Genomic DNA, 72,089 nt, shown 5'->3' on the forward strand with positions numbered 1-72,089 from the left:
AAACTTAAAATTTATTTTAAAATGAGTAATTAAAATAATTAAACTGAAAAAAATCATCACTTATTTTTGTCTATTGTTTTTGTCTATTTTGTCCCTTTATGTAAAAAAAACAACTAATAAAAACAAACCTTGATTTGGTCGATTCTCCGGGCTTGAACTTTTAGAAACTTCTCTCAGCAGAAACTTTACTTACTGGAATTATTAGCATGATTCTGGTTGTTATGTAAAGATTTAGATATATATCTTCAAAATTTTTTTCTAAAATGTACTGTATAAGTTGCTTTGGATCATTTATATTTTCTTGTAAAATGGATTTTAAAATTTGCAGTTCTTCATAAAGTTCGAAAGGGTCTGTGTTGCTGTTTTCACCTTCCCAAAGTATTGTACCAAAATTATTACAATGCTTGAGCGGGTTCTCTCTTGGCAAAAATTTCAAATAATTGATATTGTAAATAAAAACAAAACGGTCAAAATATTCATTAAGCGCTTCGAATCGACATTCAGTGTCGGCTATGGCTGCATCTATGATTACGTTGAAAAAATTTACTTTGTGCTGTGTTTCAGCAGATTGTATAGATTTATCCATGTGTTCATAACCAAACATTCGTTTTTTTCTTGCTATTCTTTTTTCTTTAAATTGTGACTCAATTTTGTGAGCGCCTATTTCCACAAACAATCGAGCATCTGTAACGCTTTTCTCAAATCCAGTATCACAGAATTCTTAAATCCAAGTACAAAATGAACGTAAAGTAACAACAGCGACTTTTAACTGGAATCGATTACGATAGTTTACTTATATTATTTACATGTAATAAAATCTCATACCACACGTGTATAGCAATAATAAATTCGACAGTTAACAATTTTTTTCAAAACTGCTTTGCAGTCACTTAGAGTTTCCGAATCGTCCGTTTTATTTTTCAAGTCATTCACTCATTCGATAACATTATCAAATTGCAACGGTATTTACTGCTCCTATTCTACTCTCTCACCGTGTCTCTGAAAGAGGTTTTAGTGTTAGTTTCAATTTAGTTTTTGTAAGTTCCCAACGCTTGCTTGACTTCTAAAAAAGTACATAGATTTTATCAATAAAGCCGAAAATTTTTTTAGCTGTTGTAGAAGAGTTAGCTGGATCTATTAAAAGTAAATTCCAGCTATGACATCCGCACGGTGTGAAGAATGCTCCTGGATTAATGTTGAGTACTTTTGTTCTGACACATTTATTTATGCCTTCCATATTGGCACCATTATCATATCCCTGTCCGAGACAATTTTGTTTAACCATTTCTCTCTAGTTCTTGTAATATGGAGTTGGCTAAATACTCTCCTGTAGTTTCTGTAACGGCAATAAAACTAAAAAAGTGTTCCTCTATCGCTCCAGTTGAGGAATTGCAAAATCCTAATATTATTGACATTTGTTCAATACAATTTGCACCTCTGGTGCGATTGAGCAAAAAGGCATAGTATTTCGCTCGTTTAACTCTGTGTATAACTCTGTTTCAGACATCAATGTAATTAATTCATTTTAACTCTGTGTGTAACTCTGTTTCAGACATCAATGTAATTAATTCATTTTGAATGTCATGGCTTAGATTATTTTAAGCAATATGCTTTTCATTAATTCGTTGTAAGTGCTCCTTTAGCGTCAGATCATATTTGGATAACAACTTAAATAAATCTATAAAGTTATCACTGTTTCTGTTATTGCCCAAGTTAAGTGATTCGCAATGACCTCTAAATGCCAGATTGTGCGAAGCTAAAAAGTTAATTATATCAATCAACCTTTTTAAACAAATTATACCAACATTTTTGAGATTTTCTAATCAATCCCTCGTTTTCCTCATCTGTTGTTATTCCGTTTTTGATTCTTTTATAAAATTCCATCTATTTAACCATTCACTCCATCTGTCCGTGATTTTTATCATGGACACATGGATTGCATGGTTAAATGGATGGAATTTTATAAAAGAATTAGATAAAAGACTGGAAAGATCATGTCTATGCAATATCCAAGATCTTTCCAGTCACAACATCCTTCTTTTACCATCTGAGTGTGTGTATGCAAAAAAAGTCTACAAAGAAAGCAATAAATTTTATTTTTTGACAAGGAGTAAACTAACCATGTGCGGTGCATATGTGTTTCGCCGTTAATCAGTTTTCGCGTAAAAAGAAATTTAGAGAATGTCTGTTATTTGCATCTTTGGGGTAACTTTCATCAGAATTCTCTATACTTTGATGGGGACTGTTTTGAATTAAGTCATAACGCTGATAGTCGGTAATTGGAAATGTCCATTTTATCGCATCTAAGTTTATAAATGAATCGCTCAAATGAATGGTCACAAATTTTATCAATTGCCAAACTTTTATTTCGTTTAAACTATTGGGTAAAAGCTAATTCATTCGACTCTGAAGCTGATTCTATTTCAGAAACCAAAAAAACTTGGCCACGAGATTCATCAGAGGACTCTGAAGCGTAACAGTTGAAAAGGGTTTCTTAAGAAATTTCATCATACTGGAACTCATGGCTTGGTTTGATTTCTCTGCTTCAGTCTTTCTTTTTCTTTTCGATGCCCCAGATTCCCTCGTTCTTCCTATATCTCTGCCTCTCGTTGGTTTTCCAGACATGATTTTGGACTTATATTTGGACTAAGGAAAAAGATTATAGTTAGGTACTTGCATGAATTTTAAGTTTTGATTTAATTATTTTTGATTTAATTATTTTAAAATAAAAGATAAAAGAAGCAGAACATTTTTAATTAACTTTTTAAATTTACGTGTAATTAATTAAATAAAGAGTTAAATTTTATTTACAACACTTTGTAATATTTACTTACTTCGTTATTGTTTTTATAACAGATTGTGGTTTTGTTATATACATATATTATTATAAATAAAATACAGTTTAGTCGGTATATTTTTACTTTTACTAAGAAAATGAATGTATTAGAATGATAGTGGCGGATTAAATAAAATTTATAAATATATATCTAACATATATTTTCTGATATTGTATAATTCAATCTTATATTAAACTCATATGCCCGTATAATTGCATTAACTAATCATTTACTTCATTACATAATCAATCGCAGCTCGCTATGATTGATCATTGTTTTTTTTCTTAATTATATTATAAATTTGCAGCTTTAAAGATATAGCAAAGTCGTCAAAAATAAGTGGGAGGACTGATCCTGGTTGGAAGTATTGTGTTGAACTTCCTCCAATCAGGTTGCAGTAAGGCAAAACTTATATATATGTTCACTGCAACTTTTGTCAGAAGAAGATCACTGGTGGAATTAAAAGGCTAAAGAAGCATCTTGCAAAGACTCATAAGAACGTTACAGATTGTGCACGAGCTCCCATTGAGGTTCAAGAAGAAATGAAGTTGTTTATGTTGAAAAAGACCGAGGGTAAAAGAAGATCATTCGAAATGAAGGAAGTTTGTCCAGTGCGAATACAAGAGCCATTTGCTACTGAAGGCGATCCACAATTACAAAAAGCAACAATAGGCTCAAATGTAGTCAAGTTAAACAAACAATTTTATGGAGCCATTTATTTCTTTATACAACAAGCAAATATTGGTAGCGGGAGTGCTGAATGTTTCACATTTCATCAAATGCACCAAGTTATCTTGAGAGTTGGAAGAAAAACAAAAATAGACGGATTTGCAGGTCTATTGAAAATTTTTTCTAAGAGAATTCTATACCGTTTAATGCAGCAATAAACCCTTTGTATTGGGCCTTGATGAACGATGTATGTGGATTTGGAAATGAGGATTTAGAAAATATGCAGCAGCATGCAAATGCGTGTAAAGCTGACGATCCCACCGACTATCCACAATATCCCAAACAATCTGATACTTAGCAACATCATTATTTTAATTTCAAGCAATTTTTAAAAATTAATCTAAATAATGATATGGCGAAGTATCAGATTGTTTGGGATATTGTTGATAGTCGAAGGGATCGTCAACTTCACACGCATTTGCATGCTGCATATTTTCTAAATTCTCATTTGAACCTTCATTCTCTACTCATCATGAGATTAAATTGTGACTTTATTCTAGCATGAAGCGATTGGTCGCTAATTCAGAAGAAAGGGAGAAAGTGGATTTGCAGATCAATTATTTTCAAAATGCACAAGGATTATTTGGATGGGAAAATGTAGTAAGAACTAGGAAGAAGAGAAGTCCAGGTGTGTGTTTTCAATATTTTTAGTATTTTAGTAATAACATCTTTTATTTTATTTTTTGATAAACCAGAGGATGGACCCGATATGGGATCACATCTCAACCATTTTTTTTTTATCAACTTTATAAAATGTCATTACTATTTTCAGCGGATTGGTGGAGAGCTCTCAGAGATCAAACGCCTGAACTAGCAAAATTTGCCATTAGAATCTTGAGCTAGACTTGCAGTGCTCCTGGATAAGAACAGAATCGGAGCTCCTTCAATCAAGTAATATTATAAAGTATTTTTGTTTATATATGTTTTCGATATTTATGTTACTCAGTTTTAATATCTTAATCAATTGATGCATACAAAGAGAAGAAATCGCTTTAAGCAAGCGAAACTCGTTGATTTGGTTTACCTAATGTTCAATTTGAAACTAAAACACAGGGAGTAAAAGAAGAAAAGAAATTGAAGATCCCCTTTTTTTGGATGATGTAGACTCTGGTGATGAATGGATCTCAGAGCTCCAAGATCCTGAGGTGGAGGTCTATGAAGATCTTGATATAATTATAGCTCTTGATGACCCTTTTGAAGTCAAAGAAGGTGAATTATCTCAACATACAAAGAAGAGAAAGGAGAAAAACAAAGGTATAGGATATTAATTTGAACAAGTTTTTTTATATAAGTTATTTTATAAATTTGAATAAGAGTTTTTCTCAAACAAATTGAGGCCTACGCCTCGAGCACATTGAGGCTTACGCCTTCTCATATAGGGAAACCGTCTCAATACGCCTCACGCTTTTATAAATATTTCATATTTTCGTCCAGCAAAGCAAAATAAGAAATGTAAAAATATCATCAATTATAATTAAGATACATTGAATTTTAATAATAAACAATATTGAATTTTAATAATAAACAATATTGAATTTTTTCAGCATATTTTTGCGAGGCCCTTTCAAGCGCAAGGTCGTCGGCAGTCGCCGACGCCTTACGTCGACGTTACATACACGTTACATACCTTATTATTTACATAACTGTTTATTCTTTATTTATCAATTTCTATTACAATTTAAGTTACATTTTTTTGTTTTGTTTTATTGGGGGGGGGGGGGTGTTTTTTTCGTTATTTTTATATTCAAATTTTTAATTCGAATTTAAAAAACTTTCTTATAGTTACTCAATTTGATTATTATAGATTTTAGCTTTGTTTTCATAGAGTGTTCGTTGTTTAAATTTGTTAGTAGTTTGTTTCTGGAAATTATTTTGTTAAATAAATTGGGACCACGATATGTAATTGACAATTTTGAAAGTCCTGTTGTTTCAAACGGTATCTTAAAGTTGCCTGTCGCTCTTGTTTTGTATTTATTTATACAATTTTTAAAAAAGTGTGCTGTAAAATGTTCTGGAACCAGACTTAGTTTATATTTAAATATAAAAAGTATATTTTGAAAAAAATTTATTTGAAATATATTTAGTGCGTTCATTGTTCCAGTAAGGGTTGAGCATGAATAAAAATTTGTTTTTGTTGTATACTAATTGGTGAAACGAGTTTAGCTGCTATGCGTTTTCAATTGGATTACAGTCTCCTTTCATATAAGGAGACCAAATCGGAACTGCAAATTCAAGAAGTGGACAAATGAATGTTAAATAAAGAGATCTCATAAGTTGACAATCAAAAATTGCAAACGAACTTGTAATATATACATATATGTGTATATATATATATATATATATATATATATATATATATATATATATATATATATATATATATATATATATATATATACATGCATATATGTATGTATATAACCAGGATGTGTTTCAAACTTTTTGGTTCTATGAAAAAGTTGCATTTTTGGGACACCCTAATATATATATATATATATATATATATATATATATATATATATATATATATATATATATATATATATATATATATATATATATATATTAGGGTATAATATATATATATATATATATATATATATATATATATATATATATATATATATATATATATATATTAGGGTATAATATATATATATATATATATATATATATATATATATATATATATATATATATATATACATATATATATATATATATATATATATATATATATATATATATATATATATATATATATATATATATATATATATATATATATATATATATATATATATATATATATATATATATAAAGTCACGCCAAGATTTTAATTTAGAACAAGAAAAAGCTATTGCTTCATTTTTTTTTTTTTTTTTTTTTTTTTTTTTCTTTATTAAAATATTTAAAAAAATATTTAAAAACATATAAATAAGAAAAATTAAATGAAAATAAATCTTTAAAAATAAATAAAAATAAAGAATAAAGATAAAGAACGCGGATACTCAAAGAAGACCATACAGGTCTTGTCACCGAGAACCGCTGTTGAAGAACTTTGAACTTAGTAAATATAAATAAAATAAATAAATACAAATTTTAAACTTTTCCGTTCGTGATGCAAATTATTTACAAATATTACGAATTAAAATAAAAATTAAAGTAAACAAGTAAATAATAAATGACTACTGTACAAATAATGTCAGTGCAACTTTTAACAAAATTAAATAATGGTGTTTAAATATAGTTTCTCACATAAACTTTAAATCAATATTTTATAAAAGTAAAATATAAATGAGTGATGACAAAACTGGGTACAATTAAAAGTATATAAAAATATTTTCAATTGAGAAAATTACTTTTTTAAGTTTTCTTTTGAACATATAATAATTCCATTCATGAGAAAAATCAAAATTTTTTAAAATTATTTGGTTCCATAAAAAAGCTCCACGAAAAGAAATGCAAAATTTACCAAAGTTTGTTTGAAATTTTGGTTGTTTAATAAAATTATCATTTCTTAAAGAATATTTATTTTTTTCTTTTAAAGAATATAAATCAAAAAAGGAAGCTGGAGATGAGTTGGTTTTACATTTAAACATAAAACAAAGAACATTATAAACATTTACTTGATATATATTAAAAACATTCATGTTAAATAAGAGTGGCCTTAAGTGAGTAAAACGATTTTTGAAATTTATAAGACGTGCAATATGCTTCTGCTGACAATAAAGTGGATTTAATTTACTTTTATGGGTACTACCCCATGCAATATTGGCATAATTAACATGACAGTGTATAAAAGAGTAATATAGTTGAGTTAATGAATGTTTGTTTAAAAGACTTCTTGCTTTATATAAAACTCCAATGCTTTTTGCAATTTTGTTGCATAAATGTCCGATGTGATTCTTCCATGATAGATTTTCATCTACAATGATAGCTAAGAAATTTGTGAAAATTACTCCTTTTATTTGAATATTATCAATATGAAGAAGAGGCAAATTACTTGGAAGTAAATGTTTTTTAAATTGTGGATGAAAGAAAATCCATTTAGTTTTATTAATGTTGAGTGAAAGTTTATTTGACTTGAACCAGTCTGATATTTTTGTTAGTTCAATGTTCATATCATAAAAAAGTTTATTGATGTTATTATTAGATAGGAATAGGTTTGTATCATCAGCAAACATTATAGTTGTTAATTTTGAGACTTCATGGAGATCGTTAACATAAATCAGAAATAATAAGGGCCCTAATATAGATCCCTGTGGAACACCACAGGTTATATTTAGATAATCTTGTGAAGAAGATCTGTCGACATAGACATTTTTGCGATGTTTTAAATAGCTTTTTAGTAGTTTTAAAGCATTACCGGTGATACCATAATGTTCAAGTTTTTTAAACAGTATTTCATGGTCAATTGTGTCGAAAGCTTTAGATAGGTCTATAAAGACGCCTAAAGTAAACTCTGACTTTTCGAATGAATCAGTTATACTACGAGTAAGATGAATTATTGCATGTTCAGTAGAGTTACTTCTTTTAAAACCGTATTGATTTTTGTAAAGTATATTATTAACATCAAGATGATTAGATATTTGGTTGAACAGAATTCTTTCTAAAATTTTTGAAAAAACAGAGAGGATAGATATTGGTCGATAATTACTGACATTTGATGGTTCACCTCCTTTAAATATAGGCTTTATTTTGGCTATTTTCAATTGATCGGGGAAAATTCTTTGATTTATAGAACATTTAAAAACTTTAAAAAGAATACATTTTATGGTATCGCATGAATCTATGACTATATTAAAATTTATATTATCAGGACCAACTTTATTATTAGTTTTAAGCATTTTAAAAGCACTTTCAAATTCTGAAGAAGATACTTCAAATTTATCTAAATATATATCAACATATATTAAATATATATCAACATATATATATCAACAGCTTTTAATACTTATTTTGGATTATCTCCTTATGTAGCACGAAAGCTTGAATTTGAATGTGCTATAAAGTATAACATTAATTTTCTAAAATCTTGGTTAAAACTTTCAATGGCTGGTCCTGATTCGATGAGAGGGTTTTTAAATCGACATTCAGAATTGTACTTGTACTACAGAATTGTACTACAGAAAAGTCTTGCACGAGCAACTAGTTTTAATCGTGCTAATGTTAGTGTTGTGACCAAAACTAAAAATTGTAACTAACTTAACTAAAAAAACCGTAACTAAAATTACCCGACTAACTCTTTAGTCAAACTAAAATTAGTCGACTAACTTTTTAGCGTAAATAAATTAGTCGACTAACTTTTTAGTCTAACTAAGTTTAGTCGACTAACTTTTTCGTCTAACTAAATTTAGTCGACTAACTTTTTAGTCTAAATTTAGTCGACTAACTTTTTAGCGTAACTAAAATTAGTCGACTAACTTTTTAGCGTAAATAAATTAGTCGACTAACTTTTTAGTCTAACTAAGTTTAGTCGACTAACATTTTAGTCTAACTAAATTTGCTCGACTAACTTTTTAGTCTAACTAAATTCAGTCGACTAACTTTTTAGCGTAACTAAAATTAGTCGGCTAATTTTTTAGCGTAAATAAATTAGTCGACTAACTTTTTAGTCTAACTAAGTTTAGTCGACTAACTTTTTCGTCTAACTAAATTTAGTCGACTAACATTTTAGTCTAACTAAATTTAGTCGACTAACTTTTTAGCGTAACTAAAATTAGTCGACTAATTTTTTAGTCTGACTAAACTTAGTCGACTAAGTTTTTAATTTGCGAAAAATATATTGTTACTTTTACCCAAAAAATACTTTTTTTTCAAATCTTGTTATGTGTTAGTTGTGAAGTGGTTTGAGCGCCATTTTTTTAATATCAAATTGCTGTATGTTACAATTTAGATCTCCATGGCATCTTTTTCAAAGTTGATTTTCAGAGTTTTTCAAGTTTTTGGAGAAAATTTTTTTTTCTTAAGTTTGCGAGATATACACTTGGAGTTTTGTAATAATAAAAAAACTGTATCCAATTACTCCCCCCTAATTACTAAGTACTTGTTTTAACTTTCAATGAAAAGCGGTTTAAATCTGGATTTTTTCAATTTCTAATTAAAATGAACCATAAACTATTAGAAAAAAAAATGGTGCCATATTTTTGAAATGTGTTGTATGCAGAAGCTTTTTCGGATTTCTTTTATATAATACCAGCAATCATTTTTTGAGGTAATAATACCTAATTTATTTTGTTCTACACTCATAAAACGCAGTTTTTACAGTGACGACAATATGATTGTAATTTTTAGTAACAATTACACAATTTAGAAATAATAAAAAACATTAATTGCGTAACAATTTGTTACGCAACTAATGTTTTTTATTATTTCTATATTGTGTAATTGAATGTATATCTTGTTCAACTCTCAAATTTTTTTTTTTAATTATTATTAAAATGCTAATAACTAATTATGTATCCGGTATAAAATATCAGCTGTTTTTGGCGGAGTTGTTCTACTAACAAACCAATTTTTATTTAATTCAATGAAAGAAAATGTGGGGCAATACTAGGTACAAACAAAACATTTTTATTACCTAATTGTCACAAATTATATTACGTATTTTAAATTTCTTAAAAAGAATAAATTTTAATGAATGTCTTTAAGTTGATTTATTTGTCTTAATTCATATTATGTTCATATAATTTCTCAACACAACAAAATTTAAGGAATGTCTTAACTGACACCTCAAAGTAATGGTTTCCCGCTATATATTAGATAAACCGTTATTCTCAAAAATATATTTAAATTTACTTTAAGAAATTGCATTTTTAAACTATGTCGAAAAATAATACGTTTTCTCCAATTAAATATGCTGCTCCAATATCTGATTTGATGAATCTGATGAAGAAAAGATTGGATAAAAGAAAAACTATAGATGAACAAAACCCTGCAGATCATAACGATAGCGAAACAAGTTCAAGTTTTTCATCCGGTCAAACAGAAATTGAAGTTGATACTCAGTCCATTGAAGAAGCAGCTAAAACTACATACGAATATTACTCAATCGAGGAGGAAACATCAAAATGGATATGCAATCAATGTAATAGTAACAGACCTAAAAAGTACTCTTGTAAAACATCAAAGAGTATATTAGATTACCATTTATAACATGATCACGAAATAATAACGCCGAAAAAAAAAGAACTATGAGTGGCTTGTCAAAAGGAGTTAGCAATAAGATTGATAGAGCTCTTTTAAGTTTCATTATTGCCTGTTGTCTTCCATTTATGTTGGTAGAAAGTAATGCATTTTAAGAATTTGTTTTGTGTTTAAATCCAAAGAGAAAAAGTTGAACTTTTGAAATCAAAATTATTATCAATTAAAGTTTTATCTATTACTACTGACGGATGGACGTCCTGTAAAAACTATAGTTACATATCTGCAACTGCACATTTCATTTCTGACAAAACAAATTTCATCAGCTTTTGTTTGGGCTTTGCATACCTTAATGGCCGCCATGATGCAGATAATTTAAAAGAGGCTTTGCTAAAAATCGTAGAAAAGTTTAAAATGGATGATAAAATAATGAGTATAGTATCAGACAACGCCAGTAACGTACGCAACTGTCTAAATTCTTTAAAAGTTTGTTTAAACATTCAACCAATAAGATGCATGGGACATGTTTTGCAATTAGTTGTTCAAAATGTCATAGATTTAGTTGAAGAAGGTGAAAAAGATAGTTCGTCAAAATTCTTTTTCATTGCAAGAACATTAACTAAGTGCAGGATAATTGTTACATCTTTCAATCATTCTTCTCAACTTAATGATTTATTAAAGGAAAGTCAAATAAGACAAGGTGTCAAAAAAAATCACATACTTCATTTGATTCAAGATGTGAAAACTCGTTGGCACTCTACGTTTCTCATGGCAGAGCGAATGCTTAAGCTTCACTCCTACGTAAAAGATATCTTTAATTCGAAACAACAATACAAAGATATGAGAAAATATTTACTCGATGAAAATGAAATGGTTAACTTAGAAGAAACGGTAAATGCTTTATTAAGCTTTAACCAAGTAAGTGTTTTACTATCTGGCGATAGGTATGCAACGTGTTCTTTAATTATTCCAAGTATAAAGTACCTTAAGAAGCAGCTGAGTATAAATAAAAGTGAAACTTCTCCTTTAATTTTAATATTGAAATCACATTTGTTAGAATCTTTACAAACTTACAAAGATTCATATGAATTAGAGAATAATTCCTTTTGGATCCAGATTATAAAAGTTTTCAATTCTTTAAAAAGTACGAAAAAATGAAATATTTAAAAATTGTGAAAGAATTTTTGTCAGATTTTTATCTCGCAAAAAGAGTTGGTGAAATAATTTCAATTAAAAAAGTGACAAAGGAATCAAAAAAATTTAAGTTGTCATTTGAGGATGAAGAAGATGATTCCGGAAGTGATAGTGACAAATATGTAACCTTAGATTTAAAAAAAGAAATCAGTGAATATATAAGACTGTCAGTGCACGAACAAAATGTTTTAGAGTTTTGGCATTAAAATCAATATGTTTTTCCAATATTGTATTGGATTTCAACGATGATTTTATGTACACCTGCTACCAGTGCACCAAGTGAGCGTCTTTTTTCTGACGCATTAAACAATTTGTATGCTAAGCGAAACAGGATGACGGCTGAATGTTTTCAAATGTTGATGTTTTTGTACGAAAATTTGGAATTTTTAATTTGGTTTAAAATTGGTGCAATTTAATAAATGTAATACGGAAATATCTTGTTGTAATAATTATTTTTGAATTTATTTTACTGTTCTTAAATAAAAACTCTTAAATTTAGAACTTGAACTGTTTTGTTTTAAAAACAATCAAACAAGGTTGCAACATTTTTAAAAAATGATTTTATAAAGTTGTTGCTCTCATGTTTGGGGCGGGGGGGGACCCCAGAAACTTGAGGGCTTTTGTGTTTCCAGGCTACAATCATCGCAATTTTTTGCAAAGTACCATTATCCGATTTTCAATTTTTTTTTCAGAAAAACCAATTGCTTAATTAGACTATAAAACTAAGTGCAAAATATGAACGTTGCAAGTCTTTCCAATTCTATGTTTAAATTTAAGTTTTTTTACATTTGTAAATGTATTTTACATTTTCATGTATTAATTATAGTGATCGACCGAAACCGAAATTTGAGCCGAAACCGAAAGTATCGAAATTTCGGTTCAGTTAAGCCGTAGCCGAAACCGAAACCGAAGCCGAAATTTCGGCCGAAATTTGAAAATGAATGTTTAAAATCCCTGAACCTTTTATGATCACCAAATAAAAGCAAAAAAAAACTATTTTACATATATCTAAGCAACCACCATGTAACATAGTTTGATAAAAACTATAATATGTCAAGACATTTCAATAATTAAAGGTAGTAATTGAAGTATTTTCTCGACGAAATACAAAAATATAGAAGACCTATAGGTCTTATAACAGAGCACCGCGGAAGTGCATTTAACCAGGAAGTTTACGCCTCCTTCATTACCGTGACGCAAAAATGTATCCTAAGCTCGTTTTGAGCCTGGATCTCCTGCTTCCAAGTCAAGCGCTCTAACCACTGCGCCACGGTCGCACAAGAAACTTCAGACCTTCTTTAAAGTGTGAATCAATTTTTGAGATTTATAGGACTGCCGGTAGTTGTATTGCTTTTTCAGTTAAGAGATTTTTTAGAGTAAACCACTTCTTAAATGTGATGAAAGTCCGCTAAGTGATTGAAGTTTTGGACTGTACGATCCATGAGATATTTTCAAATTGCAAGTTCCGTATTTGAAATCACTAACTGTCACGGTAAAATGATTCCAGAAACCAGTTTTTTATCGATTATTTTCCGTTGTAAAACTTAGCACTGAGAAACTTTTGATGAAACTATTGCTTTGGGTTGCTTTACTTAAATGTTAATTCATTTTAAGAATGATTTGAGAATAGTAACTTAAAACTATTATGTAACGTGATTTCAATTAAAATTTTTACAATTGTTATAATTAAAAATTGATTTACTAACAAACGATTACAATTAGGAAACCGTCATGACGCCACTTATATTAAAACTTAAAAAAAATCTTATAAAAGTTTTGGTTCATTTCGGTTGCGGTTTGAACCGAAATTTCGGCCGAAACAGGAAAAGTAAAAAAATTGTTGAAGCAGAAATTACGGTTTCGGCCGAAGCAGAAAGTTTCCGTTCACTAATTAATTAAGACCCAGCCAAGTTTATAATGAATGATTTTATTAACCTTACCTTTTCTTTATAGTTCTACAAAAAATGGCGTCTCAAATGCGGTTTATTTAAGTTGATATCACTGATCAACAAATAAAATTTTATTGTGCATATCTTGTTAACTAGGTATTTTTTTAAAACAAATTAAATATGCTGATTTCAAATATGCAAACCATTTTTCACTATCACGTCAAGTTGTAAAGATATTTGGGGTTCAAATCTTTAGTATTTAAGGTAAAGTCCCTAATATTGTCAAAAAAAAAGTTATTCAAAAGTATGTCAACCTGGGTCTCAAAAGAAGCGTATTTTCATAGAGAATTTAGAAAACATAAATATTTCTCCTTAAAATTTATTGACAAAAAAGTTATGAAAAAAAATGCTAAAGACTCTTAAAAAAATTTCGACAGAATGTTATTTAGCATTAATACAAAAAATACTTATTTTTATTACAAATGAATAACATTTTTAAAATCTCTATGAAAATACGCTTCTTTTGAGACCCAGGTTGAGATACTTTTGAATAACTTTTTTTTCGACAATATTAGGGACTTTACCTTAAATACTAAAGATTTGAACCTAAATATCTTTACAACTTGACGTGATGGTGAAAAATGGTTTGCATATTTGAAATCAGCATATTTAATTTGTTTTAAAAAACCACCTAGTTAACAAGATATGCACAATAAAATTTTATTTGTTGATCAGTGTATTTCAAACTTACTTTTTAAATAAGATTGCGTCTAGCTAACTTTAGATCTTACTTTTCACGCTAAAACTCTTATTTTCTAACCATATATCTACTCCAGCTTGAAGCAATTTAAAGCCGAAAATTGCTGCTGCCTAGTATACAGCTATATTTAATATTATTAAATGAGTTTATATACGACTAAAAATTAAATTTTTGATACCAAAAAAAATACATTATTTTGGGAAAAATATATCGTAACTTTATTTTTTTTTAACAAAAAGTGAAAATGTACTTTAAAATGATAGATATTCTGCATTTTTTAAGTAATTAAAAAGTGATTAGAAATTTTCTGGTTTGATAAAGCGACCGCAGCCATTTAATAGAATGTTTATCTTATTTTGCAGTTATTAAAAACGATTTAATAGCAGAGGTTGCATTTTTAAATGCTGACGATGAGCTTTTTGGTAAATGCTATTAAATGTTTTGCATTTTAAAAACTCTATTAATACGTTCAACATTTGGTATGCATTTTAGAATAAATAAATTGCCGAAGCTTAAACGTGCTTAAATTGTAACAAACATTACCTAAATACGCCAACCATGAGAAAATGATAAAGTTATAATTATGAGTGTAATGATAGCGTTACATATATAAGCTTTCGCATTAAATGACAAGCTTGTTGCGAAAAATGATGGAAGTTAGCGTTAATAAATTGGTACTTCTTATCGCTGATAGGAAAATAAATATTTAGAGACTAAGTATATTCGCTAGTATACAGGGCGGTGGGGGGGGGGGAGGTGGTAAGTTGAAAACTGCCGTAAGAATATTTGCCGATTAAAAATTATACTTGCTGAGTATAAAAATATATAACTCGATTGCTGAGATTTGCTAATAATTATAATAACATCTTAATTTACCGAATGATCAAACTAAATATCGGTAATAGCATGACCTATAAGAGATGGACGTGCAACCTATTTTTTTTTTTTTTTTGCGAACCATGCTCATTGCGCATTGTTACAAATCTTTGTTTTAAGCAATAGAAATAAAATTATAAAGTCTGTCGGATTCGTCGAAAACTTATGGTCTCGTCTAACCAGTTACATCAACTTCCTTTTAGTTATTCAAGATAATAGCAATAGATAGCGATTCCACGGCTCAACGAAAAACATTTGACGTTTGACAAAAAACACGTAACTTTCATGAACTTTGCTCTCTTATATCTTTTTGTATGCTTAAGCAAACACCTTGAGGTTTTTTGCATCAACTAGTGTTACTCAACCTCTTTCCAGCCATATATAGAAAGTACTATGGTTTATATGGCTTCATTTAAATTTTATCCATATCTTAAGACCACTTTTAAGAAAAAAGCTCGAAGCGAGAACGTTTTCTTAAAACAAAGCTTTTGGAGGTTAGGATTCCTTAGTACCAAAACACATCTAATTTTTATAAAACTTTCCGTATATATTAAAAAAAGGATGACGAATCTAATGGAATGTGGACACTTTTTAACTTTTATACATAAATTTTTAGTTCTTAGCGTTTCAAAACTTTAAGGTTTATTTTTATAGAAAAAAAAAGTGTTTTTTAAAAGTGTCCAGGTGGAAATTGCAAGATTACTCTTTCCTCTTTTTATAACAATTATTTATTTATGTTTTCTTGAAGAATAGGTTCTAAGGATTTGTATATAGAAATTATGTATATATATAACTATATTCCTTCGCATATTTTATGACGTTTTTTGTTTTGATTTTGCGTGACATAATGCAAATTTTCGGTGCAATAACAATGGAAATTTTGCATACTTAAGCCCTATACCTTTCGTCAAAAAATCATCAATTATTGCACTACAAAAAACTCAATAACTTTAGATCCGCTTAACTTCAAAGGCCGAATGACCCCTCATTTTTTAATTCAAGTCAAGCTCTATACAATGATATAAGTTACATATGTTTATTTGAATTATAAAAAAATCGTCTGGAATGGCTACAATAGAATCAGGTTTTAAGCTTAATTTTATATAGCTAGATATTCTTAATATTTTAAGAAATAACACTGATAATAATATAGAAATTGAGATCATTTACTTAACTACTTTAGCACATGTATAACTAGAGATATAACAAATAATACAAAATATCAACTAGTTTTGTAGCTACTTGGAGAATATTGGTTTCATGTCCAGGGAACTACACCATCTACTATATTGCTGTAGACTTATTGTTTTTGAATATTATAGAATTTTCTATTTTTATGTTTTACAACAGAAATATATACAGTTAAGGATAAATTTAATATTAACATAGCATGATTTACCAGCTATATATAAACTAATTTTTATTTGACAAAAACAAATGGGCTATTATGTGCCTTTTATGACAAATTAAATAGTATATGAAAAACGAAAACATGAAATATCTGGCTACATTTTGCAAGATGATTATAAGCTTGAATAACTTTTTAAAAGGTTTTGCATTATCAAACGAGTTATAAAAAAGCCCATTACAAAATACACCTTCTAAAAAACAATGCTCAGTGGAATATATATTATGGAGCTTATAGAGTAGTCGAGGCAAAAAATGGCGACATATCGGAAATAATACTCAAAAAATACACAAAACTAAGGCTGGTGAATGAATGACCGAGGAGTTGCATGAAACCAGACCTTGACTAAAAATTTTATTTAAGCATTTTTACTTTTCGCTTTACTTTTTTTAGTCATTTTAAAATTATCCTTACAGATCTATTTTATTATTGATGGAAATTTGTTTACACAAAAAAAGTTCCCAAATTTACAAATGTTTATCTCGGAAAAATGATGAAAATCTGTTCGTGCCAAGAACTGATTTCCTTTTCCTTGGTGTAATTTGTTTAGTAATTTGTCAACACGTGAAGTAGGTACTTATCCTGAACAGTCTTATTAAACAAATGCTATAAAAGTTTAAACTAATACCACGTGATCAGAGTTTCTGTTTAAAAACTAAGGGCAGCTATTTTAATAGATTTTTTTGTTGACGGGTCAAAATTTAGAGTTTGACGGAAACTCGCATGGCTCGCTGATTTCTGCGGCCTTTTTAATGTAAAACAATAGGTTGCACGTCCATCTCTTATAGTTCCATGATAATAGATAGTGAGTGTCATACCCCCAACACCACCTTCCCTTCTCGCTGGCTCCAATACTATATATCACTAATATGAAAATGAAAATGTATTGGCATTGTATAATAAAATCCAATTTTAAAAATGTTACTTATCTGGGATAATTTTTCCTATGTTGTTATTTTAAGCCTTTGAAATAGGGTTGTTAACCAAAACATGCTCTTCCAAAACATCCAAAAGTTTCACTTTCGAAAGTAGCACTCTGAGAAATGTGCGCTTTCGATAACTATACTACGTTTCGAAATCTATAAAGGAACTTTTACTTTGTTCTATATCGCTCTCCTTAATCTCAAAACTGCTCTCTTTTCGATGCTATTTCTGATCAAACTGACCGAGTCCTCTCTCTTTATTCATCAGCCAATATCGATGCTGTTGGTGACTTTAATGCCCATTACACTGAATGGCTTGGTTCAAGTGTCTGTGACTCTGCTGGCGTTAAGGCCATAAACTTTTGCCTTTCTCAACCTCTAACTCAAATAGTCAACTTTCCAACTCGCTTTCCAGTCAATCCAGGTTGATCCATTGCTTGACATTCGTATCACTCTAGCTTTTGTATCTAAAATGATTTCCTGCTTAGACTTTTCTACAGTTTGTGGCCCGGACAACATACCTGTTATTGTCTTTTCAGAAGTGTTCTCCGGAGCTGTCATCTATACTTTCAAAACTATTTAACAAGTGGTTATCGGAGTCTTGTTTTCCAACCTGCTGGAAAGCGGCATCTGTTATCCCTATTTTCGAAAATTCTGGAGAGCGATCTGATTTGTCTAACTACCATCCATTAGTCTTTTTCCTATATTTTATATGAACGGTAATGTACTTGATGAGTCATCTACCTAGGATTAACTCTTAATTCTGATCTGTCTTGGAAACTGTGCATCAATCCATTGCAAAATTATCATCTGCTAAAGTTGCATCTCTTTATCGTGCTTGACACTTTCTTAGGGGTGACCGGGGCTAGTTGCAACAAAATTTAAAATGCTGCTTTTATCTCCTTAAACTTTAATATTTTTAAAACTTTTTTCCAGGGTTATAAAATAAATCTCAGTGACATATTAATCCAACATTGTTAAAATATAACATAAAACTTAGTTATTCCACAATAGTGAAACAAAAATGAAAAAAAAAATGTTGCAACTTACCCCTCATTATGGCAAGTTGCAACAGTGAACGGGGTAAGTTGCAACACAGTACTTTAAAAGTATAAAGTCTTGCAGAGTTCACAGAAAAATTTTTAGTTAATCTGTAATTTCTATTTGGCAACAAAAATGTCATAATTACAACAAAAGAAAGTAGTATTTTTCTTGAGCTGCAATACATTTATTATGCTAGACTTCACATATACCTGACTTGTTTAGTAAACAACGAAAAACCGTTTTTGAAAAAAATTTCTTGTAGTCAAAAAAAAACAATTAAGTTTAAAAAAAGAAAAAAAGTTCTGTTTTTTTCTGTTTTTAGAACATAAAAACACAATAACATTTTGTTTAAAAAACAATTTTTTAATGCAAAAAACTATATTAATTCTATTTTAATTCAATTTTAATGTTGTTTTTTTTGTTGATGTAGAAGTATTAGACTTTCTCTTTCTAGAACTAACTTCTTTTTCAGTCTTAAGTTGCTGTTTTACTGGAGTATCTGTAAAAATTTCTGCATGCTTTCTCATTAATCTAGTGAGTATTTCTTTCCTAGGTTGTGCTTTTGGTAGAGGTCTTACATTCTCTGGGGAAAATTCTAATGATGCCGGAGATGGAATTGTATCTGAGATTGAAGTTAATATACTAATATCAATACTTGCTTTAGATTGAGTTGCTGGACTATCAGTAACAAATGATGGAGCAAAATCTGCATCTGAAAGTATATTTTTATCATATGTGAATATTCCTGCCACCCTAAAACCAGATGTTATGTTTTGTTGTGTAAGAGAATGCTGTAAGGCTATTTTTGCATTTCCTGGCAAATCATATTTACTCATTGTTTTCCTGGCCTTTGTTTCATCCATGAATCTTGTGCATTAGCTACGTTTTTTTTCGAATACAGATCTATCTAGAGGTTGTAACTTATGTGAGCAATGAGGAGGGAAGGAAAGTAAAACTATACCATTATTGTTACATAATGTTATTAACTGAACAGATAAATGACACTGATGGTTGTCTAAAAGCATTAGCACAGGGCTTTCTTTTATGGGCTTGACATGCCAAATAAAGTGGTTTAAATAAGTAATAAAGCACTCCTCATTCATCCAGCCTGACCCATTGAAGCACCAATGCATTCATGTTCATCACAATTTCATTCATCACAAGTTGTAAATATTAGGTGCAGAAAAATGATTTCTATCTAAAACATCTGATAATTTTTGAAAAAATACATCTACATTAGCTAGGGGTGGGAGTTAAGGTTAGTTTTAGTCGAACTAAATTTAGTCGACTAACTTTTTAGTCTAACTAAAATTAGTCAACTAACATTTTAGTCTTACTGAATTTAGTCGACTAACTTTTTAGTCTAACTAAATTTAGTCAACTAACTTTTTAGCGTAACTAAAATTAGTCGACTAACATTTTAGTTTGACTAAATTTAACTAAAAAGGCAATAAAGTGAAGTGGTGCAAAACAAAAGCACATAAAAGTCTGTGGGTTCAAACTTAGTATCCCGACAAATGGGTGAATTCTTAAGAATCTAAATGCCCATGCCAAGCATGTGACTATTGGAGTGTTTACGATGGGTTTTTTTGTTTTATAGTTTTTGGTACTTTAGTTATTTTTAATTTTCTAAAGAACTTGACTCAAAGCATAGATAGTACTCATACACTATTTAATAGTCCAAGCAATTGCCTTTTTACTATGAATAAACTCTAAGCCGTAACAAAAAGCTTCAAATGTGGCCTCAACAATACAGACTAATAGTACGAACAGGGACACTATCCATGCGCAACATGGTACTGTTAGGACTCTGATTTTCAGCTGTTGATGGAATCATCCTCTCTGAGAGCTACTACAAAGTTTGGGAAACCTGACTACCAACCAGCCTCAGAACCATAAAACTGAGTTTTGGAGCTGTACCCTCATTAGGAGACAATAGAATGAGTTGCCTAATCATAAAAACAGAGACCCAAGCAAAACCCATGCATTGAATCAAGAAGATCCAGCGTTCAACATCCTAAACTGAAAACAATGTATTAAAAATACATCTGCGCCAGATAATAGATGAAGAAGAGGTGCGAGGCTGGTCAACAAATAGAATCTGTTTACCCCTAAAGTCTTTAAGGGGTAAACAGATTCTATTTGTTGACCCTAACTCTGACTTAAACATCTGCTGTGGGCCATATCCCTATAATATCACTTACGGGGACAGGTTTTACAAAAAAGCGAACACTTACGGGGACATCAGTATTATCGGGGACATTTTAGTTTTCCCGTTAATTTTTGTCCCCGGAAGCATTATTTTTTCTTTGTAAAAAAATGTCCCTGCAAGCAAGTTTTATAGAGAACAAAAAGTACGTACATCGACTATCAAATAACCTGACCTGCGACGAAGTGCTGCTACATCGACTGACGGTTTGGTTTGAGTAAGCATCAAGGTCAGGCACAGGGTTAGGGTTACGGCAAGGTTTAAATATACTAATGCAATTAGTAGTTTTTGTAAGTAGATGAAAATAAAAATGAAATATAATATAAATAACAAAAATCAATTTAAAAAATATATTTTTATAGTAAATTTAAATATGTATAAATAAAAATAGAAATAAAATAGAAACTAAAAAATATATATATGATAAAAATAGTATAAAAAAAGTAAAAAAAAAACAACAAAACGGAAACAAAAAAAACATGCGCCGACTAGGAGTGTGTGTGTATATATATATATATATATATATGTATATACATATATATATATATATATATATATATATATATATATATATATATATATATATATAAATACACAAAATAGTATATTACGTCAAATGTAAACAAAACGTTTTCATAAAAAAAACAAAAAAAAAAACACGTAGCACACATAATAAAAATTAAATGTTTTCAAAACACCACACCATTTCTTAAGCTGGATAAAAAATAAAGGCCTTAAATGTTTAGCAAATGAAAAAGTTTCAGGAAAAATTTAATCATGTTGTTAAACTTACTTTTTTTTTTATGCTGTTACAAAAGTACTTTTTTTTGTTAGAATGCAAAAAATAAAATAATTAAATTATTTTAACTTAATATGCAAATGAGTTCACATTTTCAGATACGTTTAGGTAAAGGTAGATATAGAATAGGTAAAAAACAAGTGTCATTTAAAATTATCGTTTTTTTTCCCATGCTTTATATAAGGTTACTTTCTATATATATATGTTTGTGTGCCACAAAATTTGAAATCAATTTTTGAAAGCTTTTTTCTCAACCAATTTTGCTCAATTTTTGCACACTTAATTATTTTTATTAAACCAAAAAAAGTTAATTAAGTTAACAAAAATTTAATTTGTATTTCCCCATAAGAACACTGAATTAATAAAAAAAAATTTAAAAACGTAACAGTAATTTTTCCTTCTACAAAAGATAACAAAAAAAGAATTTCTAGGCCCAATAGAATTCTGCTTGCATAAAGCATGGATTTGAAAAAAGAATTTTTTTTAGATTTACTAGTTTCTATTATACTTTAATAAAACTGTTTAAATTTAAATTATTTATATTGTTTTTTGCTTTTGTTTATTTATATTGTTTTTTGCTTTAATTAAGAAGCTGACAAAAAGTTATTTTCTTGTTGATTTCTTTTTTTAAATTAAAAAAAATCAACAAAATGATTTTTTGTCAGCTTAAAGTTAACTTTATCATACTACTTTTTGTTACTCAAAGTAAACTTTTGTATGTACATAAAAAAAATTATTTTAACCCTCTAGCCACTCTATAGTGCTTTAGGGTAAAAATTAAGAATTTTTTTTTGAAGGTATTTCGCGAAATAAGCAATCAAAAAATACAATTAACCTGAATCACCATTACTAATAATATAATAAGATAAAAATTATCTGAATAATTTCTATATTTTTCTTAAATATTGTTTTAAAAAATGTTGAATGAAAAATGACAAACTTTTGATTTTGTTGCCGATTTTAAACAAAAATACAATGTTTTAATTTTAATAAAAATTTTATTGCAAAAATTTTTATTGGGGTAACAATTTTTTTTTTATTAACAATAAAAATGTGTTAATATTTTAATCTTGTTTAAAAAAAAAAAGTAGAAAATTTAAACTAAAAAAAAAAAATTAAAAAAAAAAAGATATTTTATATTTTGAGTATTTTATATTTTAATTATTATATTTTATAATATATTTTATACATTGAATTACAATGACCTTTAAAATATTTTCGAAGAGTTACATATTTTATTGCTATCTTTTTACTCAGTAAATTTTGATTACAAACACGCTTAAACACAAATTCAACTAAATTTAATTATAAAAATCAACAGGTTAGGATTAAAATGGCTCTAATTATCTACAAATTACTTAATATTTTTTAATAAAAACATCTACATCTTTTAATAATCATTTCACAAAAAAATTTTTATAATCATATAAACATTTTCCCCTACTCAAATATATTTTATAAAAAAAAAAAAGAAAAAAAAAAAAGAGATTTTTCTTTTACTATATTTTTTGAAAAAAGAAATAAAAAATAAACACATATCTACAGTAAATATGAAATATCCTTGTTTTCAAACAGCAGCAAATATTTCAGGATTTTGAGAAAAATAACATTAACACAAACTTAACGGTTCAGAAAAATCAAGATTGATGTACTTAAATGTAAGAACAGCTATTAACAGAAATAGTAAGAATCTCATGTTTGTTTATATAACTTCTCCGTTCCTGTACACATAAAAAATGATTTAAAAAAATTTTAAAAAGACGAAGGCCAATTTTCTTAAAACTAAAATACTTAATTCGAAGAGTTAAAAAAAAATTTCTTAGACAAAATCTAAAGAGATTGATTTTAGAGGCCCGTTTGGAGGGTAGAGAAATAAATCTTTCCTTAATTGTGATACTATAGAAGATATTTGTCGCTTATTATGTGATGAGAGCTGACCAGTCTGTGATTTCTTTGTGGCGACAATTCGATTTACGCGTGTAAGCATGCGTACTACATCCATTTTATGAGCGTGCTTTCGAAAAACCTCTACAAGAGCTTGAATAAACCTGAAAAAAGCAAGGATTTTTCAGTAAAATTAGTTTATGAATAACTGATTGAAATATAATACGATAATTTGTTTAAGCATATAATTTCATGAAAATGCAACGACTCGATAAAACTCGATAAAATGAAACGACTCGATAAAAGAACAAACATTAAAAAAACAAAAAACAAATAAACAAATATGTTTAAAAAAACTATGTAGAGCCTTTTCATAGTCTTACAGTCAGTCATAAAAAAGAAACATTCTTAAGAGAAAATATTCAAAAATGTTTGTAATACTACTAGGATGTCATACGATTGCATATATTTCTCAGGTAATGCTACAATTTACATATATTTCTAATTAGAAAAATATATACGATTGTATATATTTTTCAAATTAATTAAAACATACAAAAACAGGTCCAAAGGACAAAAAAAAAAAAAAAAAAGATTTTTTTATTTCAACAAGAGTGTAAATACATACCAAGATCCTTTTGCGGAGTTTCGCCAAGAATAAAATCCAGGAACAGTAGAATATGCATAAATAAAGTCAGCTTCAGTCGGAAGAGAAATCTCATTTCCATATTCTGGAGGTCCATCTGTCTCCATTCTGCCAGCATCTGGTTCAACACCATCCATATAGTCAGAACCTTAAAATATCAAATAAATATATCAAATATCTATATCTATATGTCTATATCTACACCTATCTATCTATCTATCTATCTATCTATCTATCTATATATATATATATATATATATATATATATATATATATATATATATATATATATATATATATATATATATATATCTGTTTATTTAAATATATGCACATTCTATAAATAAGTTATGTAAGCTTTTATATATGCACTTCTATAATATATAATATATATTCTATAATATAAGAGCTATATAATGTCATATAATATAATGAGTCAAGAGCTAAATAATATGTCATATATGAGTCAAGAAAACATGAATGTAGGAGAATAAAGTATTATTAAGTGAAAAAAAAACTAGATAAATAAAAAATCATCTGAGCATAAAGGAACAGTTAAAGAAAAATGCAACTTTTCTGAATGATGAGCCATGCAGGAATAGGTTTTGATTGATAGAACAAGAGATTGTTTGGACAGTGACCATGATTTGGAGTAAAGAAATGATAATAATGGGACAGAGAATTAAGCTTAACAGCTCAAGCAGTTCATACTAAATAAACAATGAGATTTTAGAATGTAAACCAAAAAGACATAAAGCAGAGGACTGAGTAAGAGTGTTATTATTATTACATAGAGAGCTGAGTAAGAGTGTTATTATTACCATTGCAATAATTACAAGCAGTAAACAATTGTTTGGGTTTAAAATTCACTTTAACCTCCAAGCTGTCAGAAAAGAGATCAACTTCAAGATTGGTTGTCGATTCAAAAAAATCTAATCAATGAGTCAAGAATAGAGTATACTGTTGTTCCCTCAACAAAAAGCCATTTTAGAAGATTATCAGGAAGTAATTGTAAATGAAGTAGAGCATTATTCATCTAAGACAACTTTACCTGCTCCTTTATGTTCAAAAAACATTTATTAATGTAGTTCCCTTTTATTAGTGTAGTGTATATATATATATATATATATATATATATATATATATATATATATATATATATATATATATATATAAAGTATAAATGAGCTGTTTAGTGCAACAACAGCCTCACCCTCCCATAGATTGTTTTGAGATATATTAATGAAAGCAAAAAATGCGCTTTTTTGAAATTTTTTTTTATTACAAAAATTTAAAAATATACAAAATATAATCATAAAAAATAAACCATATATATATATATATATATATATATACACAACTATAAAGTGTATATATATATATATATATATATATATATATATATATATATATATATATATATATATATATACATATATATATACATATATATATATAACTATAGTAAAGGTCTCAAACTTACCATTTAGGTTTAAAAAACCACACTTGACTACACTATGACATCTAATTTGACAAAATTAAGGTCTTTTGACTGAGAAAACTTTTTAAAAAATTGAGAAAACTAATTAAATTTATCATTTTTTTAAAAAACTACAAAAACGCAAATTAAAAGACCAGAATGTTTTTAATAACATATTAAATGTTTTTTCCTTTTTTTAAAATTAAAAAATATTTTAAATATTTTTATTTTTTTCCTGAAAAACATTCACCGAGTGTTGCTAAATCAACAATCTTATAGTCTGCTGCTACAAGGGAGTGCTGCTACATCAACTATCTTATAGCCTGTTGTTACTAGGAAGTGTTGCTACATTGACTGAGGGTTTAGTTAGGGCTGGCAGTCTATCAAATAAAACTTTTAAAATTTTACAAAAATTTACAAAAAAAACAACAACATAAAACTGACTTGATAATGGAAAAATTATAAACAATCAAGTATAAGTATATATATATCATTCTAGATTGTTTTTTTGAAAAAAAACAACGTTTTTTATGGCAAATATTAATTTTTTTTCAGCAATATTTCCACTAAATTTCTCTAGTGCCACAGCCTAAAAATAACCTCTGTATATATATATATATTTTTTAACATCTTCGCTTCCAACAAGACTGCAAGCAACCACTATTAGAGTTGGAAGTTACTGGAAGAGAAAAGATGAAGATTGTAGAGCAAGATAACGATTGACGGATGACTTAAAAGATTGCAAATTGTATGAATCAGGGAAGCAAGATGAAGGAAGCAAATTCCAAAGAACTGATGTTGAAAAAAACTAGACGGGTAAGAGCTTTTGAAGCATTTAGAAACAGTTACAGAAAAAGGATGAGATTAAATTGAATGATGAGTAACACGAGAATGAATTTTAAAAGATGGAACAAGAGATGCTAGTTCTTTAGAGCAGTGCCCATTATTGTATTTGTAGAAAAAAGAAAGAGAAGACATTAAGACGATGTGATAATGGTTTGAGGTTGAATGCAAGAGCAGGCCCAACTATGTTTACAATGCATTTTTGCACCTTGTCTAAAAGAGAAAGGGCATCATTAGAAGATCTGCTCTGAGATATGACAACAGTATTCCATACAAGGCCGGATTTGAGATTTATATAGAGAATAGAATCCAGAGTAAGAAAGTGTCAAGCTTGATATATATATATATATATATATATATATATATATATATATATATATATATATATATCAAGCTTGATCACTCTAATATACATATATGTATATCAAGCTTGATCACTCTAATATACATATACATATATATATATATAAATATATATATATATATCAAGCTTGATCACTCTAATATACATATATGTATATCAAGCTTGATCACTCTAATATATATATATATATATATATATATATATATATATATATATATATATATATATATATATATATGCGGTAGTGGTGTAGTGGTAAGAGCGCTCGCTTTGTAAGCGAGAGGTTCGGAGTTCGACTCCCACCACCTCCCTGGAAGTACCGCGCTCAACTTAGTTTCTCCGCGCAGCGGCCTTGCTCGGCAAGGTTCGTGTTTCGGAGTTAAAGAGTTGAGAGAGGGTTGTACCACGAATAACAACTATAAAATAAAAAGACAAAAAAATGAGTAGCGTCCTCGACTGTAGTGGCCCCCCTCGGGCGTTTGTGAGTTGTATAATCTAAAAAAAAAAAAAAAAAAATATATATATATATATATATATATATATATTTATATATACATATATCAAGCTTGATCACTCTAATATACATATACATATACATATATACATATACATATATCTATATATATACATATATATATATATATATATATATATATATATATATATATATATATATATATATATATATATATATATATATATGTATATATATATATATATATATATATATATATATATATGTATATGTATATGTATATGTATATGTATATGTATATTAGAGTGATGCTAAAAACAACCTTTATTGAAAATGTCTGCTGACACCTTCTAAATGTGTCTAAAATTAAATAAGACTGGATTTAAAAATTTTTGAGTAAAAAATAATTTTAGGGATGCTACAAAACCTTTAAACATCAAACCAATCCCTCGTATAAAAAAAAAGTTCAAAAGCATGTCATGTTGGGTTTCAAATGAAGCAAAATTAAATTAAAATTTCAAAAATATGAATCATTTTATAAATAAAATTTTATTTTAGATGTTAGTAAATAAAAAAAAATGACATTTTATAACTTAAAACAAAAAAAAAAATCTTTGAGATTTTTTTTAATTACAATTTTTATTTCTCAATGCTCTTTATAAAAAAATGATTATTTTTAAAATTTTCATTTAATTTCGCTTTATTTGAGACACAAAATGAAATACTTTTAATAAACTTTTTTTTTGATAATATTAGGGACTTGTTTGGTGTTTAAGGATTATGTGGAACCCCTAACCCCCTTTATTCTAAATTTTTTTTTAACCAGTATTATCTTTTTAATATAGAACACAGGGGGTGCCAGCAGACATTAAAATAATTTTTTTTTTTTTTTTACTGTTTTAAATAAAAGCATTCTGAGTGCTTTTAAAAACATTTAAAATTAGTTTCCTCAACTAATTTATATATATATATATATATATATATATATATATATATATATATATATATATATATATATATATATATATATATATATATATATATATATATTGTACTGTAACATTACTCATTGATGTTAAAATAAATTTTTTTGAATTGTTGTTATTGATGTTAAAAAATTGATGTTAAAATAATTGTTATTGATGTTAAAAAATTGTTAAAAAGTTATTGATGTTAAAAAATTGATGTTAAAATAAATTTTTTTGAAACTAAAAATACCTTGACACGCTTGGAAAAAAAACATTTTTGGTTTTCCCATTAAATTACTTCCTCGGAAATACCCGGTAATTTCTTTAATATCAATAGTCCCATCAATACCATACACTACACCTTCTTGCCCATGACTCAAAATACAAACTGCTAGAGCAGAATACCCAGAATAACTTATCAATGATGCTTTTTTAAAAATTTTTCGCATTTCATATACAGATATATTTTGATAAGATTCAATAACATATCCCAATTCCTCAAACAACTCCTTCATGCACTTAGCATCCTCATCTGTTCCATTTCGAGTATACTCATGCATACCAGAACTTGGCAGAAACTTTTTGTTATTGACAAGAATGAATAAACCACGTGGATTTGTATTCATTGCATAGCACTCCTCTAGGTTATGTTGAATGTTGTCTACTGGAGTAACAAAATCAATTGGGTTAGAAAATTTCGGAGCGGATCGAATATTTGAAAGAAATGCCATTCTACCATCTTCTTCATTATCTACAATAAAAAACAAACTTTACACATTGATAATACCAACAACAAACAAAAATTACTTTCAACATTGATATTTAATCAACATTTTCTCAACTCCAATCATCTTACAGTAATATCAACACTAAAACTCTTTTTATAAAATTAACATAAAAACTCTAACATAACATAACAAGTAATATCAACATAAATTAAAACTCTTATTTTCAATTATTACCATGTTTCCAATATGCATAAGAACTTTTTAAATGAGAAATAAATAAAATGTTTCAAAAAATGTTTTAGGTAAAAAAAGTTTTGCTTTAGACTTAAACTGCTAATAAGTCTAAATCAAAGTTTTAACTGAATCTAAATAAATCTGAATTATAATTTTTTATAATACAGACAATTCACTTTTAAATTATTTTACAATGGAATTCACACTACTATGAGTATGACTAATAAAAGTTCTGACCTTTTCTGACTGAACTAGAAAATTCTTTGTATGGATGCACCTACCTATTTCCAGCCCTGGTCATACCTCTTAATCCTCTGTGTATACTTGGCTCACACCAACATTTTAATTTTTCGGCTCACACCAACATTTTAGTTTTTTTCAACATTTTAATAGTTTGGCTCACACCAACATTTTATGGTCAAGTCAATTAATATGAGCAATTCAAGGCTCCCACAAAAGGAAAAAAAAAGAAGTTTTTTAGATATGTAAAATTTTTTTAAATGAGTTTTTATATTGCGAGTTAAAAACTTCAGCAGGAAAAATTTTTCCAGAAAAAAATAAGTTTTATTAGAAATAATAGAGTTTTATATATTTTATAAACATAAAATAATATAAAAAATTATGTTTCAACTTTTTTTTTTTTCTATCATATACAGAAAATACCTTCATATTTATATTAGGTCCTCATGGAGAAAATAAAGGAATAACAATCTGTTTGCAATAAAACTTTGAGTTTTGCACTGTGATCTAATTTAATTGTCTAAGTTTTTTTTTAAAAAAACTAAGACAATTAAATTAGATCACAGTTTTTCCTTTTTAAAAAAAACGATAACAATAAACATGTTAAGTATAAAATAAAGTTTTTTTTTTATATTGTAAATATAACAAAGATATTTTATATTCAAAATAATCTGAAAAGATATTTAAAAATATATATATATAAATAATAACAATATACAATAAACTATTGTGTTATTTAATTTGTCACTGAGCTGAAAAATCTAAACAACAGACAACAATAAGAAATGAAAGTTTTTGTTTTTTTTATAAGTTTTGAATGAATGACATGGTCTTTCATTCAAAACTTGGAAGTTTTTTCACTTCACTCATTCTAGGAAATCTTAAAATTCTTGATAACCTTGTTTGTTTGTTTTTTAAATTAGTTAGTCTGACTTTATTTAACTTTTAAAAAACTCTTCTTGTTATTTAACTTTGAAAAAACTTGTATCATGAATATTTGTGAAGTAACTATCAAAAACTTGTATCTTGAATATTTGTGAAGTAACTATCAAAAACTTGTATCTTGAATATTTGTGAAGTAACTATCAAAAACTTGTATCTTGAATATTTGTGAAGTAACTATCAAAAACTTGTATCTTGAATATTTGTGAAGTAACTATCAAAAACTTGTATCTTGAATATTTGTGAAGTAACTATCAAAAACCTGTATCATGAATATTTGTGAAGTAACTATCAAAAACTTGTATCTTGAATATTTGTGAAGTAACTATCAAAAACTTGTATCTTGAATATTTGTGAAGTAACTATCAAAAACTTGTATCTTGAATATTTGTGAAGTAACTATAAAAACCTGTATCATGAATATTTGTGAAGTAACTATCAAAAACTTGTATCTTGAATATTTGTGAAGTAACAATCAAAAACTTGTATCTTGAATATTTGTGAAGTAACAGCCATTATAATCTTTAATATTTGTGAAGTAACAGCCATTATAATCTTGAATATTTGTGAAGTAACAGGCATTATAATCTTGAATATTTGTGAAGTAACAGCCATTATAATCTTGAATATTTGTGAAGTAACAGCCATTATAATCTTGAATATTTGTGAAGTAACAGCCATTATAATCTTGAATATTTGTGAAGTAACAGCCATTATAATCTTTAATATTTGTGAAGTAACAGGCGTTATAATTTTTAATATTTGTGAAGTAACAGGCATTATAATCTTTAATATTTGTGAAGTAACAGGCATTATAATCTTGAATAACAAATATGATTTGAAAAGTTGTATAAGAATGTCATTTCTTGATTTAATTAAATGATTATTTTAAATTGTTAATTATCATTAAATTCAAAAGATTAAAAATACTTTAAAAAATTTTAAATTAAAAAAATTAAATGTTAAAATAAATTCTATACCATAAGAAAGTTAAAAAAAATTTATAATAAAAAACTTATAATTAATAACAAACTAAGTTTAAAAAAGTACCAATTCCATGACTATCTTCTCTTGTATCAGGTTTATTCACTGGCCCATCTAATGCATCAAAAGAATCTAAAACTTCAGCTAAAGAACCATATAAAGATTAAAAAAAAAAACTGTTTTAACTTTCATGTAATAATGTATATATAAAATAATACGTATACTCATATATATATACTACAATCATATAACATACATACATATATTCATATTTTAACAACCAATGATGTTGATAATAATTTTATTAAATTATTAAACTTTTTAAAACAAAAAAATTATAATATATTACTTAATAACTTATAAAAAATCAACTAACCCTGGTCAACTCTGATCAACTTGTAAAATTTAAAGGTTATTAAAATTTAAGGGTTATTAACATGTTTCAAGTAAAACTACTTTTAACTCACTAATAAACTTTTCACAAATGATTTTGTAGTTGGTAGTTAATTGTTATTTCATTTTAAATTCAGTTTTCATTTCAGAAAAAAAAGTCTTTTCGTGCTCGCCCACACACCTGCAAAACCTTTGGCAAGCTCATAAAAAAGCACTTGCCATAAAAAATAAAAGCGTTTTGTCTTAGACTGCAACAAAACTTTTTTGTTTATTTGCTCAAATTTTATGAAAAATGGTTTTTTTTTTACCAGTTTTTTTTTAAATTATTTTATTTAGCTTTTGTTCTTTTCGCTACTTTGATTTTAATTTAAATAGCAGAAAAAAATGATTTTTTTAAATCAAGCAGGCTAAATTAAAAATGACAATCCTGCCTGCACTTTTTTTGTGCGCTGGCATTAAATTTTAAATGGAGACTGGATAGGGTTAACCTGTAATTTTATTTTCTAAATATTTGTAGTTCCTAAATTATGGTTAGTCAAACATTTAATCTTTTAACACTTAAAAAGTCATTGGGATTTTGTGATTTTAAACCTAAATTTTTAGGCAATGAGATAACTGCATCTAAAGTTTCTTTTTATATTTGAGAAGTATAGATAAAACTTTCAAAAAAATCAAAAAATCATAAAATTTTTAGGAAAACTCTTCCTCAGACTAACTATGATCAACATCACTATTATGTTCAAACTATGAATAAGTTAATAATGGTTGTATGCTACAACTGTATTAATTTAAAAATTTCAGATTTAGCATTATTTTGCTTAACGTTATTTCAACAATGCAATATTACTCTCTAATTTTTTTTTGCATTAAAAAAATGGTAATTTGGAGTAATTGAAAATCTTTAGTTTGAATTAGTTAACATAATTAAATACAATATGTAATTCAAACTAAAGCAAGTACTGCCACTATCAAAGGTTTAGCTGAGGACACAACTGATTTAGATTTTGCCCCTAAGAAATTTTGCTTTCTGAAGAAAAGATTGAAGGCGCTACATTACTGGTAACAACTTAACAGAAGCACTCCACATCAACCTTTTTTAGGAAAAAAATATCTAATCTCAGAAATAGAAAAAAAATTTTAAAAGACAACTTTAAAAAGCCAAGGTATAGCTTACAAAAAGGTTCCCTCAAGCCATATGCCCAGATCAGAATAAATATTTTATCTTAAATGTTTAAAAAATTTTTTTGGAAACAATGGTAACTAAAGATCTAAAAAAAATTGGTTGAAACTTTTATTTGTTCTGTTGAATATGAAAGCTTTTGAATGCTTCAAATATAAGATAGACTGGGAACAAGGACGTGAATATAGACTAGATCAGAAAATAGAGCACAATATATACTTGATTTCATTTTTAACAAGAGCCTTCTCCAAGATGTTGCATAATGAGTCGTAAAAATTAAATTTGACTAATTTGACTTTGGTTACCGTTGTAAAAATATCTTGTGCAGTTTTTCAAACAGTGTAATGGAATTTTATAATGAAGTTTGCAGATGCAAGAATTACTATCTATTATCGGATAGAGTTTGTAAGAAATACTTCATGTAATTATAACATTTAAAAAGATTTTTTTTGAAGAGTATAAAGACATTTTTAAGCAGGATTCTGTGATATTACTGTTGTAAATATAAATGGTTTCTCTATGTTGCAAGATTTATCTTTGAAGTACACGAATAGAAAGTAATATGTTTGAATGTAGCAAAGGATATTAAACTAATTTCTAGTTCAACCCCAATGTGAACTACCTTAATTCTCACATTGTCCACTATTTGACTTAAGTGATTTTAGCACCTCAAGCTTTATCTCAAAGCGTTACGCTGCCGGCAATTTGCATACGCCTAGAGCGTACATATTTCCATTAAGCGAATTTTTATCATTTTTCAACTTTTAAATTATTCTATAAGTGGTCAAGAAAAAAAGTAATTAACTTTATAAAAATCACTTTAATATTTGAATGATGATTATGTAAAAAAGTTTGTTACAAAAGTTTGAATTGCAATTTTGTTAGATATAAGTACTAAAGAAAAAAATCAGATAAAATTAAAATATAAGAAAACTTATCTATATTAAGCTAATTATTTTATTGAAATATTTAATAACAGAAAACAAAATTGTTTATAGTTTACAACAGCTTTTTTTTTGTATACGAAGTTATTAAACAAAACATTAAAAAAAAAGTTAAGTTTTATTTTATATGTGTATTTTATATTATGATATTTTAATGTAATGATTGATTTTTTCACTTAAAAAATGCTTCTTCAAGCTTGAGGCAATTTTAATTCTGATAAAAAACATATAATTCAATTTAAAACTAATTTGATAAAAATATATATATTATATATTTTACTCTGATGAAAAAAATAATTAACTTTGATTTAAAAAATGTAAAATTTAATTCTGGTTTAAAAAATATATTTAAGTTTAATAAAATTAAAGTTAATGCTTGGGTTTAACTTAAACTGTCAAATTTATTTAAAAATACTACTAAATATTGTTTAATTTTTAAATTTTATTTATTCTTAAAAATAAATTAGCTTTAATAAATAAAGTAAATAAATAATAAAGTAAATTTTATTTATTTGTTAATTTCTAATTTTTTTAAAATAATTTTTTTATATTTTTAAATTTTTTTTTATTTGTATTATTAAAAATAAAATTTTTATTTGTAAAGATGAATTTAGAAATTTAAGAAATAACAAATTAAGAAAATCTAACATATATTAACTCGTTTATACAAATGTTGGATAAAAGAAAGAAATTTTTCTATATCAAACATTTTTGAAAATGTTATTTAAATTTAATTATTTAGTATAAATGAAAAAATTTAAAAAAATAAACATTCCATAATAGCATTTCTAAATTTATCTAACATTTATTTAACTTATTTTGTGGTAATTAATAATATTGCAGTAGTTTAAAAAAGTTAATGTTTTTGAAAAATAAAAAAATATAGAGAATTTTATGACATCAAATTCTCATTAGGCTAATGCATTAAGCACTTTTTAAATTTAAAACAAGGCCTGACACCTAATGATTTGATTTGTTATATTTGTAAAAATTTAAGCGAATCCTTAGTTGAACTAAAAATACTTACATCAGATAATTCAGTTGACGTGGATACATTTTATGATACTGAATAGCTGAAGAAGATATTATTATTATAAAAAACATTTAATGTGTTTTCTAATAAATAAATATCTTAAGAAAAATCATCACTTTTATTAGGTTGTCTATGGGTTTGCAGTGAGTTGTATAAAGTATAGTTCTAGAATCAAGAATCATTTCAAGAAATCATTTGTGAAATTCTACCATCATTTTAAGTGAAATCATTTGTGAAATTCTACCATCATTTTCTTTAAAACAGCGCAGAGACTGTTGAAGCTTGTAGAAATAAAAGTTTGAAAAAGCCGAAAATGAATTTTAAGCAACAATACATTAAATAAAAGACATAAAAAGATATGTAAACCAATTTACGACTCAAGCCAATGGTGTAGATAAAACTTTTTGATGCTTCAGAAATGACACTCATGCAAACTTCAAACTTAAATGTTATTGCTTTGTCAAATAAGATTGTTTTGAAAAAAATTGCATTGATTGGAGCCTGGGAACCAAAATACCCCAAAAAGATCACCCACTCCATATACCTTTAATGTAAGGATAATGATCAATTATATATATTTTAACTATCTTAAACTAAATTTAAATTCAATGACAAGTTTTAAATTTTATCTAATAATCATTTAGTGTCCAAAACCTATTACCATGTAAAATTTAAAACCCCTTTATTTTGGGAAGGATGGAAACTAAATTTAAATTTATTGACAGGTTTAAAACTTCATAATAATATGTTATTGTTCAAAAGTTATAATCATGTAAGATTATAACTTTTGAACAATAACATATTATTATGAAGTTTTAAACCTGTCAATAAATTTAAATTTAGTATAAGATACTAAAAAATATATTATTAATTCAATGCCCTCACATCTGGGGTAGTTAGGGTATTCCTTTTGGGATATCAAGAAGAGTTTGCATAAATGCTTGAGATCATTTCTAAAGCATCAAAAAATATTATCTAGGACTATGACTCAAACAATGACCTTTAAAGATAAAGAAAAATAAAATATCGAATAATTCTGCTTTTTTTAAAAAAATTTACAAAAAGTTTAACGTTTTATAGTGGAAATATTTCAACAATGCAATATTGCCCCCAATTGTTTTTTGCATTAAATGAATGGAGTAATAGAAAGTTTATACAATCAATCTTAGGAAATTTCCCATTTCTCATAATGGCTGATTTGAACGCTAGTTAAAACATTTTTTAACAGTTTGATGACTCATAAGTATTTTCATAATCAATACCCCTTCAATTTTTTTAAACCATTAAAACTACAATGAAATACAGTTTTCAAAAATGATAACATACCTTGCGTGAACCTTTCATGTTTTGAGATAAATGTATTTAAAGTAGGCCCCAAATTCAAAAATGTGTGATTTCGGCTTATGATTTTTAAACTGGGGAAGAGTTTTCCTCAATTATTTTGATTTTTTTTTGTTGAAAGTTTTACCTATACTTCCCTAATATAAAATAACTTAGGATGCAGTTGTCTCATTGCCTTAAAATTTAGTTAAAAATCACAAAAACCAAATAATGACTTTTCAAGCGTTAAAAAGTCAAATATTTGACTAACCTTAATTCAGGAACTACAAGTATTTAGAAAAAATAATTTACAGGCTTACACTATTTACTTTTTTACCTTAGTGTGATTGAAAGATATCACTTTTGAGCTGACAGTACACTTTTGCCTGGCTTTCTTAGAAAATGGTTTTTAAGCTTCTAATCTTAGTGGCTTACTTTAATTCTTGAAAAATAAAACAATAAGTAACAAAAAGTAATAATAAATGATAAAAAATAAAAAATGACAAAAAAAGTAATAATAAATAACAAATTATATAACATAATAGTAAAACAAAAAAAAAATAAAAAAAATAAAAAGTGAAATATGAAACAGTTTTTATATTGCGAGAAAACTTTTATTAAATGTAAAGTTGCAAAATAAAATTTATAAAAAAAAACAAAATTATAAAATTTAAAAAAACTTATTTTTAAGTTTTTGTATATTATACTGTTGATGCATAAAAAACATTATTCTTACATTCTTTTTTTTCTTTTAAACTTTTATCTTGTGGTTTTGTTTGGACACCATTTAAGACATCAGCTAATAATAAAAATAAAGTAAACAAAATGTCATTATTACAAACATTAACTTGCAATAATATTTAATATTAAAATTATGGTCATTAAAAATGTCATAAAAAACTTTAGAACTTTTCAATAGCATTTTAGAATATGCTTTATAATAAAAAAACAAGTAAATTGTCTTTAAAAACCAAACTTTACTGTTAAATATTTGATTATATATTGTATTTTGGCTTGATATTATGTAGTATGCTGTTAAACATTTGTGTGAATTCATATATTTGTAAATTTGTAAGCAATGTGCATTTCAAAAATATCAACAAGTTTTTATATGTAATGTGGATTCAAAAAATATTAACAAATTTGTTCGTGTGTGTGCATATAAAAAAATATTAAGAAATTCATTCATAAGCAATGTGCATTCCAAGAATATTAAGAAATTTGTTGGTAAGCAATGTGTTTTTAAAAAATATTAGGAAACTTGTACATGAGCAATGTGCATTCAGAAAATATTACATTAATTTCACTAAAAATGAAAATTTAATTTTGCTAAAAAAGTTTAAAAGATCTAAAAGTTGCAAATTAAACTGCATGAGCTACAGTTATTTATTCAAACATTTATAGTTATTTCAAGATATAAGATTTTCTTGCAGTTGGTAAAGAATTTGAATAACTTTAATAATGCTTGAAAATAACAAAATTTGAATAAAGAAATCATTAAAACTACAGTCGATTTTTCTAATTTGTTACTGATATATTTTCTCTTTACTGATATATTTACTGATATATTTTATGATATATTTACTGATATATTTTATGATATACTGATATATTTACTGATATATTTACTGATATATTTACTGATATATTTTCTCTTTTTTATTGGTAATATAAAAATACAAAAAATTTATTTAAATAAAAAACATGCTTATTTTACGTAAAAATCTTTTTAAATAACAAATATTTTTAGATAAAGTTTAGAAAATTTTATTATTAAACAATAAAATGCATCTTTTTAAAAATTGGACATTCAAAAAAATTTAAAAAAATTTAAAAATTGGACATTCACAAAAATTTAAAAAAATTTAAAAATTGGACATTCAAAAAAATTTATTATAGAATAAAAACTAAAATGTTATCTTAATTCAGGCTCGTATTATAATTTTTTCTTTTAGTTTTATGTTTTTTTTCTTCTTTCAGGTTTTTGTAACACTGCAAATTAAATCATTTTACCAAAGAAATAAAAAAGGCAAAACAGATATAATTTTTTTTTTCTGAGAATAACAATTTGAAAGTATTTTGTCAATGAAAAAGCGGATAAAATTATTATATAAGATTATTCATGAAACATGCAACAAAACAAACTTAAAAAAAAAGTGTGATGACAGCAGTTTCTAGATCAAGGCCAAAGATTCTCTTTTTGGTCCTGAAAACAAGGCCAAGGCCAAGAATTAATAAAATTAGCTAAACCCACGCACAAAATACTTACTGGTAGGAACTCATAGCAACAACAAAAAAGATTTTTTAAATTATAAACCAAATTTTTTTCATAAACAAAATATTATTTAACCAATGCCTGTAACTTAACTGGCAACTTTTTGATTTTGAGAAAAATTAAAAAAAGTAAGCATTATCAAAGATCAAGAATTTTGACTATAATTAAAATTGGGCTTAAACAAAAAAAAAAAAAAAAATTAAAAATAATGGTTTCGAAATTTTAATTCTTTTGCATTTATTGGAAGGTAAAACATCTTTGTGAAGTCATTAAAATCTTTAAAAAAATGAGATGGTATTTTTTTAGTACCCATCAGTATTACCAATTGGTGATTAGACATTTGCACACGTCATTGTAATAATATCTGTAAATCAAATTCATCTGTTTCCCCCTAATAATGGAATCATAAACTAAGTGTCAGAGAATCTTTTATCACTCCTTCTTGTACCTAACCCAAAATAATAAGTTATTTAAAACACTTCAAAAACAATTTGTTAAAGCAAATATCAACAATAACAATTTTTCTGGATGTTACAATATATCATACATCATACAATTATTCTTACACTCCTTTTCTTCTTGTAATCGTGCATGTTTACATGAAGAATATTTGATATCATCATTTGATACATCAACTAATAAAACAACAGTTTAATTATTAAATAAAAGTTGTTAAAAACTATTTAGTGTGTGTGCGTGTGTGTCTACATAAAACATTATAATTTTAAATATATTCTATTATTATAAAGTAACAACTTTAATAATTCCACATTAAACACACAAATTTTTAAAAGTTTCTCATAATTTTTAAAAAATTCTTGCATTTTACAAAAAAAAGTTCATATAAAATTTTGGTTCAAAATGTTGAACAGTTTCCAAGATATCACAACTTTAATACTGACTTGGTTTTCATAATGACCTGGTATTCACAACATTTCTTAAAAGCTTTTCCCTACTTCAATGAGAAATAACCCTAAAATTATGAATAACCCTAAGGAAAATATAAAAATTTAAAATACTTTCTTTATACAGAATTCAAAAAATGCAATAAGAACACTGAAATATAAAACCCATTTGAAAATTAGAAAAACAACTAATTTATATAACCCAATTTTAGCATCCATTATTTAAAAACATTTCTGTAAAAATTTTCTATCCATTATTTGATCCAAATATAATTTGCATAGATAATATTTTAATTAAAAACATTGACTTTTATATAGATGAACTCACATATGATTTTAATGATAATGCTTTTTTTTTAAATAATACTTTTTAATGATAATAATACTTCAGAATTTTATAAATAATAATAAAAGTGTATTATGAATATACAGATGCAGAATTTTGTATTTTACAATCTTACTGCCTTGAGTGTAATACACTGTGCGACATAATGATAAGTCAACCCAAAAATATTTATAAAACTCTACTATACATTTATACTTTAAAACTAATGTTATTGTAAATGAAAGCAAGGGGTTTACAACACTAAACAACATTTTAACAAATTTATTTTAAACGTAACTCACATTTAAAATTAAAAAAACCCATTTTTTCAGTGCAACAAAATTATAAGACACTTTTGGAAAAAATTCATATAAATTCTCTTTTATAAAAAAAGACATCTCAATTTTAAAAAATCAGTATTAGGTACTTTTAGCATTTTTTTCGTGCACCTAAAAAACTGTCACCAAGTTGTTGCAACTAAATGTCATATGCGTGATCAGGAAAAAAGCCTAATCGCACTTGCTTCCGACCAAGCCTACCTTTTATGTTGGTTATCATATGGTACTTCTTCAGTGCAACTTGTGCCAAGATTTGAACAAGTTAAAAAAAACTGTGATGCAACTAATATGGAGAAATTTGACGCAAAGTTGGACAGTCTTAGATATCAAATATTTGTTGCAGATAATATCCTTTATTTTTTTTTTTGCTTCAACCAACTGATGTTTTACTAATGATAAACAAACTAAGTCTTTACCAACCTGAAAATTAGTATACTCAAATATAAACATAAAAATAAACCATAAAAAAAAAACAAGCTTAACAATATAGTCATCATGTCTTTGATAACATTTCTAGAGATTGTCTTGGACTAGCACTCCAGTTAAGAAAAAATAATTAGGTAGACACAATGCTTGCACCACAAGCAATTATAAATGATTTCTTAGAGAAAATCATATTGTCATATATAAACCAATTTTAAGAGAAAATCGGAACAATTGATGCAAATTAATGACAATGTATTTCTACCATTTCATGCATTTAATTAGTCAAAATTAATTACTCAAAATTTTATATGCTAACATTAGTCAACTTTTTGAATTTTATAACAATGCAAAACCTGGTGTCATTGAGGGGTAAACATTATTGCACAACCTTTGTTATAAGCTATTCAAAGATAATTCAGAAGATATCCACCATTTTTTCTCTGGTTATAGAGAAATTTTAGTTAACCTCGAAACAAAAAGATATCAAAAAATTTATATTTTTAAAGTAAAATAAGATGAGATCAAGAATAGAAACATCAATGCACAAACTCCCAATAACAAGTGCAACTATCTATACTGTTTTAAGTACCAAGTATTGATTTTTTAGGAACTTATAAACTGTGATATCTCAGGACAAATAAGTATATAATTCCTACTTGCAACCCTCAGAATTAGGAAACATGAGGTCGGCAATAATTTGCCGACCTCAAACACTTTCAGGTCGGCATTGCCGAATGTCAACCCTAATTCCAAGGGTTGTACTTGATATTTACTAAATTTTTTATTACACAAGATAATGCTTTTTGTACTTATAATTTTACGAAAAATTTAATACTTCGTCATAATGTTAAAAGTTATACTTTTAACGTTTTAACAAAAGGTTAAGAAATAAACAATAAGTTACTATATATGGGAACACTGCTTTATTATATGTCTTTTTTAAAAGAGTTTCCAAAAAAGTTGTTTATTTTCTAAATAAACATTAGAAAAAAAGGTTGGAATTTATTAAAATTACAAAAACAAATTATTTATTGAGACATTAACAAAAAACATTTTTTGCTTTGCCATTATGCTTCTGGTTGAGAGGTTAATATTAACTTTTATAAAAAAAACTTTATGGAATAAATGTACTTACCACAGAGTTTTAAACGATTTATTTTTCACAATTAGATTGGTTTTGCCCTCTTTTTTTTATTGTTTACAAAAAAACGGTAAGACTTGACAAAATACTACTTTTTTATTTTTAAGTACATTAATGTATTTTGTTTTCATTTACAGATCAAAATTATTTGCATTATTTTTCATTAAATCCAAAAAAAATTAAATTAATATTTTTGATTTTAAGTATCAAAAAATAAATAAATCATAATACATAAAAATCACTTACATAAATATGTATATACACTGCTTTCTTGAAAAATAAAATAAAAAGTTAAAATTACATTAATATTAGGATTAAAATTGTCAAACACTGCGGATTATTTAGTGATACTCTAATTTATGAGCAATCAAAGTTCAAAAATATCTGAAAATTTTGAAACCTTTAAAAATTATCATATAAATCATCTAAAATACTGTTTTATATAAACAAATCAGAGCTATAATATAGTAGAAAATAAAAAGTAGAGCACGAAACTTAAAGTTGTGAAAATCACATAGTTTTATTTTCTATCTATCTATCTATCTATCTATCTATTTATATATATATATATATATATATATATATATATATATATATATATATATATATATATATATATATCGGAATTAGAGTCAGGGTTTGGCAATGCCAGCCTAACTGCCAATCTAAAAATGTTTAAGGTCAGCAAAAAATTGACAACCTCATTTCTATGGTTTATGGTAAGACTTTTGTATCAAATTTTTTTGCTGACCTATCAAAAGATTGAGGTCACCAAATCATTGCTGACCTCATTTTTCCTAATTCCAAGGGTTGTATGTATGTGTATGTATGTATATATAAATATATATAAATATATATAAATATATATATATATATATATATATATATATATATATATATATATATATATATATATATATATATATATATATATATATATATATATATATATATATATATATATATATATATATATATATATATATATATATATATATATATATATATACTCTAGTGAGTAACAGTTAGCATAAACATCATTTGCTATTTTGTTGAGATCTACATCAAGGTCACTGCTTGATTTGCGTAATATTTTTCTTCACTTTCTTTGATTTTGGAAGGACAACTTATTTGTTTTGTTTAATACTTAATATCTTATTTTTAAAATCTCTGGTGTTGATGTATCATACACTTTTCCTTTTTATGTCTACATGTCTAACATAAGGGCAAATTCCTGTCACGGGTAATCTTGACATAACATTTGTTGGTGTGGAAGATTTTTCCCATGCTTGTCAAATTAGACTGGTCATCTCACAAATTGTAATGGCTTGTCCTGGATTGCTAAGCATTCAGTTATTGGTAGCTGCATTAAAATGTGTTTTCATTGGACCAAAAACAGACCTATCTAAAGGTTGTGTCTTATGTGAAGTATGTAGCAAAAACATCATATAAAAATGGTTCTCTTTAGCATATTCAAGTAACTGTAGCGATAGGTGGCTCAGCATTCATCCGTCCTTATAACGTAATAGAACCTTCTGGTATTCCTCTCATTAGTGGGTTTCTAAATAATTTTCTTGGAAAAATAATAACAGGGAGTATTGTTACACCAGTAGCTGAGTTAAAGCAACACACTGTTATTGGTTTACCTCTTTCTCTAGATGTTATTTGCCTGACTTGCTTTGTTCCCTTTGGTGCAATAAAAAGAGGAGTTTTTTCTCAAGATCTCATCAAGTCTCATCAAGATTAAAAATTTTAAATGTTGCTTTAGATTCTGAGATACCTTCTTGTAATTTTTTTAAAAAAATATCAATAGTATAGCAATTGAATGCAGATGCTCTGGCAAGTCAAGTTGCTTCTGTTTTTCTAACAGATAAATCTGGGTTTCTTTTTAAAAACCCTAATATTCAATTTCTGCCTGCCTTTTTTTTGCTCTATCCAACGCAAGGGACATTTTATTTTGTTTGCTTGAGTCATTTCAAAAGCTAGAGCTCTTACTTGAACTGTTGTAAGGCCATATAACATTTTGGAACAAGTCTTTAGATAGGTGCTCAGTGTTTTTTCTTGTGTAACAGAGAAAGTCATCGAATGTTAATAATTTGGTTGAAGATTAGTACCTGGGTATCAACACTTTTTTTTTATATACCTATGAAGTGCATACTTAGAAATGCCAGCTAAGTATGCTGTATCTCTAAGGCTTATCTTATTTTTCACTTCGGCTAAAGCAACTTCCAAAATATTTTCTGAAGCAAGGGGAGTTTCACTTTTTCTTTTGTAAACTCTATTAAATTTATGCTTTTAACTATAAGGTTATTGAAACAACCATTTTTGCTGTTGTTTATAAATTTAATTGTACAAATTGTTCAACATACTACATTTTTAAAAGATAAAATTAAAATTTAAAACTCTGGATATAAATATAAAATCAAAATTTGAAGACATTACAGAGAAATATTAACAGACAAATAGAATTGTTACAAACTAATAAAACTATAATACATATTATGATACCGTAAATAGCAACAACAAAAAAATTTGTTTTTGTTAGGAGCAGTATCCAAAATTTTAAATTATAGTTTAATTTAAAATTTTGGATATTAATTATTATAGTTACTTAGATATTTACAATTAACAGATGAAATTAAATGCTAATAAACATTAGATTGTGTCACTTGTAAGATGCTCATAAATCCTTGTTGTTAAGTGTCTGGAGGTTTCTCCAATATTACTGGCATTACATAAAGCACAAAAAAATTTGTAAACAACATTGGATTTGAGCAGCTTAGGAAGTGGATTTTTTATACATAAACTTTTTGTAATAAAACTTTGTAATTTGTTGGTAGTGAAAATTATAACATCTTTACAACATTTTTTAATGATTTTATTAACTTTAGTAAAACTTGAGTAAAATTCTATAAATGGAAGTATATAATATCTTATATTAGGGTTGTCAATATATCACAGATGGATTTAACTTTTTATCAACAAATAATTTAATTTCAGTGTCAATTATTTTAGGTGGATAATGGTTATTTTTTAAAACATTAGATAGATTTTAAAGTCTTTATCAAATCCTAGCGAAACGGTATTTTAATTTGTTTTAAACGGTTTCATAATTTGTATTATAATTTATATTGGTTTGTAACAATTTTCTTTGTCTGTTAATATTTCTCTTTAATGTCTTCAAATTTTGATTTTATATTTATATCCAGAGTTTTAAATTGCAATTTTATCTTTTGAAAATGTAGTATGTTATCTATGAAACATGTCAAGATATTGTGTTTTTCTTTAAAATATATTATATATATATATATATATATATATATATATATATATATATATATATATATATATATATATACATATATATGTGTGTGTATATATACATATATAATATAATCTTTGAAAGTCATTTTCTTGTTATACGTTAAAATATGGTAAGAATTCAATAAATACGGCTGCATATAAACTTTTTTTTAAATATATATATATATATATTTTTTTTTAATAATATATAATTATTTTGATATTTCGCTGATCTATCGAGATCAGCGTCATCAGGTATAATAAATAAAATACTTAAATAAAAACTTTTTTAAACACTTACTTTCTTCAGACTGTCTGCTTGGATTTGTTATATTAGCCTTTTTGTCCATTGAAATTAGCTTAGTAAGATGAAATAGCTTCAACTCATTAAGAACATTTGTAAAAGTAGAAAAAGCGTTAGCACCTTTATGAGAAAGAATATCTAATAATTTCTCAATCTTCTTGACAGGAGATGAGTAACTTTCAACGCTATATTTGTCATTTATAGTAAATACATTATCTCTTATTAGACATGTACAAACTTCTTCAGTGTTCATATCGCTATGGCTTAAACTCATACGATTTTTTCGAAGAATTTCCCGATGAATGGTCTCCATTGCGACTGAGATTTTAATTATTTTATGATTAAATAAATTTAATACTAAATCTACAATTTAAAGTTCTACGATATTAAAAACTACAACATTTGAACAAGGTTTTGCGCCTTAGTACTTAGAGCGCAACATTTTTATTAATATATTAAGGGAATGTAAACGAGTCAAACGAGAAAAACGATCTTTTTCCGTAAGGTAAAGTTTAAGTGTCGTTCCTACTTTAAGATAAGGAAGCAAGTTTTATTTCATATATGATGAATCATGTCATCACAATTGATGATAATAGACTTTTATATGTACCTTTTGATAAAACTTAATAGTTGTCAAGGTGCAATATACATCTAAATATACGGGCAGATACATGGCATATTTTCTACACCTTAAAACTTAATTTATATATATATATATACATATATATATATATATATATATATATATATATATATATATATATATATATATATATATATATATATATATATATATATATATATATATATATATATATATATATATATATATAGTATATATATATATATATATATATATATATATATATATATATATATATATATATATATATATATATATATATATATATATATATATATATATATATATATATATATATATATATATATATATATATATATATATATATATATATATGCTTACTCTGCTACTGATGAAATATATTTGTATCTATACTTTTTAATGTTTCTAAAAGGACTCTTAGCTCATATAAGTGAATTTGAATGCTCTGACCCTTCTAAAAAATTATTTTTCGAAATTGAAAAGAACATACCTAATCCAACACGCACACAATTTTATTAGTTAAACTTTTTTTATTTTATTTTATTATTTTATTTAGGTGCCCCAAAAGGATGTCTCTCTTTTCAAACCTTTATCCTGACGTTGAGCATCCTTGACGTCCGAAAGCCAAGATTTTTAGGAGATAGGCAAATTGTGATATATAGGGATAGGTGAATCGCAATGAACATACATAGACTGATTTATATAGCCATAGGCACAGTGAGCGTGCATACGTCAATTGAGGGTTTGGGTTTGGGAAGATTGTCTTGAACTAAAAGAATAATTTTTTTAATGTTTGGGGACTTAAAGAAAATCGTCGAAATAAAGGTTTGATAAGAGAGCTTACCGCCACAAATAGTCCTACGGTCTTATCACAGAGCACCGCAATTGCAATTATTTTTGGAAGTTGTCACACCGATGTCGCAAACTTTTACCTTACAATTAAATTGTCTTATATTCTTTCAGTCTTTCCCCACTAATAAATACTATTTTTTAAGTTGTTTTATTTACTGAATGAATTTTTAACATATTACTAATTAAATTATTTGAGTGAGTTTTTATTTTTTGTGAAATGTTTTACGCTTGCACTCGTTATCGTTAAAGCTTTAACTACAAAAGTTGTCTTTTTTGGTGAATGTAACTGTCTGCCTGAGAGCCGACTAGTAAACATCTAATCTAAATAAATATCTTGCATACCTAAAAACATATTTGACCAACTTGAAAAATTTTATTATATATAATTTATACTTATAATTATTTATATATATTGTACTTATAAATTTGCGGGTGTGAAACGTAGATGGAATTTTGTTGGTTAGCATAAAACTAGATGAAGTTTCATACCCAAGCTCTATGTATGTGCTATTATACTACTTTGATAATAATATGATGAAAAACTGTGAATAATTTCTAATAATTAATTAACTGATATAATAATTATCGAATAATTGATTAACTGATTTATTTAAAATCGATAAGTCGATTTGTTAAAAATAGATTTAAAAACTGATTAAACTGATTTGTTTAAAATCGATTAATCGATTTTGAAACGATTTGTTTACAATAGATTTTCAATTGGTAAATCTATTTAAAATCGGTTGGTCCACATGATAGGTGACAGCATCTTTAACATCGAAACTGCAAGGTCACTTAAAACAATTTTATTTTATCAGAATAACATATTCCTATCAGACAAGATATTTCAATAAGAATAAGATATTCATATCATAACAAGATATTTCTACCAAAATAAGAAAAATAAGCTTTCTTAAAAATTAATCTTTTTTATTTTGCGAAATTCGCCGAGCCACAATTTGTTTCGCATTTTACCTCGATGTAACAGTTACCTCGATGTAACAGTTGGTTTTATGATGTTTGCTTTCACAAAATTCTGTTTCTGGAGATAAAAAGTTCGATAAAAAACTTTGTTTTCCGCAAACTACCTTTACTTCAATCATACAATACTTGGAAATTTTTTTAAAAAATATCCAAGTATTGTAAAAAACGATACAATACTTTATTAAAAGAAAAGAAAACTTTTTCTGTTCCAGAACTACTTTTATGCCAAACTGCCTCAAAAAGCTAACAAAATATAAGTTAAAGATTATAATCCGTCGAGTAATGCATTCACACATGAACCGTCGTGTATACATCACACGATGTATGCATTAGACGATGGATTATGTGTGTATGCATATACTCACATGATCCATTGTGTAATGCATACAAACATGATCCGTCGTTTAATACATACCTTTCGGAAATTTATTTAGGGCATAATAATCTTTTTAAGGTCAAGAGAAAGATTTTACATTCTTTAGACTGTTCACGATTTCAGACGTTTTTTTTCAAAAGTATATTAACTTTGGCGCTTTAACTTTACTTATATTCAAAAATATTTCATCTTTGACGCTTCAACTTTGTTTTATAAAAAGCGCTTTACACCAATGACCAAGTTTAGCAATTGAGATTTTTATTTTGTTAATAATAGGAACAAGAGCGATCTTTATTTTTCTGAAGAAAGTCTGCATTTTTGTTAAACTAGCATCATTTGGAAGATAGCTTTGGTTTGAAACATGTTCTTTGAAAATGTTTTTATAAAAATTTTTTGTATTGGTTCACTTGTATCACGATGGTTCTCATTAAATCCACAAATACTGCAAATATCATTAAAACTTGCAAACACTTATGTTTATTTTGTTGTTGTTTTCTGCTAAGGCTTTATCCTTACGGCTTTTGCAAAAGTCTGCTTTTTACGTTTTCTATTTAGATGAAGTTTCATAACTTTGCTTCTGTATCCAATCTATCATCATTCTGTATTATAATACTTTTACACTTAGGAGCTTTAAAAGTAACAATCTAGCTCGTATTGGTTGTTGTTTTTTTTTCATCATTGCAGTCTCTCTGAATGATAAAAATTATTTTTTGAGCCACCGAGAGTCTGTTTGTTATCTAAATGTTCGATGTAAATGAACGAATTATGTCTAAAATGTTTAACAATACTGGGAAAATTTTTTATAATATTGTCTAAATGTTTTAATGGACGAAGTGCTACATTTACAATGATGTCTAAATATTAAAAAACACCGGGCAAATTTTTCATGACGTTGTCTGGATGTTTGATTGCACCAAGGAAATTTTTCATAATATTACGTGAAGCTTCAATGGCAAATAGCAAATGCTCCACAATATTTTCTAAATGGTCAAGAACACTAACTGCTAAATGGTGTTGTTTAAAATAAATTTTGTTTAACATGTTCAAGCTCAGTTTGAGAAAGTTCTTTTAACCTCACTTTGAAACGGTCAATGATCATGAGTAGGCTATGCATGTTAAAAATTAAAAATAAAAAGGGGTTAACAAGGTTATAATGCTACAAGCAACATTATATTAATGCACAATATGCATGAGTATTTAATTGAAATATTCATGAAAAATCCCATGAAAAAAATCTTATAGAACATCTCTAAACTTTTGAAACATATATGTAAACATATGATCTATTGAAATTCTAATAGAGTTTCTTTTGAAACTACATAACTTTTATAAAAGTTGCAATCGAAAACATTTTTTTTAATATCTCAGGCAACTTTATAATACAGTTTGAAACAAGACTCTCAAAATTCTCAATTACATATTGTAGCCCCTATTCATTAAACAAAATAAGTTTGTCAAATGAATAGGGACCATAATATGCAATTGAGAATTTTGAGAATCTCATTGTTTCTTAATCAGACAAGATTAACTTCAGTCTTCTGCGAGCTTCCTATAACTACAAACAAGTAATTATTTTTATCAATTTTATACAAATTTCGTTTTTATCATATTTATACACAAATATCATTTTGAAATGTGGTAAATAAATATATACTGAAACATCTTATCATACCTCCAAAAATTAGCAGATTCATTTTTATTTAATGTATTTTTTATTTTATTCAGAAGAATGTTAGGACATATTTCTCGGATTATTTTTTTTTCGTTCACATTATTATATTGTTGTATTGATATTTATTTTTGTCATGTCTCGGAGTTGCTATGCAACTATATTTTTATTACTTCATATATTTTGGACTTTATTGATATTTATATTTGTATATCGTTACCGCCAATCTGTGATTGGTTACTTGTAAATACTTCTATTATATATATATATATATATATATATATATATATATATATATATATATATATATATATATATATATATATATATATATATATATATATATATATATATATATATATATATATATATATATATATATATATATATATATATATATATATATATATACAAAGGCGGCGTTAGGGTAGGGCCTGGTTGGGCGATGGCCCAGGGCGCCGAATATAAAGGGGCGAAACTAATTGGTTATTTTACCCTTTGCCTTTTTTTTGAATGGGGTTAAATTGAGCTAGGGGCGCCGTAGAAATGCTGAAAAAACTATCAAGTATATAGAAATTCTTTTATTAATTCTAAACTTTTTATAGACCATATGTTTTAAAAGTTTATAAAAATTTTATTGAACATTTTTTCTTTGGATGTTTGTTTTTCTTGTATTAAAATTTAACGGAAATAAATTTATGTTTATTTGTTTTTTTTGTTTTTTTTTAATGTAATTTATGCTTGTATTGATAAAATCGCCACGCTTAAGAATATATTCAGACACTCTACTAAACATCCGTAAAACTTAGTGAAAGCCAGACTTTACGGATGTTTACCGATGACATAAAAATTTAATCGAGTATTAACTAAATCTTTTTAGAAACCTAATTTTTTGTCGTTCAAATAACAATTATTTCTTGAACGATATTAACAATTTGTCGTTCAAGAAACAATTATTTTTTGAACAACAACGAATATTTTCATTTTAAACGTTGAACGACTACTGAACGAATTTTATTTTAATAGTCAAATGGTTAACGAACGAATAATATTTTTTCACAAAATAGGTGTTTTATTGTTAAATAGGTGTTATTCCTTAAACTAACATAATCGCTTAACAAATATTTGTCTCGTTTACTTTAACAAATAAGCATTTGTAAAACGAATAAACGGAAGCGAAGATATTCGTTTAAAAAAAATTACTCAAAAAAAAAAAAGAAGTTATTTTTAATAAAATTCTTGATATTTTTTTAATCAAAAATTTTTTATTTTTCATCCTTATCTTTTTTTATACCCAAGACAGGCGTTTTTTAACTTTCATCATCCGGCTGTTAGAGAAGAGCTTTGAATGATGATGCTGGTATTCTAATATTTTACTTGCATCTCCTCAACACCAAAGGTCTGGAGTCGTAAAAAAATAAGTACCAACTTGGAGTCGGAGTACGACTTCAACTCCGACTCCGACTCCAAAGTAAAATTTTGGAAAAATTCTTTGAATTCTTTAACAAATATTGCGCAATAATAAAAGATTTTTTTTTTGCTAAATATATAAAAAAATTCTTTGAAGGTTAACTATTTTGCGCATGCACGTGCAATACCGAGAAATTTTACTATTGGAGTTGAAGTCGCGATTGCTCAGGTACTATATGGAAGTGTCATTAAATACTCATGTATTATACAATCAAGAAGACGTTGTTGAAATCCTGAAGGTAGAGCTTTAGTTTTATTTTTGAATATCATGTAAAAGATCTTAGTTTTTCAATTTTATCTTTTCCTAAGATTATAAATTTTGAATAGCACTAAGTTTATTTTTGGATCAGAACATAAAAGTCACAGTATTTTACCAATTGGAATCTGTGTCAGGACATAAAAGTCTCAGTATTTTACCAATTGAATCAAGGCATTAAATAATACCTTTGAAGAAATTAGCACAGTATTTTACCAATTGGATCAAGATATTAAATAATACCTTTGATAAAATTATCTTCAACAGTGGGCATTCAACCTTCCATTTTATTTGACATTTCTGCCATAAAAGCCAAACATTCTCTTAAGATCGATTATCAATTTTAATCCGTAAGTAAGAATACAGAATAATAAGTAAAAAAAAGCTGATTAAATATTTACTAGATAGTAATAATTCAACAATAAATTAATATTTAATTAAATCTAACAAATAATTTTAAATTAGGTACATTTATTTTATTTAATAAATCTAACTGCTGCCTTACTACTCTACAATAAATTGAAAAAAAAATTTACATGTAAGGTTGTCCTGCTGATAATGATAAATTTAATTAAAAATTTACTGCGATTGTGATGATTGTTTGGAAGATTTGACACTAAATGTAAGATTGTCAAGAAGATCATTAAGGTTAGAACCTTAAGGTATCCAAAAACTTATTTGAAATGAAGAAGGTTGTTGACCATCAAAGATGACTTTAATACTGCGGTTAGAAAAAAAAGATAAATTGATAAACTCAAAAAATTTTCCCAGATACACCATATGAAACAAACTTATGGAAAAGACCAGCATGTCAAACTTTATCTAAACTTTAGATATCTTAAGAGTTATAGGTCTTGCTTTGCCGCCCCCATAGGATGCATAATAAAAACATTCAGTCACAAAAGTTAGCAGGTCAGCCACAAAACGAGAAGATAAGAAACCTGATTGTCAGTATGTAAGTTATTAGACTCAAGATGGATGTTAGCAATTTTAAAGTCTAAAGGACCGTGCTAATGATAGAGAAAATACTAATTGGACCATAGGTTGATTGTTGAGATTGTTCTCCAGAGTTTTTAAGAACTGCAATCACAGATGCTGTTTTCCAGATGGCAGAAAAACGATATTCGGTCCAGCATTTATTAAATAGTTTAGAAATAATTAGGGAGTGTTCTGGAGAACACTTAAGAATATGACAGGAATGTTATCTGAACCACAAGTCGTAGAAAATAGAGAAATGACTCTAGCAATCTTTGCCTTATTAGGATGTCTAACATTAAGTTAACCTTTTCAACTGGAATGACAGGAAAATTATCAGAGCCGGCTCGTAGCGTGTGCGAAGTGTGCAAAACACACAGACGCAGCATTAAAAAAGCGTATAACTATATAAATTCACGAACATTTTTATATTCCTTGTGTCCGTCACTCCTGGAATTTGGTTGTTGCAGATGCAGTCCAAGGATGTTTAGAAATTAAGAAATTTTTTTTCACAAATTCAAGCTATGTTTAATTTTTTCTCTGCGACTACAAAGTGTTGGCAAATTTTTGAATCAAAATGTTGCAAATTAACAGTAAAGTCATAAAGTATTAGCAGATCGGAAAGTCATGTGAATGCTGTTAATTGGGATTAAAAGAAATTGGGATTAAAAGAAATTTATTGTGCATTGAAAGAAGTTGGTAACGTTGAAAAAGTTTCTAGTACTAGATTAACTGCTGAATCACTTGCATCAAAATTAGATTTGAATTCATATGCGGTGTTGTGGTTTGGCACGATGTATTAACTGAAGTTAATTGTACTAGCAAACTCACAATCACAATCTCAAACTGTAGACGTGAAGACTGCTGCAAATGCATTAAAAAAAACTATCGATTTTTTTGTTACTAAACACACTAAAGATTCTTACAAAATATTTCAAAAGCCAAAGTTCTAGCTAATCATGCAAATGACAAATTCAGTTCTATTTCACACTACAGTTCTATTTCACATGAAAGAGCAAGAAAAAGAAAATTTCTTTTTTGATGATGAACCTTTTGAAAATGATGGTGATATACAACCAAACCAAAAATTCTAAAAGCAGCTTTTTGATGTTCTCTTTAAAATAGCTTTATTTAAATGATTCTCTTTTAAATAAAGAATCGATAAATGAACGATTTGAAAGTTTTTTAAGTACAATAGAACCGTTTGAGTTTCTGTATAATATCAAAGATATTGATAAAATAGGAGAAGAAGACATAATTAATGAATGCAGATTACTGGAAAAAGTATTGACTCTTGATGAATCAAAAGATGTGTATTCAGAGGATTTGTTTCTGGAACTTAATTTGTTATGTTGGGAAAAAATCACCGGAATCTTTGCTTAAATAGATCGGTGATAGTCAGCTTGAAGAACTGTTTCCTAATGTTTGTATTTCCTACGAATATTAATAACACTACCAGTAACAGTGAGTACAGGGGAACTTATTTTTTCCAAAATAATATTAATAAGAAACTATTTACGATCAACAATGGGCCAGAAACGTTTAAATAGTTTATCAATAATTATTATTAAAAACAAAATTGCTGAATCTGTTGATATTGATACTTTAACATTAAATTTTTCAAAATCTAAAGTTAAACGTGTTCCGTTTTCTAACTAAAAATATGTTTAAAATCAATAAAATTGCTAAGAAACACATTTTATTTATAGTATGTAATGTTTTATGATTTAGAAAAATGCATTTTTCGCGATCAAGCTAACGCTTGCGAGCTCCCTTGAAATTTAAATCTAAAGGCGCTTAATTTTTTTTTTTTTTTTTAATTTACAATGTTAGTTGTGTTACATAATTCATAAGCCGTAATACATAAACATAAGACGTAATACAATTACGCAAATAATACAATTCAGCGTACTAACAATATAAAGCTAGGTTTCCAAAAGAAGATCATAAGGATCTTATCATCGGAACCTTAAAAGTTAAGTTTGGTAATACTATTTTATTCTAAAGAAATGGACACGATATGAAATACAAAATTGATTGAAAACTTAGTTCAACAAAAAGGTTCATTTAAAAAACTATATTATTTCTTAATGTGTATTTATTTATTGGTTTTAAAAAAAAGGTCGTTAAAAAAAAATAAAGATAAATCGTTTTTCCATATAAAAGTAAAACATAAGACATTAAATACGTTCAGTTTATAAACATCAAGAACCTTCATATAATCAAAAAAATATTTTGAATGTGAAAAGCGATCCGCATAATTAACTACGTGGATTGCATGTTTCTGACCGCGATAAAGATGTTGTAATTTACTTTTATCCGTACTTCCCCAGGCGATGATTGCATACTTTATATAATTGTGTTTAAATGAATAATAGAGTTGGGATAGGTTTTTTTTGTTTAGAATATTTCGGGCTTTGTATAAAATGCCAATGTTTTTAGAAATTTTTGTGCTTATTTAAATTTATTCTCTCACACATAAAATATGTTTCATGAGCCGGCTCTGCTCATTAGATTAAAGAGTCGAATTGGAGGAAAAGTTCTTTGCAAATACTTTTGTCTTATCCATAGGATAAGTAATAAGTATAGACCCTTGAATTAAAAATGAAATATTTGACTTACTTTTGTTAATGACACTGTTAAAGATTTTTTAAAAGTCTCTAGAGACTAACTTCTTAGAAATTTATTAAACGGGGAATAATGTAGCTTTACATCAGACATCATCTTTTTACATTGATTTCTTTCAATGACAAAAAACCGTTTGTTCTCAAGAGAATTGCTTCTGTGAAGAAGATGAAAAAAATGATTACAATTCGGTATAGCAGCGGCACAAGAAGGTGAAAACTATGAAATAGATTGAGTCTTGATTTCAAACCGACGAGAAGGAAAAAAAGCTTTCATACCTGCCTGGATCCATGAGGTTAGGGAGGAGGTGCATTTATCAGCGGAAAGGCAATAGACATCAGCCCGATAAGTGTCGCGAAGAAAATCACAAAAAGTGTCTTTCAGCCTTATGGTAGTAATAAGTAGTGCGATGATAGAGTGTCTCTAAAGAAGAAGTGAGAGATAAAAACTTTATAGAAATCACTACATAGTCGGAACCACCTAAAAGAGAACAAGAAAAAACTGAACACAAGCTAGGATCAGAGACAAGATACAAATCAAAAAGTAAAGATAAGTGATTAGGTTTATCTGAAAAACAAATCACAAAGTTATGAGTAAGAGATTGAGAAATACAGAAGCTATGAGCTTTAGAGCCATCAGGGTCAGTGGTGTTAGAACCAAGTCATTTAGTGTGATGAGCATTAAAGTCCCCAATTACAACAATGTTGGCAGAGAAAAATAAAGAAAAAGGCTTGCTCAATTTGATCCAAAATTACATCTAAAAAAGTGCGAGTCTTAAGAAGAAGGAGAAAGATAAAGAAAAAAGAGAAAGATGATTGAGTAAAAAGATGCTCTGCGGAAGCGCACAAAAGGAATAGTCAGAGGATTCAAATCTGATTTTTCAATAAATAGGTGAATTGATGCGTAAGTTTTTGACAATAAAGTTTTTGCGAATCAAAGGATAATACCAATTAATACTGAGATCCAAAGAAGAAACAACCAAATTCAAATTAGTTTCCCAAAGAGCAAGTAATTCTGGTGAATTTTGCAAAAGGTTAGATTCAACTTATGGAAAGTTACTTTGATAACCATGCAACACAAGCAAAAATCTATGGGTAGAAAATCCAGCATTTATCCGCTTGGCAATGTAACACAGGTTTACATCTACACCAGTCTGAATGAAGAAGAAGTGTGATGCTGGTCAACAGAGTTAATCTGCTTACCTCTAAAGTCTTTGCCTAGGAGGTCGTCTACAAGACTGTAGCTGGTTGCATTTATTATCTGCCCATAATTTCATAGTTGCGTTTATTGAGACAGTAAAATATTAATATGCTAAAAAAATTAACTAAAAAGATTTTATGATTTGTGGACTTGCCTGCTCAAAAACCATTAAACCATAAAATGTGTCCCTCCCGTTTAAACGTTCAAAGAATTTAAATAAATTGGTTTTAATGACTCCTGTCATAATCTTTAGGAGTGGTTTTATAGAAATTTGATTACAATGTCTCAATAGATTAAATATTTTACATTTAACATGTTGAAAATTTCCTGTAAACTTTCAACAGGTTAAATGTTTATAAAGTAAATGGGCCTAACAAGTATAAATGGGCCTAACAAGTAACAAGTTAGTAAAAATACTAGCTACAAATCATTTAGAGATTTTGTAGCATAGCATTGAACAACACCTCATCACTGTCATCAAACACTCTTATAGTTGTAGAATCAGTTAGCTGCATTACAGTTTTGTACTAATTATTTTTATCGCTACTTGAAAATGTAAAGCAAATTAATACCACTTGGCTTGACCACTGCTTGATGCGCATAATCAAACCACAATCGATGGTTAATTAATGTCACACTTCATTAAAGATTTGTTTAGATCAAAGATTTTAAGATGGCAAATAAAAGCTAAATATAAGCAAGCAAAAAAAATATTTACATGAACAAACAAAATCAGTTAATATCTGCTTAAAGAAAATAGTGTCTGAAAATATCAGCTAATGTCAGCTTAAAAAAATAGTGTCTGAAAATAGTCTATAAAAGTGTTGCAATAAACGCAAATATCATTACTAAAAATAACAAAACAAGATAAAAGAACAATGAACAAAAATACAAAAAAGTTTTTATACCTTTTTATCTATATTTGAAAAACGGATTAATGCGGACGTCAAAGATAAACTTTTTTTTTTTAAATGTAAATTAATTTAGTTCTTACATATAATTCATACATATAATAAAAACTGCATTTAAAACCAATTTTTTATGACTATATAATCTAAAAATTCACAATATAGGACATATATATTTATATATAATATTATTATTTATATTTATATATATAATAATAATAATAATCATAATAATCATAATGTTAATAATAATGTTATGTATATAATATAATAATGATAATAATAATAGTAAAAATGCTTTAATAATAAGTACTGTTTAAATCTTTTTTGCTATGCTCTTAAACTATAAAAATTTTAAAAAATAGTTTAAATGATTATTTATAATCATTTTTTTTCATTTTCCTTTTTCTTTTCTTTTAATTTACTATATATTATTGTATTTAATTCTTCATTTTTAGCGAGATCTCCATTAAAAGTGTAATGTCAACTTTAGGCAAAAGCTTGTTAAATTACCACGTTCCTGTTATCCGGTCAACTTCTGAAGCATTGAGTACAAGTGAACAAAAAAACTTTAAACGTGAGGTCTTTTACTTTTTTTCAATTTGTTAAAAATTTAAAGGAAGGGTGTGTTGTTTATGACGTTTGTTGACATGGAAATATATTATGGTTTAGTTATTTAAAATGTTTGAAAACAATTTTACTTTATTTTTTAGACAAATTTAGAAATTATAATATATATGTATATATTCTTGATTTAAATAATAGATATGAATAATGATTGCCGATAGGCATAAAACTTTAAGTTTCATCACAATATTATATATATATATATATATATATATATATATATATATATATATATATATATATATATATATATATATATATAAAATAATACGATAAAAACTTGCAAACAGATTTTTTTTTTTTTCCAGAACGACCATACGGAGGGCGCCCTTTGCGATTTGAATGTGAAAAATGTAAACAACGTTTTCACGCTCCAAGTCATTTGAATAGACATCTGCTAAGCCATGGTACTGAAAGACCTTTTCAATGTGACGTTTGCAAGAAAGGTACTTTGAACATTTCTTCTTCAAAGTTTTATGAAATCTAGGACTTCTTCTGGAATAGGTAATCAACTCACAACAAGAAGAAAAAAAAGGTTAACAACTTTTATTTATTACAGATATTTTCCAAATATGAAAAATCCTTTTGCTAAATTCAGTTATATCTGTTTGTAGCCTGAATTCATTGACTACGTGTGTTTAAAAATTACAGTTGTAATATTTTTAATAATCATTTTATTTCTACAAATCAATAATCAAATGAGATATAGGTCAAATCACAAATTATAAATCACAAATCACTAATCAATTATCAAATAAGCAAAACAAAACAAAAAAGAAATAGGTGGAGCACAGTTTAGTAGCCTAAGTATTGATTCTAAATTAACTCGAAAAAACTCCACTCACATCTTAAGTATTAATGGGGTAAATCTAAAAGTTTTTTAATAATAACCTGTTTCTGAGGCGAAATGTGGCGCATAGTTCAAGCATGAAGAAATTTCGGCCAGCAATAGCAATTTTGATTAGAAGTTTACTTTTAATTCAAAATGGCCGCCAAAAATTGGTGAAAAATAACTCTACCCCCCCCCCCCCACACACACACACACATACACACACAAAAAATATATGCATGTAATACATAGTTTCATATATTTTCGTGGGTGTTGGATCAAAATATTACAAAATTTTGTGCGCTTAAGGTCGGAAACATTTGTTAACTGTTGATATTGTAAATATGGTAGGTAACATCTATAAATACTTTCAAATATAGATGTGCATCTTCACAGGTATACGTACCTGACATACTAAAGAACCTCTGTATGACCACAAGCACGTTCAATTTAAATAAATAATCACCTACGTGACCAAATCAAGTGCCTTCGTGATACGAAGCACGTTAATTTTAGTTTTAAAAGTCCATTATTTTAGCGTTGATTGTTTGTTTGAGGTATCGACGCACTTAGATTCACTATGTTGAAGAACACTGATTATTCAGTAAAAACGAGTAGTGAAACCCTAGTACGCGTAATCGAGGGGTAATTTACCGAGATGAAGCAATGTTTATCAGTAAATTCAAATTGCAAAGTGGAACCTATGTAATAAGACGGACGTTACACCTGTGTTCAGTGAGGCCTAATCGGATGATGCTTATATAATGGCGCAAGCAAAATAGTGGCACAAGAGTTATTCGACAACTGGATATCAAATCCGCTGGGTCAACAATCATAACCAAGAAGCTCAAAGACATAAAAAAGACCAAATTTTCACAATTTTGATTAAACAACATAAAAATAATAGTTACAAGAAAACGAATCCATACAGAAAGCTCATGATTTTAAAAAACGTATGACAAATTGAGTTTACGACATCAGAACAACTAATATGGCATATCAACGTAAACAATCATTCGGCGTTAAAATGACAGCTAAAGACGAAGCATTCCATTATGATTATTGCTACGGTTTTTATACAACAATTAGCACAGCGATCTTTATATATACGCTGTCGTAATATCTGTGGATCTGCAAATTACCAAATAGTAAAACAACCTCATATAGTTTATTTAAAATGTTATACACTTTATTTTGTAAAAAAAAAAAAAAAAATTGCGCTTTATTCAGTCATAACGTTGTTCTTTCGTTTTCAAAAAAAATATTGATGTTTTAACCAAGCCCAGCAAATAAAATTTTAAGATTATTGACGTCGAGAACTTTTAAATGTGTATACGCAAAGAATCGAAAAAGTTTCAATTTTTATTTGGAAATTAGGAAAACAAGACCTATTTATTTAGACGAATATAAAGCCTTCAAATTTATTTTTATGTAGAATTTACTATTCAAAAATTTAGTATTTTTTCTGAATAAATTCGGTTTTTTTGCCAAAAGTTTTGTTTCCGGTTCTGCAAAATTGTTTAACTTTGATGAAAAAATTTGTTTAAAAAGCGATAGAAGAAACTCGTTTGAATAAATAACAAGATAAAGTAAATTTCTCACTTTTTTGTTGAGCTTCTTTTTGTTTTACAATTTTTAGATGTATTTTGAGTTTTTTTTTAATTTTTTTATTTATAAAGTAAATTACTGATATCGCTAGAAAATAAAGAAAAATCTAAACTGCTTACTGCGCAGCAGGTAATATTTAGGAACGCAGTAAAAAGTATACTAGTCATATATATTACAATGACTTACAATTTAATTATTAATACAATGAGCAACAATAAAAAATAATAATTTCTTTGATGCAATTTAAACTCGTATTCTTATTAAGAGACCTAAGATTCGGACTAGTTTAAAGCTTCCCACTAGGCATTTGGCCCAGATAAAACGTCTTTTGAACGTTCAAATGACAAAAAACGGATGTGTCTTTTTTGTCTGTAGGAAATGCCATCCTCTATATAAATTATGTTTCATAAAAAACTTCATGAAAGCTATATTTTTAGTAATAAAGCTAAATAATTGAATAAAAAAAGTTTCAAAGCACTAGTAAAATCAGAACACAATGTTACTGGTTTTAGGCAACATATACAAGAAATGATTTGGTAATAAGATTATTACAACCTATTTTAAAAGCACTTATTTTAATATTATTTATTTTAAAATGACATCGGATTTATTACTTTTGAAAGAAGTATTTTATTTTATTAATTAAAACAAATTATAATTTAAAAAAAAGTTTTCTGGCGCCCAGTATTGAGAAATACGAATAACATTACGTTATTCGTATTTCTCATTTTGAGTTCAAATATGCTACTCATTTTCCCCCATCACGTCAAGTTGTAAAGATATTTACATCACGTCAAGTTGTAAAGATATTTACTTTCAAATCTTTAGCATTTGGATTTTATTCGTCAGAAAAAGTTTTTTTTTGTTGATCTGTGTTATTACATATATATATTGACACCACAATCTACATAAATTGACTGGCTTGATTGACCAATAGAGAGTTGCAATAAAATATACAGCTACTATAAAAAAGTTAAAATATCCTTTTAAAAACAATCGTCTTCTGGTTGTCTTAATGGCATATACAGTACTGTGAATATGTTTTAGACCACTTGTATAATTAGACATATTTACAATTTTTTAGATAAATTAAATGTTTGTTTTTATTTTTAAATGTTTAGCTTGCATTTTTAGATTAATTAAATGGGTAAAATATGTTTAATAGAAAGACAAAATGTTATTGTGCTTCATGAAGAAGGTTATTCGCAGCGCCAAATTTCGTCCAAAACAGGATATTCGAAGACTGCTGTTGCAGAAGTCATTAAAAAATTTAGAGAAACTGGCTCCCTTGAAGATAGAAAAAAAAGTGGTAGACCTCCTAAGCTACTCAAATCGGGGTTAATAGAGTGTGTTGCAATTCGAAAACCATTATTACGGCGTAGTAATAAAGAAAAACGACTTAAATAACGATAAATAAAAATATATAAACGACTTAAACACAAAAATTGGGCCCATGAAATGTTTAATCGGGTTCTGTACACCAATGAGTCCAAATTCGAAATTTTTGGAACAAAAAGACGCTAATATAAACCCTACTATTAAACACGGAGGAGGCTTTATACAAATTTGGGGCTGTTTATCTTTATCTGGAGTAGGTGATTTGATCAAAATAGAGGGGCGACTCACCGGAGAACGTTGTGTGGATATCCTAAGGCACCATGCTGTATCTTCCGGAATGAAACTAATAGGTCATAATTTTATTCTGCAGTAGGACATTGACCCAAAACATTGTTTCCCGAGTGGCAAAAAATTATTTAAATGAAATGGCAGAGGAAGGAGTACTATAATTAATGACATGGCCTCCCCAGAGTCCAGATTTAAATATAATTGAGCATATTTGGGATTACCTGGACAGAAAGAAGGTCAAACATGCTCTTCAAAATGCTGAAGAATGTTTTGAAGTACTTCAAAGAGAATGGCACAACATACCCCAGGATTTTATAACTAAATTGCATGAATGTATTCCCCGGCGAATATCGGCTGTGATTAAGGCAAAAGGAGGACATAGTAGGAATTAGGAGTTTTTTATGAAGTTTGACATTAAAAAGTTTGTAATTGTTCCATATTTTGTGTGAGATACTTGTGTTTTAATAAATTTATAATATAGAACTACAAAATTAAATATAAGAGAAGAATTCTCCAGGATTTTTTGAAAAAATGCAAGTGGACTAAAACATATTCACAGTAATGTATATATATATATATATATATATTATTGGGTGCAAAAAATTTTTTATTGTTTGATCATTTCATCTTTCACTGTAGTATTTTAAGGATTCACACATACGTGTTAGAGATGTTACGATTTATGTGTTTTCGCAACAAATTTAAACCAAAAACTTAGTACTACATTTTGCAACAACTTTAAAAATTTATTCTTACATTAAATAGGCAGCAAATAATAGTTTGCATAATAAGCCAATTTTTCCAAAGTCCACTTTTTTCTTGTAAAATTTTTTTTTTGTAAAAAATAAATTTTCTCAATATCTTTTATTATTTTAGTAAACACAATTTTTTTTACCCATAATTAATACTATGAGCGTACAAGCCCCGAGAAAATTTAGCCAACTTACCCCAAAATACCGTTATTTCAATAAAAGCCTAAATATAGACATATAAAATTCCTTTTTGCAAATCCTGTATCTACATTTATTAATTCAATTCTGATCTGGAAATTTATTATTATTCGTTCAAAAAGCAAAACATAAAAAATATCAACAAACTAACTTTAAATATTGTTTACGAATTTTTTAAACTTTCATCTTTAATTTGCATTGCATCAATTGCATATGACGTTTTGAAACAATGTCGTTTGATAATTTTAGTTAAAAATGGAATGTGATTGGTTAACTTTAAATTATGATAATTACGCGGTGTTTAATAAAAAATTATGTTACTACTTAGACTGTTCCTTGAGAAATGACGTATTTTAATTTCGTTTCCCTCCATTCTGTTAGAGGGAGAACTTTATATCTTTTATACCTCCATAATTTTATATATATATATATATATATATATATATATATATATATATATATATATATATATATATATATATATATATACATATTGTAATTACCCAAGTTGTTTACCCTTATTTTTTTTTCTGTGGCCCCGAAAAGGTAATAAGAAAAATATTTTTATAATAAATGCAAATTGAAAAAGCTTCCTAAATTTATACTCTTCAAAACCTCTCTTTAAATATCAACAAAAAATGTTCCTATAAACCTAGTATTGGTATTTATATATACGAGACCGAGTTAACTAGCCCCGGTCTCCTATATATAAATAAAATAATACTATTTTTATCTGAACCAATTGAAATATAAGAAACCACAAAGTATTAAAGCAAGCATTTTGGAATATCGTGTTTACAACTTTAATTTTATTTCCAATGTCTGTTGGGATTGATGTTCTATTTTTATGCAAAGCAGCTAAAAAATATACACCAGATTGTAAATACTAAAACATAAACGTTATTATAATGTTCATATACATTGCACTTTAACATTAACAATTTCAGGGATTTTTGTGAATGTTTACATTTTTTTATTTTTGGCTACATTGAAAAGATTTCTATAAAACCACAGCAAAAAATGAGCTTTTGAACACAAGTAATAAGTATTTGCCTGTGTTGATTATTTATTTCTAGTATACTTTTTTTTAATTTACGCTCGGCTATTTTTCTCAAGCTGATACAAGCACCTTTGAAAATCAGTTTAGGTCAATTTTGCAAGAGATAAATATTAATATCAATTTTGTCAACTATTTTTTCCTCATTTCTAGTTTATTTTTTCCGGATGTTAAAAATACGGAATGAAAAATCTCATAAAATAAGACCGTTCAATAAAACACAGACAATCTTAGAAAATTTGCTAATAAGTCAAGCGGAAGGTAAGAGCTTCTTACAATTAACAAAAAAAACCCCTGTGATTTCAATAACTGTCGATATTTTAGACTCACTCAACAAGAAACAGCAGATCAATCAATTTTCGTAATTGCGTTTGAAAAAAGCGCCTAAAATCAAACAGCGGAAACAAATTTTAGAAAATATACACTAAGACGTTCCATTCGCAATGAAATAAAACCAGAAAATAATCTTTCGAACAGCGTCGATAGACTACTCAATTCAGTTCTGTGATATGCGATGAGATGTTTATTCATGTGAATGATGATAATGCTAATTAAAGCAGTCAGATTTTATGAAATTCAAATAACTTGAAAACTTCTTTGTTGATTTGTGAGTCGGGCTATAATTTTTCCATCGCTTATTGAAAATTAATTAAAAATTTTTATTTGATTTTGATTAAAACAAAGCTTCCGCTTTTTATGATTCTTTTTTATATTTTTATAATTTATTTCAAATATATACAGTTATATATAATCAAATGTCTTTGACAATATGTTTTGTTACGGTTTCCATCACAATAAATATCTTCATAATCACATTTTAAAAATATGCTTAGTAGCTATTGTGCATCGCAACTATGTTATTATGGGTGTTTGTACTTCTCAGCTTATCTAACTGCCTTTACCCCCTACTAGTTGCTACCGTTTTGCCCCTCCACCACCATTTTTGTATTTAACAATACTTTTTTATTATGCGATGCGAATTATAAAAATGATTTTATTCGGGACTATTTAAAAATTTTCTAAGCGCCCATATAGCAAATTAAGCTTACATATTTTACAAATATCAACTTAATATAACTTCTTGAACTTGGTTTTCATCATTGTTTAATTTACTAAAATTTGTTCTTTTTCATTCAATAATTTACCGGTTTAGATTTTAATTTTCATACTACCTAATATCAATAATAACTAATTATAATAACTAAATAAAATAATAATAACTCGATAAAATAGTAATAACTAGGTGTTACATACTTAACTTAATTATAAAGTACCGTGAACCAAGTAAAAATTTAACCGTTATAAAACTGAACTCTATTTAGAAAAAAACTGTTGACTTCATTGCTATAGTTTTTTATTATGTGATATTTTCTGGTCTCCTGGAATAGCTTAACATCAGATCTATGCTAATCAATAAATACCTGGGTTTTCTAATTTTACTTTGGCATTAACATACTTTCAAAGCCGACTGCAAACGATCTATTTCGAGTGTCTTCTTGAGTGCGTACTTTCAAAACCTGCTGCGAATGATTCGAGTGCCTTCAACACTACATAATATTTTATTCTTTTGAGATTGAGATTAACACATAAGAACTAGATTTTCTTTTGAGATTGAGATTAACACATAAGAACTAGATTTTCTTTTGAGATTGTTGCTTGATTAACACATAAGAACTAGATTTTCTTTTGAGATTGTTACTAGATTAACACATAAGAAAAATACTTTTACAATGCATTTATAATAACATCGTTTTACAGTATAAGGATTCCGATCCCCAAATATGACAACACATAAGTTTAAAAATTTCCGAATTTTTATGGTCAGAGGATTTTTTTTTTTTGTCAATAATTTGGTCTATATCTAAAAAAAACCTTGACCATCATGTAAAAACATTTCATTATTATGTCCAACATATCCTTTTTTACAAATTTGAAAAGAGTGTCTTTAAATAACTTTGTTATTACTATTAAAAATAATATTTGCAATAGTAATAACTAAATATATTTAGAACTTAAGAACTTTTATGATTTGTGAATCTAACTAGATCATTAAGAGATTTTCAAGTTGTAATTGTTTTTGAAACTGTAAATATTTAAATAAATATAATAAAATTTATAATATTATTAATAAATTGATAATAAAATAAACAAGTTGTTTCGATTAATACTGTTGTTATTGCATGTAATAGTTTTAACTTGTGAATAAAAATATAATACGAGATTTTTACAGGGAAGTTAAGAACAAATATTTCATATAAAACTATTAATTTTAAATAACAGCACTTTATAAAAAACCTAACCTCTGGATCTTTATATAAATGTATCGAGTAGATACAGGGCTAAGGACACTTCCTTAGGGAGTGTCTAACAACCCCCTCCCCCCCTCCTCCTTAGGAAAATTTCATTAAAAATTTAGTCAGCAAATTTGGACCATGTGGTTGGCAAATTAGGAACTTTAGTTGGCAGTCGGAAAATGTTAGCCAACGAGGACTTTTTTTCAGGCGTTATTTGGCAAAATTTTGTTTTGGCTATAGTCGGGAAAAAAAAGATAAATCAACCCTCCCCTTCCCTATAAAATCTCTTCGGGACGACCCTAGGTAGATTAGACTTTTATTTGCCATAAGATGGTCATAAGTTTGTTTCACTGTTTGATAAATTTGGATTTCTAAAGTTATATTTTCTCAATAAATTTATACTTTCTAAATTAAATTATAAAAAAATATTTCTTAGCTTGATTTTTCAATAAATTTCTTTCGTAATAAACTTTCGTAATAATTTTAACTAAATCACTGTTCTTTGGTAATTCTAGCTGATGTTTCTATAGTAACTTCAGCTAATATTAGCTAAAGTTACCAAAGAAACATTAGCTAAAGTTAAAGTTTTTTTTTGATTTAAAAAATTTCTGTAAATTTTAAAAAATTTTAAAAAAACACAAAGACATGCTCAATGCATTTAAAGCGATCTTCTTTTCAACGTCAATAGAAAGTTATAATCTTTTTGTTTATTGAAAACTTTTAAAAACTTACAGTAATTTTCAAAAACCAAACAAAAAAAAGTTTGAAATGGATTTGAAAATTTAATAAGATTCAAAAATTTTTAGGTTTCGTACAAAAATGGCATTTAGATCGTCACAGAACTGTTCATTTCGGTATAAAACCATTCACTTGTCCTGATTGTGAAAAATCATTCGGTAGCCAATTCCAATTAAAGGTGCATCAAAATTTTATTCATAGAGGTATAATTTTCTAAATACATAACAAAATAATTATTAGTTTATGAGTAATTGTACTTTGCTATTTCATATATATATTGTATTTATAGTTACGGGGGCGGAGCTAGAGCTTTTTAAATGAGAGGGTTAAGACCGGGGCGGCAAGCTGAATTATGAAAATCAAGATCACAAAAAATCATATGTTTTGAGTACAAAAATTTTTCAAAAATTAAATCATGCACTCTTACGAAAATCGGTTTTTCAAAAAACCAAATTTGGTTTTACGGCTTGTCCCAATAAACGAACCAAATTTGAATATCTAGAAAACCAATTTATTCTGGTTTTACAGAAAACCAAATTATTTTGGTTTTCTGAAAAACCAATTTGAATATCCAGATAATCAAACTAAGTTGGTTTTCTAGAAAACCGACGCTATTTCGTTTTCTGGATAATCAAAATTGGTTCGTTTATTGGGACAAGCCGTAAAACCAAAAATTGGTTTTTCGGCAATAACGATAAAAGTAATACTTTATGTCAAAATGCTTAACACGAAACACAATTTTCGCATTTATGATTATTTTACAAAACTTAACTTCATGAGTTATATTTTGCAGAATAGAAATATTCGGTCAGAGATTACAATTTAATACAAAAACTAAAGTTTATTAATTTATTACCATACTTATATATACTTTTGATACGTATTTATATACATTATAAAAATAAATGGTGTTATATATAAATCGTATTCTATATAGAAATATTTATGTACTATGGAACATATTAATATACTACTATATCATTTGAAAAAGAAAAAAATTCTCCATAAAAACAACTAAAAGTTTGCAAGCGAGTTCAAAAAATAAACTTGATTTAAAAAAAGGTTTTGAAACAAATTAATAACATAAGTATATTATTGAGTTTTATAATTTATTTTACAAGTTCATACAACTAGCAATGTTTTGAATGTTGCCAGGAAGTTTACTATTTCGTTCGAAAACGCTCTAGAAAAGACAAGGTTGGAGTTTCTTTGGATATGCGATATCAAAAATATAACATGAACAGATGACAAGACCCAAGCCACAAGTTATATCAGGAAAAGAATTGCTTACTGTCACCCCCGTCAACTACAAGACTTTTCGTGTTGAATTGATAGCATCTTACTCAATTTTCAGAGCTGGGGTAGGATAGATTGGATCCTAATAAAGAGAAGCATACTATTAACAAATATTAAAAATTGCATTAGTTCACTTTATTTAATAATAATAATAATATATATATATAATTAAATAAAGTTAACTAATGCAATTTTCAATATTTGTTAATATTATGCTCTCTCTCTCTCTCTCTCTCTCTCTCTCTATATATATATATATATATATATATATATATATATATATATATATATATATATATATATATATATATATATATATATATATATAGATATATGTGCAAATGATTAAAATAAAAAAATACAAATGTTAAAAATATTAAAATGTATATAAAATAAAAAAGTTGACTTTATTTGTTTGTGTTTTTAAATAATAAAAAGTGAACTGAATTTTTTATATCAATTTCTATTCAAATAAATGAATATTTATGTATGTAATATAAATGAATAAAATGATTTAGTTGATAATGATATACAATCATTTAAACAAATATACCGATCAACAAAACTAACATAGTGAATAAAATTGTTTCTTTGCCACAAAAAATGCTTGGAAGAATTAATACATGAAGGTTTTTCATTGTTGCTAAAAATAGGAAAATAAAATACAAAATTCGAGTAACAATTAAATAATTTTAATGTTAAATTAACAATTATTACCATCACTAATCTCATCCAGTACCTCATTGCACAATGTTTTCCATCTAGCTAACAAAGATTTTTTTAAATCTATCAATTTCTTTATTCCCTCCTTCATTCTAACCAATAATAACAAGCAGCTATTATCAATATCTTTATTTGTAATAGCTCTTGCTGCTGCAAAAAGCTAAAAATTATTGCACATATCATGAACATTGCGATTTTAAGACAACATTAACAGAGCAATATAGATATAATTAAATAATAAACCACTTACAACTTTTTCATAGTAAAGTGTGGGAATTTATTAAGGACATCCAAAGCTCTTTCACTTTGGCATGTATATTTTAATGCCTCAATTGACAAGACAATCTGGTGAGCCAAAAATTCTTTATCAGGTCACAGTTTTTGACACTCATCAACCATGCTTTTTATAACATCTTGAGTTATACCATCATCCACATTCTATAATATAATAATTAAAATATGGTAAGTAATTTTTTCATATAAACATGTATTATATATGCGGCGAAATCATGGCAGTGACATTTAGCTGAGTACAGATTAATAGACTCATTCAGCAAATCAGAGTTACACTTACGACCAGAATTAATTCTAGAGTACTTTATCTTAAACTGTGCAACTTGCTCATCATTTAGAAAAGGGCGTCTAGTTAGCTTAAATTTTGCCTTCAACAAATGCACAAGAAGTTCCTGACAATAGAATAAAAGAAAACTTTTTTAGCTATATAATTTTGTAACATCGTTGAAATTATTAGTTTTAATTATACAGTTAAATACTCACAGAGCCATTGCAGTGATGAGGTTTTAGAAAAGGATACCTTAGGAAAAGCTCATTTGCTATTTCATAGAAGTTACTTGTAATTTGAACTCTATAAAGCATTCACTTTGGTGAAAAGCAGTAAAATATTTCATTTAAATTTTTATTATTATTGAAGAGATAGTTATATGTTAAGAAATATAAAATAGCAACATTTTGCCAACTTTAATACTGATGATAAATAATGCTTACTTTCAAAATTTGAAAATTATACTATTCCGAGTTCGATCCCCACCACGTTCCTGGTAGTACCGCGCTCAACTTGTTTCTCCGCGCAGCGGCCTTGTTCGTCAAGGTTCTTGTTTCGGAGTTATAGAGTTGAGAGAGGGTTATAACCACAATTAAGTAGCCTCCTCATCTGTAGTGGCCTTCTGGGCCTTGGGGAGGTAAAATAACAAAAAAAAAAAAAAAAAAATTTTTAACACAATTTAAACAATAATCAAAATACTTACAACCCATACTGTTGCTTCATGACATCAAAAAGAAAATCCATAATGTGCTTCTTTAGTTTTGATCTTTTTGGAAGACTAAAGTTAATTTCTTTTCTTTCCACAGCAGCAAGGAGAAAAGGGGGCAATGTGAGTTTATCTGACAGAATACTAAAAATAAAGTTCAAGACATTAAATTGAAGACCTTAGTGCTAAAAGTCACACAAAAAAAGTTGAAAGAAGTCACACAAAATAAGTCAAACAAAAAATGTTCTTTTTTTTTTTTTAAATTGATAAAAATTTAATTAAATTATAATTCATTTATTAGTTATTTAAATGTTATATTTACTGATTTTTATTTATTGATTTTATTCATTAGTTTAAATTTTAAAAACAATAAGAGTATCCAAAAAAACGATTACAATGTTTTCTCTTAACTTTTTTTTCTGACTTAAGTACTTTTAGCACTAAAGCCTTCAATTATGCACAATCTTTTTATGTTACAGAGCCCTAATAGCGTAAAAGTATGTGTGCACACACAAAATCTTGGCTAAATATATTGTATCAATTTAATTATTTTTTCGTTTAATAATATAACATTTTAAATAAGATAACATTTAAGGGAAAAGAAACAAAGTTATAAATGTTTACAAATAAACAAAACATAACTTACTAAAGTTCAGAAATGGTTGGTACCTCATTAATGTCATAAGCAGGTGACATTGTAAAACTTACATTTCAAGAATTTAATGTAGATGATGAAGATCTTACACATATAACGTTCTTTGATGCTAATTCTTTCTTTAAAACAATTCTGTCTTTAATTGGAGGAAATAGTTCCTTTAACATGAAATAGTCTATACCGTTAATAACCAAACCATCAATATCTTCTCCGGTAGAACAATATTATAATTAAAAAAAAAATTAAAATTGAAATGAAACGTTTGAAAGATATGAATAAATGTTTAACATTACTAAGTATCATTTTTATATTTCTGCTATACTATTATATTTTTATCATAAAATAGATCGAGAAATAGTACAATGTGTTATATTGTACCACTTCTTGCATAAACCAATATATATTATATAAAAATCAGATAAAACACTTTTAATTGAAATCAGTAAAAATCTAAAAATAAAATTTTGTTGAGTTTTAATCAGGTAAACTAACAATTGAAATGCATACAAATTTAATATTATTTTAACTAAAAGTTGTTCATCAGACATTAAATATCCATCCAAGGGTTCATGCGAAATTATGTTAGTGTATTCTACAAACAGAGTGCTCAATGTTCTAAAAGAACAGAGTAATAATAAATTAAATTCTATAATTTATATAATATTCTATAATTTATATATATATATATATATATATATATATATATACACATATATATATATATATATATATATATATATATATATATATATATATATATATATATTCGGAATTACCCCACGAAGCGTTTCAGAATTATCGTAGGTAGTACTTAGGGTAAATCCAAGCACCAATAGTTTTATTTTTGCCCTAAATTTTTATTTTATAACAAGATTTATAAAAATTGCTTTCGAGAGTTTGTGACTGAATAGTTAAAATAATTGATAAGCAATAAAATATGATCAAATTTGTATAACAGGTGTCATTAAATTAAAAATACAATATTTAA

General features: G+C 26.8%; 3 protein-coding genes across 9 annotated transcripts in view; 1 reads left to right on the top strand and 2 right to left on the bottom strand.

Annotated features, from left to right (window-relative positions):
• Window positions 1-23,158: 23,158 nt before the first annotated feature.
• Window positions 23,159-45,939, bottom strand: LOC100210729 (CARD-caspase). 3 transcript variants are annotated; one of them, XM_065797938.1, is made up of 7 exons: window positions 45,488-45,939; window positions 39,315-39,383; window positions 37,210-37,272; window positions 31,670-31,747; window positions 28,726-29,226; window positions 24,328-24,493; window positions 23,159-23,863 (listed from the first exon to the last, which is right to left on the bottom strand). In XM_065797938.1, the coding sequence occupies exons 1-7, from the start codon at window positions 45,801-45,803 to the stop codon at window positions 23,635-23,637; spliced, it is 1,422 nt and encodes a 473-aa protein (XP_065654010.1). In that variant the 5' UTR covers window positions 45,804-45,939; the 3' UTR covers window positions 23,159-23,634. The 3 variants fall into 3 exon arrangements, with proteins under 3 accessions (XP_065654010.1, XP_065654009.1, XP_065654011.1); XM_065797937.1 differs by having other exon boundaries at window positions 39,303-39,383; window positions 45,488-45,929; XM_065797939.1 differs by lacking the exon at window positions 39,315-39,383.
• Window positions 45,940-57,881: 11,942 nt separating this feature from the next.
• LOC105843206 (zinc finger protein 595) overlaps window positions 57,882-72,089 on the top strand; it is a 15,221-nt gene continuing 1,013 nt past the window's right edge. Inside the window, exons 1-3 of one of the 2 annotated variants that reach the window (XR_010638645.1) lie at window positions 57,882-58,007; window positions 58,366-58,592; window positions 67,228-67,362. Coding sequence is in view for 1 of the 2 variants with exons in the window: in XM_065797940.1 (XP_065654012.1) it covers window positions 57,911-58,007; window positions 58,366-58,503; window positions 67,228-67,362 (370 nt within the window). In the remaining variant the exon portion in view is untranslated. The remainder of the gene's footprint in view (window positions 58,008-58,365; window positions 58,593-67,227; window positions 67,363-72,089) is intronic. The other variant, XM_065797940.1, reaches the window with a different exon arrangement.
• On the bottom strand, window positions 68,086-71,804 carry LOC136080791 (uncharacterized). Of its 4 annotated transcripts, none has more exons than XM_065797944.1 (8): window positions 71,093-71,804; window positions 70,444-70,590; window positions 69,956-70,043; window positions 69,753-69,864; window positions 69,429-69,616; window positions 69,195-69,338; window positions 69,009-69,098; window positions 68,086-68,537 (listed from the first exon to the last, which is right to left on the bottom strand). In XM_065797944.1, the coding sequence occupies exons 1-5, from the start codon at window positions 71,140-71,142 to the stop codon at window positions 69,606-69,608; spliced, it is 408 nt and encodes a 135-aa protein (XP_065654016.1). In that variant the 5' UTR covers window positions 71,143-71,804; the 3' UTR covers window positions 68,086-68,537; window positions 69,009-69,098; window positions 69,195-69,338; window positions 69,429-69,605. The 4 variants fall into 4 exon arrangements, with proteins under 4 accessions (XP_065654016.1, XP_065654014.1, XP_065654015.1 ...); XM_065797942.1 differs by having other exon boundaries at window positions 68,087-68,537; window positions 69,173-69,338; XM_065797943.1 differs by having other exon boundaries at window positions 68,089-68,537; window positions 69,026-69,098.

This window comes from Hydra vulgaris, chromosome 05 (assembly GCF_038396675.1).
Source record: "Hydra vulgaris chromosome 05, alternate assembly HydraT2T_AEP".
Classification (NCBI taxonomy): domain Eukaryota; kingdom Metazoa; phylum Cnidaria; class Hydrozoa; order Anthoathecata; family Hydridae; genus Hydra; species Hydra vulgaris.

Excerpts from the sequence above, each read along its gene's own strand:
- LOC100210729 (XM_065797937.1), bottom strand. The coding sequence starts at position 45,803 with ATGGAGACCATTCATCGGGAAATTCTTCGAAAAAATCGTATGAGTTTA. Across the intron at positions 37,273-39,302 it reads AAAGGAGTGTAAGAATAATT|CTGATGTCTTAAATGGTGTC; the intron begins GTATGATGTATG and ends TTTTATTATTAG. Across the intron at positions 23,864-24,327 it reads AACTCCGCAAAAGGATCTTG|GTTTATTCAAGCTCTTGTAG; the intron begins GTATGTATTTAC and ends TGCTTTTTTCAG.
- LOC136080791 (XM_065797944.1), bottom strand. The coding sequence starts at position 71,142 with ATGTCACCTGCTTATGACATTAATGAGGTACCAACCATTTCTGAACTT. Across the intron at positions 70,044-70,443 it reads ATGAAGCAACAGTATGGGTT|AGTTCAAATTACAAGTAACT; the intron begins GTAAGTATTTTG and ends AATGCTTTATAG. Across the intron at positions 69,865-69,955 it reads CTCATCACTGCAATGGCTCT|GAACTTCTTGTGCATTTGTT; the intron begins GTGAGTATTTAA and ends TTCTATTGTCAG.